Source organism: Solanum lycopersicum, chromosome 4 (genome assembly GCF_036512215.1).
Source record: "Solanum lycopersicum chromosome 4, SLM_r2.1".
Classification (NCBI taxonomy): domain Eukaryota; kingdom Viridiplantae; phylum Streptophyta; class Magnoliopsida; order Solanales; family Solanaceae; genus Solanum; species Solanum lycopersicum.
Window position 1 is genome coordinate 60244042 of NC_090803.1, and position 70260 is coordinate 60314301.

Below are 70260 nucleotides of genomic sequence, written 5' to 3' on the forward strand. Positions count from 1 at the left end.
GTCACTTGCACTATTTGTTGCTCTTCCTTTTTTGGCCAAAATAACTTATATATCATATAGTATCATATATCATTCCTCCTCCTTAATTTATACTGCATATAGGAGAAGTTACGCGCTTTGACTATTCGATCAAAAATATTTATATTTATAAGTCATCAATATATCAAATATATGTTTTAAATATTAGTTAATTTTTTGTCGATTATTTTTTGCCTCTGTCTATAACAGTAATAATAACAATTACTAAGTCAATAGTAACTTAACATAAATAAATTATTTTTACACTGGTTAAAGATTTGTTTGAAAAGTTATTTATGTGAATCGAATTTGAGTTTATACAATTTAACTTGTTTATTTGACCAAAGATCTATTTGAAGAGTCATACGTGAATTAGATTTGAGTGTAATTTGGTATGGTTACACAATTCTAACTTGTTTATTTGAGCATTGATTTGTTTGAAAAACACATGTAAATTGAATTTAAGAGTAATTTAATGTCATAACATAATTATACCTATTTAGTATTTACATCCAAATTTAATACTTTCCAAACGTGTTGTGAATGAGTCGAAGTGCTTTTAGGATTAAAGAATGGGTAATCTATTATTTTATTGTTGTTAATTAAACTACTTTTTATCATCTAATATTAATTAGAGAAGGGTAATAAAATAGGCAGCAATAATAATTTATATATATATATAAATAAAAAAAGACAGTAACTTTCCAGACATGTGATCAAACATAAAAACCTCTTCTTTTCTTTTATGTGTCGGCAAATTGATGTGATATCAATCAAATAAAATTGTGAAATGCTAGATATTTATTATGCAAAAACTCCATAGCCACCAACTTTTTTTGCTGGCCCTTATAGTACCAAAAAATAAAATTATAACAATTAATAGACTAGAAAAATAATTATAAAGAAAATAAAGTTATAGTGTCTTCTATCTAATATCATTGTCAATTTGCTATTATCTCCCTATAGAATTCTAAAAAAAAGATAGATATTCTCGAACAAGATAAAAAAGATTAATGTCCTTTAAAAATGAGGATCTCAGATTGTTTAAAAAAAAATGAACATATTCAGTATAACTTTACGAGTAAAATTTATTATTTTCGTTGCAATTGAGAGTGAAAATTTAGATGTGCACTAGGTTAAAAAAAGGAGTGATCTAGTCCACCTTTCTTTTTGTTCGTTTCACCCATTAATTCACAACTTTTCCACTTTAATAATTAAAGTTCTTATTACCAAAATTGAAACCTCATAAATTATATTAATTTCATTTGCCCACACGCTGTTAATTATATCAATATATAGTTAAGAAGCACGTCAGTGACTAAGTAGAGCCAATTTTAATAAATTGATTTTTGAATAATTAAATTTCTTTATCATGACAAGCTATACGTTAACTAACGATTAGCATGCAACAAGATAACGAAAGTTTAACCTTTGTGAAAATTTTAATAAATTTTGATATTTGGTACAACAACTAACAAAAACAATTTGAAAAAATTCATTTATTTTTGTGTCTTAGGTTTGTATGGTTGAACATAGGGTATTTCCTTGATTATTTAAAATGGATCATAAATCATAGAGGGGTGACTTTTAATAACCATAAACCATTAGTTACAATATTATAAAACATATATATAGAAAAATTTGGAACTTTATAGTCAAAGCCACATTTATTGCGATTATTTCTTTTACTTATACAAATAAAATATACACGAGCTATATATTTTTCACGAATTCATATAAACTTTATCTAATTAATTCTTCAAATTGTTGTGTTTACTACCTTAATTATTCTACGTATTTAGAATTCCTAAATAGTGTACATTAACAATGTTTTTACTTTACTTAAATTGCACTTTGGCCGGTGGAATATAAATTAGTATTAGTAATAAATAAAAACTTTGGATCAACCCTCACATGAATAGCATTTGACTCAACTATTTCCTCACTTTTCTTTTAACCAAGAATGAATAGTTTGACCAAAAAAAATTGAATGAATAGTTACTAATACTAATATATGTAATTTATATTTTATAACAATGTATTTATAATATTACTATAACCCATCATTTTCTCTCTCATTTGACTCTTTTAACCCTAACCACCCTATGTACAACTATAACAGACAGCCATAAAGAGAGGAAAAAAAAAACACTACCAGCTACTTCAATTATTACTAACAGAGAGTTACATTTGATTTTTGACTTATTTTAATTTGTTACTTGAAAGTTAGTATTTATGTAATTTTTTTAAAATTTGTTTATATATGAAAAATAATAATTTTATTTAAATAATATCTAAAATAAGTCAATCCAAATAGACTCTAATTAATGACTCGTTAACCTAAAAGCTCCAATTAAACTATTCAATTTACTAATATACCCCTCAACCCCACCACCAAGTACACCTCCTTCCTTGGGGGGCCACTTCAACCACTACCAAATTGGACCCATAGTTTCCACAGCCCATTTCTTTTGATCATCATATCAAACAAAAAATCTGTTGTACCTTGTGCTTACTAGTTGTACTTTACACTTGATGGATCCCTCCTCCTTTCATTTTATTCTCTGCTTCACAGCTCAGCAAATAAGAAACAAAAAATTTACCAAGAAAAGAGAGTGAGCCCAAATAATTACATGGGGTTTCTCATAAGTAACAAGAAAAGAATCCCAAAAACCCAAAAGAGTCTTTATCTTCACATTACCCATAATGCTTTTTAAAAAAAAATTATTAATTAATAAAAATCAAAACTTTTTACATTTTCCAGTTGTATTATTATAATATAGCCAACCCCACACACAAAATTTTATACACCTAATTTTTCTTTACTATAATACTGATGTGTTTGTTTGTGTATGTTTATACATCATTTTCATTCATTATTATTTATTTCTCTAATTGAGGGAAGAGGGGGTTGTTGTTACTTGTAATGGGTGTTTAAAAGCAGTGTGTCATAAAGAGAAGAGGAGAAGGGTAGTGCTTTTCTTGAATGTGTTATGGTTTGAGGGGATTTCACTTTGAGTGGTCTCTAATGTGCTGAAACTGAAGAGGGGTTTGTTTTACTTCTCCATTCTTGATTGTTTTGACTCAAAATGGATACTAAAGGGAGGCTTATTGCTGGTTCACATAATAGAAATGAATTTGTTCTCATCAATGCTGATGAAGTTGGAAGAGTAAGTGCTTCCAAAATCTTATCGTTTTGCTCTTTTCTTGCTCCATTTGAGACAATTTCAAGAAAAAATTCAGTCTTTCTTTAAAGTTCGCCTCCTTTATTTTTGGTGTCGGTGGGGGTGTTAATTGACCATAGTTTGCTCTCTCTGAAGTTACCATTTGCTCATTTCCAGTTTCTGTGCTAAAAAGTTGCCAATTTGGAGGATAAAGTTTCAAACTTTTTCTTCCATTTTGAGGGATTTGGGGGTGTTGTCTTCTAGTTCTTCAATTCAGGAATAAGGAAGATCCCTAATTCATTGCTTTTGTTTGTGAAATATCTAGATTTAATAACTTGCCAAAATTGGCTTTTTCCGCTACCACTTTCAAGTTCAATTGATTCCTTATCTCTTGCATTCTTTTTAGGCAAGTTTTTTAATTACATGTCCAAGTGTGAATTAGTGTTGAGGAGGATTCCAATTCTTGATCTAAGGAGGTTTTAATTGTTTATTGGTTACAGGTAACTTCTGTGAAAGAATTAAGTGGACAGATTTGCCAGATTTGTGGAGATGAGATTGAAGTTACAGTAGATGGGGAGACATTTGTTGCTTGCAATGAGTGTGCATTTCCTGTTTGCAGACCTTGTTATGAGTATGAAAGGAGAGAAGGGAATCAAGCTTGCCCTCAATGTAAAACTAGGTACAAGCGTATTAAAGGGAGCCAAAGAGTTGACGGAGATGATGAAGAAGATGAGTTTGATGACTTAGATCATGAATTTGATTATGATGGTACACCTAGACATCTTTCTGAGGCTGCACTTGCTCGACTTGGCCGCGGTACCAATTATAATGCTTCTGGGCTTAATACCCCAGCAGAAGTAGATCCTGCTGCCCTTAACTCAGAGATCCCTCTTCTTACTTATGGTCAAGAGGTAATGCCTCAAGATTGTCATGTTTTTTGTTCTCACTATGTTGAATTTTAGCTAAAAAGTTGTAATTTTGCGTAGGATGATACAATTTCAGCTGATAAACATGCACTTATCATACCACCTTTTATGGGTCGTGGGAAGAAAATTCATCCTGTGCCTTATACTGATTCATCCATGTCTTGTAAGTTATTCTGATTAATGCAAATTTTTAATTCTTTGGCCAATTTTCCAGTGCTAGATGGCTTAATGTGTTTGATATGCTTGATCTTTGCAGTGCCGCCTCGCCCCATGGACCCTAAGAAAGATTTGGCAGTTTATGGATATGGTACTGTTGCATGGAAGGAAAGAATGGAGGACTGGAAGAAAAAGCAGAATGATAAACTACAGGTGGTTAAGCATGGAGGCAAAGGTGGTGATAACGATGGAGATGAGCTGGATGATCCCGATCTCCCCAAGTAGGTGTATGCATTGATTTTTTTTTCTATCTAAATTTAACCCCATGACTGATCTGTGATGTGATTTGCACCTTACTTGTGGGATGGTGACTTGCAGTTGTTGCAAGCTGTATATATTATTGATACTGAACTATGTGCTGAATAAAATACTCAAGTGCTGTGCTTTTCTTACTGTAGTACAAGGCCTGGAAAGTTGGTCATGTCACATGTGTTTTGAGTTTTTATGAGGTCTTTTTAGTTGAGACTGTGTTCACAAGGTTGACGATACCAGACGGCAGCTTAGTGTAGTGCTGGTTACTGTACCTTTCAGAAACTAATATCGGCTATCACTCTGTTTCCATAAGCATGTTAAAGGAAAATTTTCATAATGGAAATAGTATCTACTCCAAGCCGTTAGTCAAAAGGGATACGTTTTAAAATTAACCATAGATACATACATACATCCCCTTTTTGCTGCAGCAGCCTGCTAGCTGCATTGACATAGTTTTGGGGCCTGGGTTAGATTTGTGTGTGACTTGGATGTACTTTCTTATTGATCAAACTCGTGTATCTGCAGTTTATAATTGGCTTTGCAATTATTGTCCTTCTGGAAGAATCTTATCAAAAAGGAACCTCTTTAATGAGATAACTTACTGTTATTTCTTAATAAAGAATAAAACAAATATAAGTTGTACTTCCCTAAGAAAAAACCAAAACGTTCGGGAGATGTATTGCAGATTAGTCACTTGAACTGAGAATTTCTTTTTGCAGCATATCCATCTCTTTGGACAAATTATGGTTCTGGAGTCTTTTATTCAACTTTATTCACTAGTCAGATTACCCAAATAAACAAAGAAGAAATAGTAAATAATTATATTGGTATAATACTGATTCTACAACTTATTGTACATGCATAGCTTAGTATTGTGTTCTCTTTTTTCTGTTGAATTCTTTTGGACAGCTCAGATGTGGGATGGGGGAAGGTTCGCAACTGGAAGAGTGAGAAGGGTTCAGGGATCGATTTTACCCTTCTGGACTCTGTCAATATATATTGACTGAGGAGTTAGGGTGTTCCGATTGCCACAATTTCTTCATCTCGTTATCATGATTATAAATTCACTACATGCTCTTTTAAAAAAAACAAAAACAAAAACTACATATCAGAGCAATATGGAATGTGCAAATGTTATGCTTCATGTGCTCGATTTCCACTTCTCTCTTTTGTTGATGTGATATAACATGTTGCATGTCGGTTGGCTTTATTGAAGGACCTTCCTAAACTGCTATCATTGCTTCGTTTGAACATTCTCTGGATCAGAAAGATTTACCGTTCTTACTATATTTCTGTTTGCAGGATGGATGAAGGAAGACAACCACTTTCGAGAAAGCTGCCTATTGCCTCTAGCAGGCTAAGCCCATACAGATTATCCATTTTAGTCCGCCTTGCTGTTCTTGGACTCTTTTTTCACTATCGAATAACGCATCCTGTCAATGATGCATATGTATTATGGCTGCTATCTATTATATGTGAAATATGGTTTGCTGTGTCATGGATATTTGATCAGTTACCTAAATGGTGTCCAATTCGTCGAGAGACATACTTGGATAGGCTATCTCTGAGGTATGCATAAACAATGCATTTGTATATAATAATGTTTGTGTACATTGGTAGTTACCCTTATTAAAAAATATGTGTGTACATGCCTCTCTGGTCATGTCCTTACCTTTTAGTTAAATGTTTTTCTCAGGTATGAGAAAGAAGGGAAGCCTTCTGGGTTAGCCCCTGTAGATATATTTGTTAGTACAGTGGATCCCCTAAAAGAACCTCCACTTATTACTGCAAATACTGTTCTCTCCATTCTTGCTTGTGACTATCCTGTGGACAAGGTTTCGTGCTATGTCTCTGATGATGGTGCTGCCATGCTTACTTTTGAGGCTCTCTCTGAAACATCTGAGTTCGCAAGGAAATGGGTCCCATTCTGCAAAAAGTTCAACATAGAGCCTCGAGCGCCCGAGTGGTATTTTTCTCTGAAGGTTGATTATCTGAAAAATAAAGTACTGCCATCGTTTGTGAGGGAACGTCGTGCTATGAAGGTGTGCAAATTATCAAATTTATGGTCTTCTCGACATTTTCCTTAGATGGTATGACTATAAAGACCTGTTGCTAAGACAACTTGGGAACATTCTTTTTTGTGCAGAGAGATTATGAAGAATTCAAGGTTCGGATAAATGGGCTGGTTGCCACAGCACAAAAGGTTCCTGAAGATGGCTGGACCATGCAAGATGGAACACCTTGGCCAGGAAATCTTGTCAGGGATCATCCTGGAATGATTCAGGTATAAATCTGATCTCTTTTATATCCTTACTTTAATGGTGATATTTTAACTAACTAATTTTTTATTCTTATAATTGAAAAGGTCTTCCTGGGTAATGATGGTGTCCGTGATATTGAAGGGAATGTATTGCCTCGCCTTATCTATGTTTCTCGTGAAAAGCGTCCTGGATTTGACCACCACAAGAAGGCTGGTGCCATGAATGCTTTGGTAAGTTCTCTTCCATTTCTCCTTCTTCCTCCTCCCCTTCTTTCCTTTTTAAAAATATTGCTCTGGATAAGCTTTTGACCCTTTTTAAAATGTGATTCTAGATGCGTGTATCAGCAGTCATATCAAATGCTCCTTACATGCTCAATGTGGATTGTGATCACTATATAAATAACAGTAAGGCATTGAGAGAAGCTATGTGCTTTATGATGGACCCCACTTCAGGAAAGAAAATATGCTACGTACAATTTCCTCAAAGATTTGATGGTATTGACAGGCATGACAGATACTCCAACCGCAATGTTGTCTTCTTTGATGTACGTAAAATGCCTTCTTCTGGGTATTTTGTTATGGAATGTTGCACCTATGTATTGTTTATGTTATTGCGTAAGTATACGATATGCACCATTAACTGCCTGACAGTAAGCTAATGTATTCCATTTGCGGTAACAGATCAATATGAAAGGACTTGATGGGATCCAGGGTCCAATTTATGTCGGCACTGGATGTGTCTTCAGGAGGCAAGCCCTTTATGGTTATGATGCTCCAAAGAAGACAAAACCTCCAGGAAAAACATGCAACTGCTGGCCGAGATGGTGTTGCTGTTGTTTCGGTACTCGAAAGAAGCACAAGAAAGCGAAAACAACCAAGGATAACAAAAAGAAGCCAAAAAGCAAAGAGGCTTCACCACAAATTCATGCCCTTGAAAATATCGAGGAAGGAATTGAAGGTATGTAAAGGAACTTTAAGAAGCCACTCCTAATGGCTATTTTGTAGACTTAAGTCTTTAGATTAATAAATTTGGATCCCTTTTCATTGCAAGGAAACATCCTAATGGAACTACTTTCGAAGTGAAACTTCAGATTCCTGTATGCATAATTGTTGTTAACTTGCTTTTTTCTGCAGGAATTGATAGTGAAAAAGCAGCCCTCATGCCTCAGATAAAACTTGAAAAGAAATTTGGTCAATCACCGGTATTTGTTGCTTCAACACTTCTAGAAGATGGTGGCATTCCTCCAGGTGCAACATCAGCATCTCTCTTGAAAGAAGCAATACATGTTATTAGTTGTGGTTATGAAGACAAAACAGAATGGGGCAAAGAGGTAAAAAAAACATGTTGAAATTCTATAACCTATTTCAATTTTCCGGAATGCACTCTGCATTTGGTCTAACTTGTCATATGTACCAGATTGGATGGATTTATGGATCTGTTACTGAGGATATCCTTACTGGATTCAAGATGCACTGCCATGGTTGGAGATCCGTCTACTGCATGCCCAATAGGCCTGCATTTAAAGGGTCAGCTCCTATAAATCTTTCAGATCGTCTTCATCAGGTTCTGCGATGGGCTTTGGGATCTGTTGAAATTTTCTTCAGTAGACATTGTCCAATTTGGTATGGATATGGGTGTGGTCTGAAGCCTCTGGAGCGGTTTTCGTACATAAACTCAGTGGTCTACCCATTGACTTCTATTCCATTGATCATATATTGTGCATTGCCTGCCGTCTGTTTGCTTACAGGGAAATTTATTGTTCCAGAGGTAAGTCTTCCCATTCAGCATTCCTTGCTTCGAGTATTTTATTATTTTCTCATATTACATGGACTCTATATCTTCAGTCCAAGGCAGGTAAGGCCTTTGTTGAATCACTGCTTTCAACTAATCACATGATGTTTTGCTGAAATGCAGATTAGCAACTATGCTAGCATTCTTTTCATGGCACTTTTCATAATGATTGCTGTGACGAGTGTTATTGAGATGCAATGGGGAGGTGTTACTATTGATGACTGGTGGAGAAACGAGCAGTTTTGGGTGATTGGTGGTGCCTCATCTCACCTATTTGCTCTTTTCCAAGGTCTTCTTAAAGTTTTAGCTGGTGTCAACACTAGCTTCACTGTTACTTCCAAAGCAGCGGACGATGGGGAGTTTTCTGAGCTCTATCTGTTCAAGTGGACATCTTTGTTGATTCCTCCTATGACTTTGTTAATTCTTAACATCATTGGAGTTATAGTCGGTGTCTCAGACGCAATCAACAATGGTTATGATTCTTGGGGTCCTCTATTTGGTAGACTCTTCTTCGCCTTATGGGTCATTGTTCATCTGTATCCCTTCCTCAAGGGTTGCATGGGTAGACAAAACAACGTTCCAACCATCATTATTGTCTGGTCCATCCTTCTCGCATCTATCTGCTCCTTATTGTGGGTGCGTCTCAACCCATTCACCGCCAAAGGTGGACTCAGTTTAGAGGTATGTGGCTTGGACTGTGATTAAGTAAGCAGCATTGTAGAACATGTTGTATGATATCAAAATAGAGCTCAAACTCAGGGAGAAGGAACAAGGGGTATGTTTTTATCTCCCGAAAATTTGGTCATCGACGAAAAGTTTTGAGTTGGACAAGCAAGAGAATGAGCTCTGTGGATTGTTGTATAAAGGGCAGAATAGCAGATACATTGATATTTGTTTTGCAAAGTTTTTTTTTTCTTTTTTTGATTCTTTTGATAGATTTTGGGATTTGTTGCTTGGAGTGCAGTGGAGTTTCCATTATTTGTAATATCAATCAAACATAAAAATTGTTGTGTTAAGCCACAACACCCCCCTCCCCTTCTTAATAACGGACTTCACATAGAAAAATGTTGTCAAAAAATTTGATCAGTAATTATGAACTATATTATACTGTTTTAATTTCAAGAAAGTGAAACTCCAAGACTTTCCCTGTCTCAAGACTTTCTTTTAGTTATTCTTTTATGCTGGTATTCTTTGCAGTAAATTAGTTTTATTGAAATTTTCATCTGTAATTAAGAAGTTTATTCGATTGTTGTACTAGTTTTTGCATAGACAGTACATACTGCTTCAATGGTATTAGCTTGTTTCACATTATTGAAATGAAGTCTCTGGTTTATTCTTTTTTTCTTTTGCTTCGGTTAGGTTATCGTACTATTGATTGTTGCTAATGTTCTTTCCCTCGTCTATATGGTTCTTCGCGATTGCGTCTCCTTTTCTGATGGATTTTGGTTTGTTTGATTTGAGTCGAGGGTCTATTAAAAATAGCTCTTCTACACACGCTATTGAGCCTTAGTAGAATATCTTATTGTTACTGTTGTTGGTTTATCTCAACTGTCAATAATACTTTTGCATTTTTTCTTAAATTTTCACTCCTAATTCACAATATAAGCATATGGTGTCTAGGTAATTTGATTATTTTCATGAAGGTATATGTGCATATATTTGGGTTGAAATTCTTTTCTTAATTCTTAAAAATAATTAATTGCTTACCTTATAAACTGGACCAACTTACTACATGATTAATAGGTAATGTAAGGTCTCCTTTCATTCTTATCAACAAAAAATTAAGTAAGATATTTTAACTGGAATATACCTCTGATTGTTTAGATATTGTCTTTTAACTTTGATCAATATATAATCATTTCTTTTTAATATCCAACTATGTATAATTATATTTCTCTTGATAGAATGTATCAAGCTTAATCTTTTTTAGAATCATAACTCAGTGGAGTAGGAGATGTTGGGATCGAAAGATTAAAGGCATTATGCGGAAACTTACAATTGCAAATTATAGAGGTGGTAAAACAGATGAAAGAGAAAAACATATTATTAATTAGGTTTTTGATCAATTGACCTACGTAAAAAAATTAATATAAAAGAAAATATTGAAACGGGTTGGAGAAAATCTTTTTCTAAACAAAACTCTTAAATGATTACTATGTGGATGCTTTTGCGTTGGTATAAGAAAAGAGTTTCAATTTTTAGAGTTCCAAATTTTTCCTCCCAAGAAAGAATAACCAAACATGAAAGAGAACATTATTTTTCTTCCGATAAAAATAAAAATAATTATAATAATACTTTGACTTGCCTTCCAGATAAATCAGGGCATAATCCTAACGGGCGACAACTACTATTAGGTTTTTCTTACAGCGTTGGCTAAAGAAACATCAAATTCAAGTTTAACACTAATTAAACATTATATTAGCAAAAAAATCGAAGAATCTTAATTTTATATGGTATTATAATAACTGCTCACCTATTGCAAAATATCAAAGAATCTTAATTGCAGAGTATTTATACTCTAAAGCATGCATGGTGACCTGGATCGTCTCAACAAGTTTGGAGGCATAAAGCAAAATTTCATAAATAGGTCTTATCTTATTTAGTTGTCATATATAAATTAAATAACTATAGCATATTCAATGTAGTCTTACAAGTGGAATCTCGAGAAGGTAAAATTTACGGAAAGATAGTATCTACGCAGACTTATGAAGTAAAAATGAAAACAATGAAACATTTCAAACAAAAAATATAGTATAAAGTTGGAATAATAAAGTCTGTAGTAATGTGGATTCATTATAATCACCATTATACGAATAACAAAACAGGTAGCTACATTAGAAAGGATGCTTCAACTAGCTAAACACTATTTTATTTCTCAATTATTACAACGACCTCCATATTAAATAAAGTAAAGAAGATGGTTTGGTAGACTTTAGAATATTCAATAATGAGAGAATAAAAATAGAAAAAGAATCGAATAAAAGGTAAATGTATAAATAGTATTGTGGGTTCATGATAATCGCCAAGATATAAATAAGTCAACAAAGTAAGTAGCTACCTAGAAAAAAATGCTATAATTAACCAATTACTATTTTATTTCTCAATTATTATAACGATATCCACATTAAATAAGTAACGATTACTACGATCATATTTCCTACCCTAAAAAAATATTTTCAATTTTTTATATATAATAAGAGCCCTAAAAAATCTGAAATCTCAAGCAATAAGTAATGACCTTATAATTGAGCCGTCACCAACATAATTGGGTAAAGAAAGTAACAGATGTATTCTTAAAATTAAAATGTTAAACATTTTGATTGTCACTTAGTTTTGTTAGATATAAGCTTTTATATTTTAAATTTAGTAAATATATTCCTACTAATAAAAAGAGTAAAACATACATCATTTGCTAGACGACAACCTATATATATGCATCACTCTTTAAAGGAGGATATATCTACTTTTCCATCTTGAATTATTTTTCGTACTCTTCTTTTATTCATCTCTTAATAAAATATTAATTAGAAGAAATTTATTATTATTTATCTTTAATTATGGTTTATGATATGATAATAGCTACTCCATAAGAATGCAAGTTTTTTAGCCTCTAATCATATAAAAAAGAGACTAAAACAATTTTATAAAAACAGAATGGTCGAAAATAGGGGTGTACATGATCGAGTTGGTTAGGGTTTTCAAATATCAAATCAAATTATTTGTCTCGGATTTTTGAACTTATAAATCAAATCAAATCAATAAAACTCGAGTTTTTCAACTTCGGGTTTTTTTGAATTTCTTCGGGTTTTTCGATTTTTTTTTGGATTTTCAGGCTTTTCAATAAAATATTCATACAGACATATAATTTACTTGTACTTCAAGTCTTTCTTTAGTCCTACCAAATGTAACTATCTCAGTAATTTCTCAAGAAAATAACAAAAAATATGATATGATTAATGTCACTAAAATATCCAACAAAAAAATAACAATAAAATCGCTTAAACAAATATTGCAAATATATAAGTCATAATGAAATTGATCAGAATTTAAATTACTAAATCATGCTAAAATAAGTTTAGTAAGTATCAGTTATATGACTAAATTAAAAGAGAGTAAAATTAGATCATGTATTTTAATTTTCTAAATTTATGTAAAACTAAAAAACAAATATTCAATATTATTGTCATTCTTACACTTTATTTGGATCATTATTACCCATTGTTTCATAATTTATTGTATTATAATATACTCTATTGTACTGTACTGAATGGTAGATACGATGTTTGTATAAACTGTATTGTTTGTTATTATTTGATAATATTTTAATTGTTCGATTTGATTATATCCTACTTTATTGTAATTTATAAATTTACTAAAATATAGTTCATCTGTTAGAAGCAACACGATAATCTAACAAAATTATTCCTTACTTAATTAGCAGTATTTAGTCCTAGATTAGAAATAACTTTAATAGATAGAATCTTATGAATAATTGGATTTTTCATTAAAAATAATGCATTCAAATCCTAAATGAGTTTTTATAAGTTAACTAAATAATTATAAAAAATAGAGTTTTAATATGACATGGCATGCCATAAAAGAAGTGTTTTGTAATGTTTAATATATTGTGGGGGAAAAGACGAATAGTTGAATAATATTCTAGTCCAAATAGATATAAAAGTGATTTAAACTTGATGATTATTCAGAAATTAGGGGTGTGTTTGGTAGGAAGGAAAATTTTTTTTTCATGAAAAATGTATTCCCAAAAAATATTTTCTTGGAAAAATAAGTGAATTTCTATGTTTGGTTGACGATTAGAAAATATTTTTTAATATTTAGCTGGTGAATGGAAAATATTTTTCAGTAAATATCTGTTATTTTTGACTTGAGACTAAAAAGTACTCTTTAGAAAAAAAAATTCTGATTCGAAAATCAACCCCGATAAAGCGATAATTGATGTAGGATCCAATCACGACACCCAACTAGGACAAGACTCTGATGACCGTTTCAAAATTCGATCTTGAGGTTTGACCCAAGATCTAATTCAAGAAAAAAAATCAAAAATATTTTTTAAAAAAATTGACTGGATCGCTGGGGAGGTGGGTGGCTTAAAATTTTAAAATTTGAAATATCTTTAGAAAAATAATTTATTTTTTTAAAAAAGAACTATTTGGATAGGAACTAGGGGGGATTGGCATATAAGATGAAGATTTTTTTAATTTGAATTATTTCCCTAAAATAATTTTTCTGATAAAAATTTTCTGACATGAATGGCCTGGGTTGGTTTGGCTGGCGTAAAAATGAAAAAATATTAAAATTTGAAATATTTTTTAAAAATAATTTAGTTTTTTAAAAAATTAATTGACGGATATGGCCTGGGTTGGGAGTGGTGGGGTGATGGTGACCTAAAAATAATTTTCTTTTGAAACATTTCCCAAAATAATTAAAAAAAATAAAAATTGGCGGGGTGACAGAGGGAGGGGTGGCCTTATTGTTGTTAAGGGGGGGGGGGGTGAAAATTTAAAAAATAAAATTGAGGGTGGGGGGTTAGGGAGTAGGGGCGGTTAGATTTGGGTGAGGTAAAAAATACATTGAAATTTGATATATTTTCAATAAATATCTTCTTTTTTTCTAAATGGATAGGGTACGAAGAAAAAAGTAAAGTTTTGAAAAAAAAATTTCTTAATTTTGAAATGAAAGTCGTATTCTTTAAATTTATAAAAAGATAAATTGATTTGAAAAATATTTTCAAATCTTTAAACTAACCAAACATTGAAAAATCAAACTCGAACCTAGGCAGACACTGGTCAAGCCTATTTGCCTATTTGTTCAAACCAAATTTTACCGGTTCAAGATTTTGCATTGGTATTGAATAAAAAAATCATTGTTAATAGTGCAAATTTGGATATCTTAAATTATTTATTGTATTCTTATTTTACACGTCTCTTAATAGAACATTAATTAGGAGAAATTTATTAGTATTTATCCTTAATTATGTTTTAAGATATGATAATAATTACTCTATTTATGTGCCATAATTGAGATGTTTATATTCTTTATAACCAATAAATACAAATTATAAAATGAGAAATCATGATTCATTTTGAATTAAGCTTATAAAATTACAAATTAATTTGAGATAACATATCATATAATACTAAAAGCATGAACAAAAAAGTTGAAAGTTGAATTACGATTTTACCTTTTCTGTAAATTCAATTATTATAAAATATTTAAATATTTGATTGTATAAATTTAATTAAATTTTAATGACTTTTAGACTTTCTAAGATTAATTCCTAATTAAACATCTAATTTATTAATATTTATCATCTATAATCTATATATATATATATAATAGTTATAATTTTTTTTAAAAAAATCTTTTCCTAAATTTCTTTTCTTTCCCTCTTCTTATAACTTTTTCCTTAACCCCCCCTCTCATGAATAATATAATTGATGTGGATAAAGTATTATCCTTTATGATAAATAACGAAATTTAATAATTTAAAGGGTACAAATCTATAAAATGGAGACGCACATTGATAATGTCCTCTTGATTATTATTAAAGAATGACTCTAGCTTCACAGATTTAAATTCATTAATGCTTAATTACATGATAAGAACTTTAGTTGTTCTTTTTACATGGTTTGCTAACTTTAATTTTTTTCTTCATATTCTTCATTTATTTATTATTATTTTCTAATTACTTATTTAACTTTTATACACTTAATATTCATAACTCTCATCTTTTCATATTCATAACATCCAAATATTTAAACTAAAACTTTAAGATATCTTTTGATATTCCTTCTATTCTATTTATATAAATTCATCTTCTTTATCTCATGAAATCCCTATCAAGATTATAAGGCTATTATTTTTATTCTATAGAAAAAACAGATGATGAAGACTCTTGAATTTTGATAGGATATGAAAGGAGTCGATAAAAACTCAAGAGAGTTATGTACTAATTTTGTACTTATATTTTCATATATATATATATATACATCAATCTTATAAGAATAATGTCTATATTGTATTTTTCTTAAATATTCTGTTTCTTTTTGTCTTTTTTTTCCCCACTCTTTTAGACTTCTTAATTTAGTTTTCTATGAATGTTTTATTGCCGTAAGTCTTTGAATTTTGTAATTGATACATTTTATTATTCATTATAATTTACATATATATTTTCATGAGATTTTAGTCATTCTAACGTATCTATAAAAATTCACATGAAACACATGTGCGAAGCACGTCCTCAGAAACTAGTTTTTAAAAAATCACCAACAAATAATTTGACGCAAGATGTCACATTATAACCCATTGGCATTTCAGGACACTAACTAATTGGCTGCTAAAACAAGAAACCTTTGCTTTATAACATTTCAAGTAGACACAATTTTAAACAACTTAGCCTAATTGTTCCAAATTGAAGCTGCAAAATCTGGAAATTATCTTTGAGATTCGTAATAAAATCCTTACATTAAGAGTTTTGTTCTTGTCAATCAATCTTTTACCAAAAAAATTAGAACAGTTCCAATGTCAATCCCATGGAATAATATAAAAAGAACATAATTACACAAACTATTTGTTCTCATGTAACAGAAGTATAGGCCATGAGATGTGCAGCCATCATCAAACCAGGACAATCAAAACAGAAAAAAATTCACAAGATTAACACACATGTTTCTTCTATTTCCTTGGGAGGTCTTTCAAAGCAGGTCGTTTGTCCGGCCTTAACGCAGTTAAAGTGCCGATATCTCCTTTGACATTTGGAGCATTTTCTTTCATGTCAGCTATCTGAGTTAGTTTGTTAGGGGTTCCATGTATCAGAATGCTTCTGGCATTCTTCTTTTTCACAGTGGAGTTCAAGTGCTTGGCAAAAGATGTTTTAGCCACACCTGTTGCTGGGGTTAAAGCTACTTTCTTTTCAGCCAACTCGTCCTTTTTCTCAAATATCAGTTTACCTTCACCAGCAATGCCTAAATGACATGACAAATGCATAATTAGTATAGTCAAACCTAAATCTTAGAAATATATCAGACAAATTCAGCAGGTATCAGCAGCCTTGTTTACCTTCCTCGGTAAAGCTAATGCCTTCATGAGATTTAGAAGGTGCTAACACTGCTTCGGTTGATTCATGCTCCTTTTTATCAAAAGATTCATCTTGTTGCTTAGCTGCACTTGACTTCTCTTTATCACTTCCACACCGAGGCTCTTCTGCAAATATTCCAGGCATGTCCATTTGTGTAGTGAGACCTGAATCGTTAACATTCATAGACGTGCTTTCATTTGATTCAAATATAACAAGTCTGTCCCCCTCAGCAGCAAGATCATATTCCTTAGAAGCATGTTGACATTCATTTGTGAAAGCAGTAAACCCCTCAGTGCTCGAAACATCATTTTCTATCACATAATGTTCTGGAAACTGGAATTGCTCATCAGCAGGCAAAACTGTTGAATTGTTTTTTGCATATTCATCATCATTGAGGATATTATCTAGGAAAGTATTACTGATATTGCTCACTTCTAATTTTTGCACTTCATCTCCCTTAGTCTCTTCTACTGTGATGATAATTGGTTCCTGACTTCTTAATGCAGTGGATTCAGCATCAAATTCAAGAATTCCACTTTCTGAAATTCATTACTAAGTAAGCAGTTTTAAATTTTGGAGAAAAATATCAACAAACAAAATAATTCAAGATAATTGAAAGTTAAAGATCACAAAATCTTCATAAAGTTGTCTCTTAGGATAAGAAATGGATACCCTGAGGTTACTAACCTCTATGTACAAATTTCATGCACAAAGAAAAATATTAATAAAACAAAACAATTCAAGATAACCTGAGGTTGCCACATTGTTGCTCATACAGAATTATTGAACTCACCAGCACTAACAGAAAAGCCATCGGTCTTCCTTGTGCTCTCCTGAGTTACGTTCTCAGTTTTGATGTCAGTTAAAAGAATGTTAGGTTTTTGGCAAATGGCATCACTTAAAGCACCACTTTTTGCTGCTTCATCAATATTAATTACTTCGTCTTCAATAGATTCTTGATATGGTACTGGATGATTGTCTTCCTTGCCCTCAGCCAGAGCATTATCTTCTGTGACTTCCCCTTCCTCATGCAAGGGCTCGAATGGACGGGCAGAACCAATTTCTGCATCATTGGCAGTCCAAATATCAGGCTTATGCATCTATTTAGGGACCTTACAAAATAGAAACTGAGAAGTGTACGAGTAAAATCTTTATTTCCTCAATACTTTTAGGATTGGGAGCCAATCATTCTAAAGAACTACCTGATAATATCCAGTACTTCATTTGGTAATAATAATCCCGATAACACTGCCACATTTCTTAACCATCAAAACCATAATTCGGCGATGAAGAGGGTGTTTGGATGAGCTTATAAGCCAGTCAAATTGGGTTATAAGCAATTATTGGATTATCTACATGTTTAACAAACACAAAAGTGTTTATAAGCCTTATGCAGTTGTGCTTCTAAACCATAAGCTATTTATCCCCAGCTTATACATTTCATCTTTCAAACACTACATTTGATCAAATATTTTAATATTTTATCCTTGATATTTTTTAAGTTCCTCTATATAGTGTTCCAAGAAAACTGATTTCAAATGTTTCAAGCATCTGAAGACATAGTTTCTAATTCTTCCACCTGCAGTTCATTTAATCATTCCAAATTCACAATTGTACCATTCAAGAATTCATTTTATTATATACTCAGACTTGCAAATTGATCACACACAACATCAAAAACAAATATTACCTTTCTGTGTCTCTAGTTCTGTCTGTATGGGAACATTGTCATCGTTTGTTTGAATCCAATGAAGTGTAGCTTCACCTGTATCAGCAGTTATTGCATTTGAAAATTGACAATCTCTGTGCTGTTCAAAATTTTGTTCTCGATTGTTAAGGAGCTTAACACCATCCAGATACTTGAAGATATCTTCCTCACAACCAGGACTTTCCTCAAACTGTAGTGGACGTGTACCTTTTGATGGTGTAGTAAACAGAGGCCCTCCTTTAAATTGCTCAATCTCTTTGGAGAAATGAGAGCTTTTTGTTCTATCAGAACCTCCACTAATAATCTCAACAGTAAGTGGTTCTCCAGCAAATTCAAACCCTTGCTTAGGCTGCTTACCAGCCATTTCAGAAGCCCATGCAATCATTGCTGTCTTCAATTGACAACTAGAAGCTTCACCCAATCTGGAAGGGCTTACTTCTTTGATTGGGGTGGCAAACAGCAGTCTCAAGTGATCTTCAGTACCATCATTAAAAGCATCAGACGTTTTAATGTTCCCGAGACTGCTCTTATTGATCTCCGGCAACATTTGTTGTTCGGAAAATCCAATATCATCACATGTAGGCTCTGAAATAGGAGAAGCAATTCTGTTCGGACTGCTCTGATTGATCTCCGGCACCATTTGTTGTTCAGAAACCGATTCACTGAGATCTCTTTCCACTCCACTGCAAATATAACGTTCCATTTCATGACTTAGGCTATAGTTTCCTTTGGTAGAAGTAGTCTCTTGGTGACTGCATTTCACAGAGACTGGTGATGCAAATGAAGTCCTTACTTGTTCCACTGTTACAATAGACATCCCTTAGCAAATCTTAGAAACCGAAAAGAAAAGAGGGCGGGAAAGAACTGAAAATCCAGCAGGAAGGCAGAAACCGGTTATTCAAAAGAGACCATGTCAAAAAAAGGAATTTCAGAACCAACCTTGCTTGTTCTCAAACAAATCCCTGACAGATTCACTTAAATTTACTTTTCCACTTGAGCCAAGTCCTCTAGTGGTCATTGCTTCTCCACTCAATTGATTTTCAAAAAGGTAGTGCAGGTCTCCAACAGATTGTGAAACAACAGAGGGCGTAGCAAACAAACCTTTAAGATCTTCCCCCACTGCATCAAGTTGAAGAGTTCGACGTGTTTATTAAGTTTTACAAAACAATTACCATTACCAGCAGATGATGCATCTGCATGTCAAAATATACTTACGAAGTGACAAGTGAATATGGTCAAAGTAAGAGAAAATTGATGGTTTAAAACGAAAAAGGGGCAAAAGAGATCTACTGGATTGTTCATGAACAACCTAAATTTTAAAATCCTACAGCTTCAACTAAGAATATTAACTAAGCAATGCCTCGGAAATCATAATTAAGGAAGAAAGGCTAACTGTTCTCATTTTCATGGAAACTATGTTGGTATTGACTGCTTGTCTCATTAATCGCAACACTAGTTGCTATATCTGCCTTGCTGCTTTTACCACCAAATGGTGTGGCAAACAATCTTTTCAGATACTCTCCTGTAACATAGTACAGCGAGCTGTAAGTAACATATATTCTTCGGGGAAAAAGAAGAAGTCTAGGACTAACCTTGGCCATGTTCACCATAATCACAGACAGAATTTTGGAGACTTGACGTATCATTACCACTAATAGGAGAAACTGCAAAAAACACAAGGCAAAATTCCAAACAAAAATTTGATTTACAGCAATAAATTACATAAAGTAAAAATGTAACAAAAGCACTTTCAGCTAACCTTGCCCCTCTCTTTTGAGACCCTCCTCCCTTGAATCACCATCCAAAGAAGCTTTCTTTTCTTCTTTAGAATGTGAAACATAACCAGGAGTGGCAAACAACTTTTTTAACTCTTCGCCTGTTGCATCATAAAGGGTATAGAAATGAGCAATTGCAAAGAACAGGAGTAAGAAAACCTCAAAGCTACCTTGCTTAACTTCATCACAGTCCTCTGATGGAGTTACATGGAATGTGATGTTCTCATTTTCATGGAAACTGTGCTGGCACTGACTGCTTGTCTCATTAATCGCACTACTAGTTGCTATATCTACCTTGCTGCTTTTACCACCAAATGGTGTGGCAAACAATCTATTCAGATACTCTCCTGTAACATAGGACAACGAGCTGTAAGTAACATATACTCTTCAGGGAAAAAGAAGTCTAGGACTAATCTTGGCCATGTTCACCACAATCACCGACAGAATTTTGGAGACTTGATGTATCATTACCACTAATAGGAGAAACTGCAAAAAACACAAGGCGAAATTCCGAAATTTTTTTTGATTTACAGCAATAAATTACAAAAAGTAAATATGTAACAAGAAGCACTTTCAGCTGACCTTGCCCCTCTCTGTTGAGACCCTCATCCCTTGAATCACCATCGAAAGAAGCTTTCTTTTCATCTTTAGAATGTGAAACATAACCAGGAGTGGCAAACAAAACTTTTAACTCTTCACCTGTTGCATCATATAAAGGGTACAGAAATGAGCAAATCGCAAAGAACAGGAGTAAGAAAACCTCAAAGCTACCTTGCTTCTCATCATCACAATCCTCTGATGGAGTTACATGTAATGTGATGTTCTCATTTTCATGGAAACTGTGCTGGCACTGACTGCTTGTCTCATTAATCGCACTACTAGTTGCTACATCTACCTTGCTGCATTTACTACCAAATGGTGTGGCAAACAGTCTTTTCAGATACTCTCCTGTAACATAGCATAACGAGCTGTAAGTAACATATACTCTTCAGGGAAGACGAAGAAGTCTAGGACTAACCTTGGCCATGTTCACCACAATCTCGTAACGAACTATGGAGATTTGATGTATCATTACCACTAATAGGAGAAACTGCAGAAGTCACAAGGCAAAATGCCGTACAAAAATTTGATTTACAGCAATAAATTACAAAAAATAAAAATGTAACAAGAAGCACTTTGCAGCTAACCTTGCCCCTCTCTGTCGAGACCCTCGTCCCTTGAATCACCAGCCAAAAAAGCTTTCTTTTCTTTAGAATGTGAAACATAACCAGGAGTGGCAAACAAAATTTTTGACTCTTCGCCTGTTGCATCAAAAAGGGTATAGAAATGAGCAAATTGCAAAGAACAGGAGGTAAGAAAACCTCAAAACTACCTTGCTTCTCTTCATCACACTCCTCTAATGGAGTTACATGTAATGTGATGCCATCACCAAGAACACCACGTTCTGCAACTAAAAGAGATGATCAATGTATTATAAAATTCATAGAATCGGTAAGTAATGAAAAAATGTTGCTTACCTTGAAGATCTAGAACTGTTTTTATGGGACTTGAAACGGTTTTCTCGGGAGCAGCCACCTCCAAGTTTCTACATTCTTCTGCATGAATTTCATCTTGACTTGTGAAGGTGGGTGCATCTAGATCATAATTAGCGTCCACTAGATCAGATTCAGCGTCTGATTGTTCCATAGGACCAGATTCAGCTTCTGCTTCAGAAATTTTGCATTCCATCTCATTGCTATGATTGAAAGCACCTAGATTGTCCAACAAAACATTACTAGACAACCCCGCATCCAACTCTTTAGCATAGTCCATTGCAGTTAGCTCTTGTTCACCATAATTCACACCAACAGAAACAATATATCGAGTCGCTGATGATTCTTTAAAACCAGAATCAAGCTTATCTTCCATATTAACACTCTGGTTTACTGAACAGCTATCAAGAACTTCCTTAGATGATCCTGAGTCAAATTCTTCTGCAGTATCTGCTGCAATTGACCCATACTCCAGTTTGTCAGAAGTTATGTCATTTGGAACTGCATCATCAGCCAAAACAGAACTAGGACATAGGCCTTTGCTTCCAGGCTCCTGTTCACCATAAGTTACCCCCTCCATAACAATATATCCAGTCTCTGATTGTTCCTTCAAGCCAGCATCAAAGTGCTGTTCCATATTATCAAGAACTTCAGTAAATAAACCCGTCTCAACTTCTTCGGCATTATCTGCCTCAACTGTTCCATGCTCCTGTTTGTCAGAAATTATGTCATTTGGAACTGCATCATCAGCCAAAGCAGAACCAGGACATAGGACTTTGCTTGCAGGCTCATGTTCATCATGACTTACTCCTTCAGTAACAACACATCCAGTCTCTGATTGTTCTTTAAAGCCAGAATCAAGGTTTTCTTCCATATTTTCACTCTGGCTTGGTGAACAATTATCAAGAATTTCATCAGACAATCCTTCCGCATTATGTGCTGCTATTGAACCATGCTCCTGTTTGTCAGAAGTTATTTCATTTGGAACAGCATCATCAGCCAAAATTGGACTAGGACATAGATCTTTGCCTGCAGGCGCCTCATGATCACACTGCAAAAGTTCCTCAACTAGGTTCTGCTTGGGTGTAGCTGCAAATGCGAAATAATGAATTAGCACTCTTAAAAAAAAAATGTTAACTTATTACTAGATAAACTAACCATTGGAGTTGAATGAATCACTGAATGGTTCAGATATGGAATTATTTTCAGATGGGGAAGCATTTGCATCTACAAGTGGTCCTTCCTCAATCAATCTGTCAGCTAGGGGGCTTGACTCAGCAGCTGCATCATCCTTAGTTCCAGAATCAAGGATCTCTTCCATATTATTACTCTGGCTTAGTGAACAATTATCAAAAACATCATAAGATAATCCTGTAACAAATTCTTCTACATCATCTACTACTGTTGCACCAGGCTCCTGTTTGTCAAAAGTTAGGTCATTTGGAACTGCATCATCAGCCAAAACAGAACCAGGACATAGGCCTTTGCTTGCAGGCTGCTCCTCGTGGTCAGACTGCAAAAGCTCCTTAAGTAGGTTTTCCTCAGGTCTAGCTGAAAATACGAAATAATGAATTAGCACTCTTCACAAGACAATGCATAATATTAACCTAAGTCCAGATACACTAACCGTCAGAGATGAATGGATCACTGAATGGAAGAGATTTCGATGCAGATTTATTTTCAGATAGAGAAGAATTTGCATCTACAAGAGGTCCTTCTTCAGTTAATTTGTCATCTAGGATGCTCGACTCAGCAGTTGTGTCATCCTTGGTGCCAGCGAGAATTATATTGACATCATCTGGGACAGCATCTAGCTCATTCAGAGATGATCTTGAGAAGCTCATTGTACCTCCTGACCCTGAGATATTACAATCTTTATTGTCAGGTTCTCTGACTATTTCCATGTCCTCAGGCATGAGTACTTCTACTTCCACATTTGATCTTTTAAGTCGACCCTGCTTCTTCTTCCCTGCAGTACTTGTCTTTTTAACAACTGATGCCTTGACACTTGCCTTTGAACTACTTATGGACTGTTTCGCTGAGTCTAAATCTTGAAGGGTGAACTTGTTGGTAGAATCTTTATCTTGAACAGCGCAATTTCTCTTTGTCAGCTGATTCTCACCCTTTTCCTTCTTATCATCTGAAACTGCTGCAAGAGTATGCCTAGAAGCACTCCTTCCAGATCGTCTCCTCTCTTCTTTTACCACAGAAGTTTCTTCTTGCACTGATCTGTCCAATATCTTGGTGTCTACATTTGCATTAGCAACATTCCTTCTAGACAATCTCCTCTCTTCTAATTTATTTTCAGCAATATCATGTTTAGCAAGTACGGGATCTTCCATTTGTTTAGCAAGCCTTTTAGACCTCTTTGAAATCTTCTGGGGTTCTTCTTTTGTCCTTTTACTTCCCATCTCACCATCATTAGCATTTAAGGTTTTTTTCTCCTTTAAAACCACAACTTCATCACTTCTTAATTTCTCCAGATAAGGAACAACAGATTTACGCCTATTACTTCTGACAGGAACTTCTCCAGTTTGAAGAACCACTTCAAGAGTCCCTTGAGATTCAGTTGGTCTACCTAATTTATTTTCAGCAATATCATCTTTGGCCAACACTGAATCTTCCACTTGTGTAGCAAGCCTTTTTGACCGCTTCAATGCTTTCTGGGGTTCTTCTTCTGTGACTTTTTGCCTTAGCTCATCATCATTAACAGTCAAGAAATTTCTTTTCTCCTTCTTGGCCGCAACTTCATCACCTCTCAATTTCTCCAAAGGAAAAACAGATTTGCGCCTATCACTTCTTCTAGGAGGATCTTCTACAGGTTCTTCAAGTTGAAGAACCACTTCATGTTTCCCCTTCGATTCAACAATTTTGGTTCCACTTTCCGATGTTGAAGCTTGTACAGTCGAGCTAGACTGATTTCTAGTCCTACCCCTAGTAACCATCTTTTCTTTAGTAATATCATCACTCAACCTTGATCCCTTATCCTTATTAGCTATCCTTCCAGACCTCTTCAAAGCCTTTTCGGGTGCCTCCACTACACTATTCTGCCGAGACCCTCTTGTGATTACTCTGGCTTCATCTTTGACAGCTTCAACTGAAGATTCAACAAATTCAGTACAAAGCTGTTCCTCACTTGTCTCAATGGCTTTCCTGCCCCTAGTCCGGTTCCTTTTGTTACTGAGATTATCCTCAACTGGTTTCAAGTTCCGAGACCTTGTAACCCGAGCTGGCTTCTCCACGACCTCCTCCCTTACTTCTGCATCAACCTCACTTTGAACAGGCAAGGTCTGATGATGAGTCATAGATTTCCTTCTTGTTACTCTTTTCGGCTCCTTGGCTTTTGTTTCAGACTTTGTGCACTCATCCATGTGACCACCACTAATGAATGTCACTTTCTTGTCCCTCTTCTCTTCCCTATCAATTGCCTTTTCACTTTCATCCATCTTCAGCTCCTCTTGAGAATCCTCTACACTCTCTTTAGCATTTTTTCGACTTCTTACTCTTCTACTCATCCGTACACCATCATTTGCTCCCTCATTTTCTTCCCTCTTTTCCAGTATAATACCTACTTCCTTGTTCTTCAATGTTCTTTTTGTGGTCACTCCAACTTTATCCTTACTCTTATTCACTGAAATTACACTATCTTTCACCTGCCTTGTCCTTCCCTTTTTCTCAGTAACACCATCTTCTATATTCACTCCCTGCGACCTAGTAACCCTAACTGGACTATCCAAAATGCCTACTTTTAACCCATCACTCCTAACATTCAAATTGTTCTTGTACAACATTGTATTCCGCCTCCCTCCCCTTTTCACTTGAGCCGATCTCGTAAACTCAATAACTTCATTATCAGGACTAAACTTCACTTTCTTTACCTTCCTATTAACAGCGTCAGACTCATTCTCATCCAACATCTTTAAACATGATCGCCCTCGAGTTAAGGGCTTTTCATCATTTACCTAAACATTAACGACAAATTTAACCAAAAAGACAAATTTTCTAGAAACCCAGAAAATAAATAAAGAAATTAAGATTACTCATTACCTTGAGTAGTGAAGAAAGCTTGTTGGCCATTTCTAAATTGGTTAAATTTGCAGGAATTCCATGTTCTTTGCATAATGCTTGTAGTTGTTTCCTTTTCATATTTTCAAAATCCATCTCTGCAATTTTTCATCCAACAATCAGAAAAAATGGAAAAGGAGGAATCAAAGTAAAAAAAAAAATTGGCAGGAAGATCATACCTGAGATAGAGAATTTTGGTTTTCGTTGTGAAAATTTTGAAATTTGGGGCACTTTTTGAATTTAATTGAAGGGATAAGGGTTTGAAATTTGAATTTGAGGGATTTCCCGCTTCTTAACGAACCCGACCCGATCACGTGCAGGAAAGCGTGTTTGGGAATTTTCTGATGGAGCGTAAAAAATAAAGGAGCTTTCTTTTTTTTATTTTTAAATTTTTAATTCTACTTTTATATTTTGTTTGGATGGTTTTTAAATTCATTGTCAGATAATGATAAAAAAATTCACTTTATGTTATGGATTGATTTAATTTGATCGCGTTTTTATCTTAATATTTTTTTCTTATTTTATTTTTATTTATTACTTATTAATTTTTATATTTTATCTTTTACACTACGTTACTCTACTTTCTTTTAGATTTATTATACAATTATGCATATATAATATTTTATAATGATAAAAGAATATACAATTTATTAAAATAATAAGATATACTATATACAATATAATAAAATATATTATGAGACAATACGTAATAACGGACTTTAGAGTAAAGTTGAGGTTGGTATGCATTTAACCAAATTTAATAAATTTGGGGATCCAAATTGTTCTTTTTCACGACGATCCGAACCTTGTGTCTCTTATCCAATCTTATCCGTCTAACTTCCTTTAATCCAACCGCCATACACAGCTCTAAGCATACACTGCATATTTATTTTAACTATTGTTTAAATTTTACTATATCGTATTACTTAAAGTTATTTTTTGATATCAAACATTTCCTTACTTTAACATTTTTTTTTATTTTATTTTTATTTATTATATTTAAATTTCATTTGTTTAATAATTCTTATGCATTATTGACTTGATATATGAAAAAAGAAATATTAAGTAATAGAGGTAATTTTGGCAAATCACTCTTATAAAAAATAATTTATTTGAAAAACATAGGTAAATTTCATATCAGTTTTATAAACTGGAAAAATATTATTGGACATCCTAAAATAGTATAGTAAATAATTATTGTTGCATAAAGGGAATAATCATATGTTATTTTTAATTCTATCTTTTCATAATAATTCTATCGTGTACCTTACTTTTTTTTTAAGTTTATATTTAAATTATAAATTTCAATTGCGTCGATTGAATGATTAAAAAAAATTAATGTGAACTTGAGACTCCTTAAAACAATCATCTTCGTAAGATGAAAGTTGGGAAATGATATGAACTAGATGTATAGTCATACTGATTTATTAGGAGAGATAAAATTAGATTTATTTAAAATAATGTGAGACTCTCACAATGAGAGTGATTCTCCTACAAATTTATAAGATAGGCTGAAATAATTTGAATATATGAAAAGCTATGCATAGATAAATTAACTTGCAGTATTGATGTATTATTTGTAGTGAATTTAAGGAAAAGTAGAAGTAAATTAAAGAAATATTGAAAAGGGGTAATTAAAGAGACAGAAGGTATACGATCAGGAGTGACTTAGCGCAATTAAAAGTCTAAAGCAAAATATTAATTGAGTTAATAACTTTGATGGCCATTTAACTATCAATTTTTTTTTATAGAAAATCACTCAATTTTCATTTTCAACTCAAAAGTCACTCAACTATTATTTCTTTGCACAGAAAGTCACTCAACTTTTATTTTCAACTTAAAAGTCACTCAACTAAGAATTTTTTGCACAAAAAGTCACTCAACCTATTTACTTATTTTTTCATAAAAATTTAGTGACATGAAATTTTAATATTAACAAAAAATTTTAGAATCAAATATATATATCCTTTTAAAATATCTAATGACCCGCTCATTTAATCCAACCTGCTAAAAATATGATATTAAACATTTTATTTTATCATTAATTCCCTAAATCATTCCCCGTTGAACATTGAACATTTTATTTTACCATTAATTCGCTAAAAGAATATTGGAGACTAGGGAGAATGATTTAAGAAATGAATGGTTCAATATTTTACTTTTAGCGGATCGGGTTAAATGGAGCGCGTCATTATATGGGTATACATATATTTGATTCTTAAAATTTTGGTTAATAATTAAAATTCTATGTCACTAATTTTAATGAAAAAAAATAATTAAATAGGTTGAGTGACTTTCTGTGCAAAAAAGTCATAGTTGAGCGACTTTTAAGTTGAAAATGAACGTTGAGTGACTTTCTGTGCAACTAAGTTATAATTGAGTGACTTTTGAGTTGAAAATGAAAGTTGTGTGGCTTTCCGTGAAAACAATTGATAGTTGAGTGACCATCAAAGTTATTAACTCAATTTTAATTTGAGGTCTAAAATATATACATATATATGAACAAATTTCATATACATATTTATTCAAAAATTATTTTTCTTACACTATTTAGATGAAAATTATTAGTACTTAATGTTGTTTTTTCAGTTATTGATTTTAGGTAAAATTTTATCTTCCCAATATTGAAAAACATCCTTTAGTGAGATAATTATTATATGAATTGTTAACATAATTCTATGAGTAGAGTTGACAAATATTAATTAAATAAAGATAAGAGTGAAAAGTTAGAACCAAAAAATGAGATTCAAGAAGATGATGACTTGATTTACCCATTTCTATATGTTTGTTGTAATGCTTAAAACGAAATAAAAAAAAATTGTAATTCACTTTGTTCAACATTTTTCACTATTATTTTTTATTTTTAATGAAGGACAAATATTCTAAATTGAGTGAAATTATATATATTTTTTTAAAATATTCATCAATTTTTTCTATAAAATTTCTAACACATAATTTATTTTTCATAAAAATTTGGGACCCTCGAAATTTGAAGGCCTAAGGCATAAGCCTTATTTTTGCAAAGACAACAGCCGGCCCTGGACACGATATTAGATACATATGAAATATATAAATTAAAATAGAAAATCAACTCCATAAATTTTAGTATTCCTTTAGATTCTTTAGGTAGAAAAAAAAATGGCAACTAAGTTTGTTATAGATTTTGATGTCTCGAATAATCTCATAAATTAGTTAGAACATTGTTTTGCTATGCTTTTTGCCTTTAACAAAATTTGTTTGAGAAGTTGATATTGGAATGGGTGGTATCAATGAAGCTCAATATTGGCTATTCTTTCGTTGTATCATGATTTATTTTCCATAATTATATGTGGTAACTTTTTTACGGATGTAATTCAAAGAATTTTCATTTATTTGTTGTTGTTATTGTACTTCTTTATTTTTAAAACTACAAACTTCTACATGAATCTGCTTTTACTATTCTCTCTCTCCATTCCATTTTCACACGACCCAATCAATTTTTCTTAAATTGTTGTTAAAAGTTTTTTTTTAATCACCAGAACATACATCAACAAATTTCATTGCGCCCTATTTATAGTCAGTTTCAAGTCTTTCAATACCCAAATCAAGTTCAACCATTACACAGAAGAAAGGATAAACTTACACGTACCGAATGTTTACACAAAATCTCTATTATTACGTGATTTAAGAGTCATGTGACTTGCACATAAATGGGTCTGTTAATGTTTTTTAATGGAAATTTCACAAAGGATGAAACTTGCTAAGTTTTAATTACATTAAGGATGATTTTTGTTCAATAAATTAGTTAAAGGATGTACATTATGTTTTAGGCACCACACTAGTCAGTAGCCAAGATTTTTTATTAAATTGTACAAATTTATTGACCACATATCAACTTATGAGTATTTTTTTCTCTCTACAAAACTTAACATTTCTTGTTAAAATATCTATAGAAATTGACACTTCAATAAACATATCTTGGGTTTAGGACACTATAAATTTTCACCAAATTACTAATAGAATCACAGCTAACTCCGGACATGATATAACTGAAAAGAAAAGCAACAACTTGTGATTTTTAAACTAAATCACCAATTTTTTTACTTAAAAACACGAAGTCCTCTCCTATTTCAAACCTAAATCAAAAATTTTCAATTCAAAAACACAAAGTCCTCTTTAATTTTTAAACCTAAATAAAAATTTTCAATTCAAAAACACAGAGTCTAGAATCAAAAGATGAACCTGCAAGAATCGAAACCCTTGTTGCTATGAAGTTGAACGGCGGCAAGGAGATGAACGGCAGGGAGATGGAAGTGAATGGATTTACGCCAACATTTCATACAACTGAGTTATGTAAATGTTGTGAAACATGTTAATATGTTTAGTTTATCTGAATTTTGTTTAGAGCATAATTTGAGGCTTCACCCAAAATCCACCACTACAATGGATAACTTTTGTTCCAAATCCAAACTTAAAGTTAAGCTTACTGTTTCTGACTAATTCGTTTCACACTGTCATTAAAACAACCCTAGAAAGTAGTGACAATGTTAGAAATCACCATTTACTTGAAGAAAAAACAAGTGGGAGTCAGAAATCTCGTGTGGAAAGTGCCGCTCACTGCATCGCCTACGGCGGTACTGCGTTTGCACATATGCAAAGATCTCATCATTCTCAACACCGCAAAATCACATTCACCGAAGAAAAAATACGTAACAAAACTACTTCTCATAAATAAATAAAAACAAATAGGAAAAAAAGAGAGAAGGTTTTCGCCATTCCGATGGCTGAAATCTTATTAGCGCAGCTGCTGTGAGAAGAAAGAGGTGAAGCGTTGGGTTTTAATAGATAAGCTTGACGGCGATACTTTATAATATGTTGCCCTAATGCAACTCATAATTTTCTGCTCGCGTCTCCACCTAATCTAACTACATCCACCTCATCTACGGCTGGTATCATACGCTACTATTTTGGAGATGCCACATGATTTTAATAGGCATTTGAATATGTGATTTGAAATAAGTAATTTCATTTATTTCTAAAATTAAATTTGATCCATAAGTTTTATCTCGTGAGAAAAAGACCTAAATTTCAAATTCTACAAAAAAATTATAATTTATATTTTGTTCAAATTTTACAAATGACAAAAAAACTTATATTTGGCATGAAAAGATTATTTGTACCATGTGAATGAATTAAAAACTAGCTAGCTAGTTACCACTCCATCCATTTCAAATTAATTGAATTTTTAGGGTATTTTACGGAAAAAAGATTAAGACTTAACTTTTTATTTTTATCCTTATTAATTATTGTCAAATTTTATAATTAAAATAACTAAATTAATGAAAGATAAAATTCAAAGAACATTCTAAAAATAGTTTTGAAAATTGAACAGTTAAATTAATTTGAGAAAAATATTTTAATAATTCAATTAATTTAAAATGAAGTAAGTATTGAATATTAATGTTGGCTAATGAATCTTTATATGTATACACAAAAATTGATTTATAAAAACAACATAAAAATTTATAATTTATCAATACTGTACCTTCGGATATCCTAATTTTTGAACTACATAAGATATTCATTTTTATAAGATTTATGTATTTCTTTGTGAGATTGTCTTCTCTCAATTGTATATGATGAGCATACTTTCTCCTACTATTAGCTACTATTAATATCTTTTTATTCATATCAACTGCAATTATATTAAGTTTGAAAAGTCTCTAAGCACCATGACGATTTTCTATATACATATTATTTTTGCTAATAGCCTTATTATAAACAAAAACATATTTCACGTTGTGAAGAAAAGCTCTATCAATGAGCTTTAAGAAGATGAAGAAGACGAGAGAAGAGATGAGAGAATGATGAAGAAGAAGCTTTGTATATTTCTGTGTGTATCTGTACATATGAGCCCTCTTACTTATATATACAATTACATTTATGTATTAAAGAAACTACCTTAACTAACCTGCATTTAACCAACTAATTAATTACCTAACTAACTAACTGAAATATTAAAAGAATACATGTTTAGTTTATAAGCTATCTTAACACTCCCCCTCAAGCTAAGAATTGGAAAATACATTTTTCATTCCTAGCTTGTTAATCATTTCTTCATGTTGAGGTTTGCACAGCCCTTTGGTGAGTATATCAGCTTGTTGATCTCTTGTTCCTAAGTGTTGTGTCTGAATAAGCCCTTCAAGTATCTTCTCTCTTACAAAATGACAATCTATGTCAAAATGTTTAGTTCTTTCATGAAAAATTGGATGTGCTGCTATTTGGATAGCAGCTTTGTTATCACAAAATACCTTTACTGGCACCTTTATTTCCATTCCTAACTCACTGAATAAGCCTTTCAACCACACTATTTCAGCAACTGTAGTAGCCATACTTCTGAATTCTGCTTCTGCAGAGCTCCTAGATACTGTGTTTTGTTTCTTTGACTTCCAGGATACCAGTGCTCCTCCTAGTTTAATCATATAGCCTGTAACTGATCTTCTTGTTTCTACACAAGCCCCCCAGTCTGAGTCACAATAGGCTACCATTTCATTGTCTTTGTTACTTGGCATAAACAATCCAAGACCTGCAGTTCCTTTTATATATTTAACTACTCTTAGTGCTGCTTCCATATGAGATGACTTTGGTGAGTGCATATATTGACTGAGTACTTGTACTACAAAGGCTATATCAGGCCTAGTCATAGTTAAGTATAATAACTTCCCTATCAGCCTTTGATATTTTCCAAAGTCATCAAGAAGTGAGTCTTCTGCATTAGCATTTTTTCCAATGAATTCATCAAACACAGTGGAAGTTAGCTTGTGATTGAACTCCAAGGGTGTAGAAGAAGGTTTACAACCTGCTAATCCCAACTCAGACACAAGTCCTAAAGCATACTTCCTTTGATTCATTAGTATACCTTCTTTGGACCTGGAGAATTCAATTCCAAGAAAATATTTAAGCTCACCTAGATCTTTCATTCTAAACCTTTGTTGTAACTCCTCTCTTATTTGTTGTATATAATGCAAACTGCTCCCAGTAACCAAGAGATCATCAACATATACCAAGATAACTAGAAGTTCTTTACCTATGTTCTTAGTAAATAGTGAATAATCATAATGTGACTGTGAAAATCCCATATCAACTAAAGCCTCTGTTAGCTTTAAGTTCCACTGTCTTGGTGCCTGCTTCAGTCCATACAAGGACTTATGAAGCTTGCAAACCATGCTTTTCTCCCCCTAGTTTGCAAAACCTTCAGGAATCTGCATATACACTTCTTCAGGAAGATCTCCTTGAAGAAAAGCATTGTGTACATCCATTTGAAATATAAACCATCCATATGAAGCAGCTAAAGCCACTACTGATCTTACTGTAACCATTTTTGCTACTGGTGAGTATGTCTCAGTATAGTCTAAGCCTTCCTTTTGATTGTATCCTTTTGCCACTAACCTGGCTTTATATCTCTCAACTTCTCCAGATGCTTTATACTTAACTTTAAACACCCACTTACAGCCAATAGGAACTTTTGTTGGAGGTAGAGGAACAATAGACCAAGTATTGTTGGCTTCTAGAGCATTAATCTCATCTCTCATAGCATTCACCCAATGAGTATCTTGACATGCCTCTTTATATGTATGAGGTTCAGAGATAGTAGAGTATGCAGCAAGTGATTCTCTATATGTAGGAGCAAGTTTGGAATAAGTAACATATTGTGACATAGGATATAGACATGCATTTTGTGCATTTTGAGTCACATATGAGTCCAACCAAATAGGTGGCTTAGATTGTCTAGAAGATCTTCTTAGAGGAACTAATGGTGCTGTAGTATTAGAAGAAGTCTGAGGCTGTATAGAAGTTGTAGGATTAGAACCTTGAATAGAGGCATTATCAGAAGTTGACTCAATATATGAACTATCATGAAGATCCAGAACAGGAAATAAGTGGTCTGGAAAGGATTTAAGATTCTTGAAAGGAAATATGTCTTCTTTAAACACAGTGTCTCTGCTTATAAAGAAGGATTTGCAAGTCAAATCATACAAGATATAACCTTTCTTGTTCATTGAGTACCCCATATGCACAGCTGGAACAGCTCTAGGTGCAAATTTGTCTAGAATCTTAGGATCTGTAGCATAGCATAGACTCCCAAATACTCTAAGATGCTGAAGACTAGGAACTTGGCCAAACAATTTTTCAAAAGCACTTTGTCCTTGTAACAACACAGTAGGTAATCTATTTAGTATGTACACAGCAGTAGTAACACAAAGTCCCCAAAACTGTAAAGGTACACCAGCCTGAAACCTTAATGCTCTTGCCATGTTTAGAATAGACCTATGTTTTCTCTCAACTACTCCATTCTGTTGAGGAGTATACACACATGAACTCTGATGTACAATGCCATTAGCCTTGAATAAATCATCCATTTGATTATTAACAAACTCTGTTCCATTGTCTGTTCTTATACACTTAATGCCTACACCAAACTGATTTCTTACCAGGTTTACAAAGTCTTTTAACACTACCACAGTGTCTGACTTAGTGTGTAATAGAAAGATCCAAGTATACCTGGACATATCATCCACTAGTGTTAAAAAATATCTTTTTCCATCATGATTAGGCACTCTGTAAGGTCCCCATACATCACCATGTATAATGTCAAAAACTGAAATTGAATGAGAAAGACTAGTAGGAAAAGGCAGTCTTGATTGCTTAGCAATTGGACATATAGAACAGTGATGCTCATGTACAGATACAATGTTCAATTCCTTTATTCTACTTAATACTTTGAGAGGAGCATGTCCAAGTCTTTTATGCCATAGACTACTTAAAGAATCAGCAGTAGAACTAAAACTAATAGGCCTAATTCTTTTATATGCAGCTTCCTTTGCACATTCTCCAGAAGATACTTGATCATTTGAAGGCTTTGTTGTGACAGCAGTATTGAGGATATACAATCCTTGATTCTCTTTACCAATCCCCAGGACCCTCCCATTGAAGAGATCCTGAAAAATACAAAAATCAGGAAAAAATACTACTGCACACTTCAACTGTTTAGTTAGTTGTGACACTGATAAAAGATTATACTTGAATTCTGGAACAAATAACACATCCTTTACTACTTTGTCCTTAAGAACCAAAGATTCACCAATATGACTAATAGACACCTGATCACCAGTAGGTAGATTAACTCTCATACCACCCTGAACATCAAGATTTGTTGGCTGAGTCATTAAACCAAAGTTGTGAACCATATGATTAGAGGCACCAGTATCTATAATCCAGTTAGTATGTGAGATATCAGACATTAGAGCTGTAAAATTACCTGATGTTCCAGATACACCTGCAGTAGCTACATTGGCCATTGTATCCACTTCCTTACTCTTCCCTTTTCTCAGCATCTGCAAAATCTCATAATATTGTTCTTGAGTAAACATTGATACACCTTGTCCCAAAGAAGTATCATTAGATGACTCATTTGTTCTAGTATTAGAACTTGAAGTTGAGTCAATCATTCCAGACTCATTTCCAGTAGAAGCATTATTTGCATAAGAAGATAGTCCTCCTTTCTTCTTTGGATAACCATGAAGCTTATAACAGGTTTCTTTTGTATGACCTTTAAAATGACAAAATTCACAATAGAGTTGAGACTTTCCTGTAGTGTAGCTAGTTCTAGCATCTCCATATCCCTTATTTCTGTATCCCCTATTTTGGAAGTTAGAAACACCTCTTCCTGTTCCTGAGGAAGTTGTATTATTGTTATAGTATCCACCATTCCCTGAACTAGAAGAACTAAGAGGCATTCTATTACTCATCAATGCTGTTTCAGATACAGCTTCAGCAGACGAGAATGTATTTCCTGTACCATGAACTCTTTGACTCTCAACACTAACAATCACAGCATAAGCCTGATTTACACTTGGAACTGGAATCTGCATAAGAACTTGGCTTCTTGCATGAGCATAAGACTCATTAAGTCCCATCAGAAATTGCCACAGCTTTTGAAATTGCAAATGCTCTATGTATTGTTTAGACTCAGGACAAGCACATGAAGGACAGGGAATCAAAGTTTCAGCCTCATCCCACAACTCTCTTAGTCTCGAAAAATATATTGACACAGAAGAAGTTCCTTGTGACATAGTGACCAATTCCTTGTGTAGATAAAAGGCCCTAGATGCATTTACTTTATCAAATCTTTCACGTAGATCTTCCCACACTGAATGAGCATCAGATCCATAGATTACAGTACTAATCAGACTTTTAGACACTGTATTCATAATCCATCCAAGAAAAATTGCATTGCATCTATCCCATACATCATGTAAGCATTCAGAATACATTTCCTTTTTACATGTTCCAAGTAGAAATCCTAACTTGTTTTTTCCAAGTAACACAAGTTTTAAAGATTTACTCCACAGAGAATAGTTTTCAGAACCCACTAATTGAATTGAAATTAGAACAGAACCTTGAGTATCTGAAGGATGTATAAAGAGAGGGTGATTGTGATCGATTTTGGCTGAGTTCGTAACTGTTTGTTGTTGAACTTCACTCGAAGCTCCATCTCCAGTTGAAGGCATGATTGATCGAGTTTAACAGCTCCCAATTTCTTGATTTAGACAGACAATTGATCTTCAATTCAAGATTCTTTAGACTCTTGTCTTCAGATTATGAAGAGCTTAACAGAGAGTTTCAAATTCTCCTGTGCTCTGATACCATGTGAAGAAAAGCTCTATCAATGAGCTTTAAGAAGATGAAGAAGACGAGAGAAGAGATGAGAGAATGATGAAGAAGAAGCTTTGTATATTTCTGTGTGTATCTGTACATATGAGCCCTCTTACTTATATATACAATTACATTTATGTATTAAAGAAACTACCTTAACTAACCTGTATTTAACCAACTAATTAATTACCTACCTAACTAACTAACTAACTGAAACATTAAAAGAATACATGTTTAGTTTATAAGCTATCTTAACACACGTGGATATCAAATTGTTTTCCATTTCAAGAACATTGTTGAGAGTCACAATCATACCTTCACTAAGTAGATCATGAATAATGACTTGTAGTTCAGAAATTTCTTCAATCAAACATCCTCAATCTTGTATTTTTTGTCAAAAATGTTTCACAACTCTATACTAAGTAGGGGTGGACCCACCTTGGTCAAGGGGGTGTCAAGTGTTTGAAAATTACGGTCAAATTTTGGGTTAATAAATATAGGGAAAATTGTATAAAATAGCAAACTAATAACCTAAATTAAATGGAATAGCTAGGGTTTGATTTAATTGTGCTCCATAGCAAACGTTGGCAAAAATTTGCCAGGTGTCTCTCTCCCAGAAGTCTCGCTCGCCACTCTCCCATTCTCGCCTCTCTCGCTTTATACACAGAAGTGTATAATTTCTGTTTCTGTTTTGTATAAAGCGAGAGAAAATTGTATATACACATGCAAAAATGTATATCTTCGTGTTATACACTTGATTATATAATTTACAAACATTTTACTTCAAATATTGCAGAGAAAAATGCCAAAGAATTATACAATTGTGAATTATACAATTGCAGTGAAATACAATTTTTTCTAGCTTTATACAACAGAAGTGTATATATTGTGTTTCTGTTTTTGTATAAAGCGAGAAAAACATATATCTTCTTGCTATACACTTATAATTATGCAATATACATACATTTTAATTCGATTCAACTGTATGCAAAGCTAATTATACAATTACAGCAAAATAGGCCAGCGAATTATACACTTTTATATGTATAGCGAATTATACAGTTTTTATGTTTGCTATGGAGCGCAATTATGCAAGGTTTGCTATATTATACAAATATGATTTTTTTGTTTGCTATATGTGAAAATTGCCCATAAATATACATATAAGCATTGACACCTCTTGATACAAGTAAAAAGTTTAGTCTAGTGGTTAAGAAGTTGCAAAAACTTCTTTAAGATCCGCCAACTAACAAATACAATGATGTAAAGGTATGCAAAAAAATAATAATCAACATGTTAGTAGTGTTGATTCAAGCAACTGGCCTAATGTAACAGTGGAGAACAAGCCTTTTGAAGGCCAATTTTCTTTTGATAAAGATGCACAAACTTGCTTCATACTTGGCCGAGCTAGAGGACTCTGATGGAGACACGCGAATGCTAGTTTTGTGATCTTCATTAATTCCTCTGCTTCTTGTTTTCCAGGAGCTAGTGTCCGTTTGTCAATCAATTCCTTTAACAGCGTTCCATTCGCTCCTGATGCTGGTGAAGATGATAATGTAGCATGAATAATATCACCTGGATGATGACCTATAATAAGTTCTAGTGATAGAATCCCGAAGCTGTAAACATCACTCTTCTCATTTACCTTCATTGTGTAAGCAAGCTCTACAAACAAAATAGAAAATTGTGAGAAAGAGTGAAAGATTTTGAAGTAATGAATATATTCCGAGTTCAAATATACTCCATGTGTTTCAATTTAATTGTCTGATTTTGACTTAACACGAAGTTTAAGAAAGTAAAGAAGACTTTTGTATAGAAATACCTGGAGCTACATAGCCAAGAGTTCCAGCAAACGATGTCCAATTGGTGGAGTTAGGCCTTAAGAGTTTAGCAGTACCAAAATCAGAAACATGGGGATTGCCTTCATCATCTAAGAGAACATTGTTGCTTGATATATCCCTATGAACTATAGGAGGTGAACACGCATGATGCAAGTAACACAACGCGTTTGCTACCCCCTTGACAATATCAACCCTCTTGAGCCAATCTAAATCTCTTGCTTTACCCTCGTTGCTTAGGTTTTGTGACAGGTTTCCTCCTTCCAACAGCTCATAAACCAAGAACGAATGGCGCGCGTGTGAACAAAATCCATAAAGCTTCACAATGTTCCGATGGCGGATATTTACTAGAGCTTGTATCTCTGTTGAAAAGCTTTTGATCAAGTTGTCATCAGATTCTTCATCTTCTAAAGCATGAACTTTTTTCACTGCAACAACTTGACCACATGGTAACTCAACCTTATAGACACTTCCATGTCCTCCCTTCCCTATGCAATATTTGCCATCAAAGTTTTCTGTTGCTGCAATGATGTTTTCGTATGCTATTTTGCCATCAAAGTCCCTAACTGAAAAAGAATTGCTTGATGGTTCTCTTGGCTGAATACTTCTATTTCTTTTCCTTTTCGTTCGAAAAAGTATACAAGTAATCACAAGTAAAAGCAAGGCAACCACAATTAGAGACAGAGTTAAGGTCAGTATAAGCTTTCTACTTGTTCTCTCTTTTCTCCTCAATGAAGAGCAAGGTCTCATACCAGTATGATTATTGCTGCATAAATCCTTGTTATCTCTTAATTCTTCACGCGATGCATTTTGAAATGCCACGATCTTGGGAAGGGGACCAACTAATTGATTGCAAGATATATCGATTGACCTCAAACTAACGCGTTCATTGAAACTAGGCGGGATTGAACCAGACAAGTTATTACGCGAAAGATTCATTCTTTCCAAACTTCTCAAACTCCCTATGTGCCACGGTATCTCACCACTGAGCATGTTATAACTGAGATCAAGATACGCTAGAGAGTGCAAATTTCCTAAATTAGAAGGAATAGTTGTATTCAGCATGTTCTTGCTTAAGTTCAAGTACCAAAGCTGCCTACAATCTCCTATTTCTGCTGGAATCGTTCCACTCATATTATTCGCGCCCAAGTCAAGTCTTGTAAGTTTAGACAACTTCCCCACTTCTACAGGTGTTTCTCCTGAAATTCTATTCTCATGTAAATCGAGTTCCAGCAAGAGAGTTAGCCTCCCTAAACTTTTAGGAATTTCGCCGGTCAAGTGATTTGAAGAGAGATCAAGCATTCTTAGTTTGATCAAATTTCCTATCTCAACTGGTATGGCACCAACCAAGTTGTTATTGGAGATCTTCAAACTTGTTAGATTATGAGAAAAGCCCCATTGTGACGATAACTCGCCATATAGTTTATTATGACTCAAATCCATGTACACTAGACTTGGATAGACACCAAAAGCTTCTGATATATTGCTAGACAATTGGTTACCATCAAGCCTAACTCTTGATAGTGTAGAGCAATTTTTCAAGGTTCGAGGGACACGACCAATAAACTTATTGTCATATGCTATGAATTTAGCAAGTGATCCACCAAAGCACACATTTTGTGGCAAATGACCAGAAAAATTGTTCTCTGCTACTTGAAAAGTTTGCAAATGTGTAAGATTTTCAAACTCTTTTGGAAGTGATCCATTGAGTTTATTTCTAAGCAAACACAAATGCACAAGGGATTTTAAGTTACCAAAACTTGAAGGAACAGGGCCATAGAGTTCATTAACAGATAAAAACAACAACTCAAGTTTAATTAAGTTACCAATAGATGAAGGGATAAAGCCAATAAAACGATTTATCGACAAGTCTAAGTGTTTGAGATTCTTCAGTAGCCCTATTTCATGTGGAATCACTCCATCAAACTGATTGTAACTCAAATAGAGGAAACTTAATCTTGAAAGATTGAACATGTTTTTTGGAAGTGTACCATGGATTGAGTTATTAGTAAAATTAATCAATTGAAGATGAGGAAAAGAAGTGAAATTTAGATGGTGAAGATTACCTCTAATCCCATAATTTGCAAGATTCATTTGATTAACTCTTCCAATATTATCACAAGAAATGCCACACCAATTATGACAAGGATTAGTACTATTGCTAGTAATTAACCAAGAGGAAAGGAGTGTTTGGCTTGTATTTTCAAGACTTGTTTTCCATTGTAAAAGAGAAAATGCTTCAAGTGAAATTGAATGTCTTTCAGAAGCATTTAGATAAGATTTAGCAAGAACATGTTCATCAAAACAAAAAGTTATAAAGATCAAAAAATGAGTAATGAAAATTGTGTTGGATAATGAGGATCTCATTTTTTTTTTCTTGAAAAAAAACAAATATCAAAAGGCCTAATTTTTTTTATTTTCTTTTCTAGCTTTGTGGGAATGCTGGACAGTGGACATAATGATTTATGGACTGGTATTTATAAAAGAAAAAAAAAAAAAAACTCATGTTTCCAAGTGTGGAAACCAAGCCAATATTAACAGCTCTTGTTTAGTACTACTAGTATTCTATATTTGCTTTTCATTTGGAGTAATTTAAATATAAATAACTTATTTCTTAATAGTTATCGCTAGAATATAGAATATGTAACTTATTTCTTAATAGCTATTGCTAGATTTGGATTTCTTCTTTAATTTAATCCTCATGGAAAGTAAATTATAGAAAAAAAAGCTTCAAGTCAACTTAAATTTTTTTTTAATCAGTAGAGTTGAAAAAGTGAAGTTCTTTTAGCCATATAGTAGCATGTAAAAGCTTAATTAATAAAAGAAAAAAGTGGTGTTACTTTTTCCTCCAACAGTTTAATTTTTGCCGACCTCGTGGTTTATGCAGCACAACAACTAAGACTAACATAACATATACTTTATTTTCTTGGAGGTGATAATGTAAAATAATTTTGAGTAGCAAAAAAACATTTTAACTAGGAAGAAATTGAATAAAGCTAAAGAAAAAAACAAAATGTATAATAGCTTATCTCTTATCACTACTTCACGAGGCATTTTAATAACAAAAAATGATATTGCTAGAAATTAATATAAATGATAGGCTCATTAAATTAAATTTCCTAACTATATATTTTCAATTTGTAAATCGACATACAAAGATAGATCAAATCCATAAGGAGAAGTAGGGGTGTCAAAATCAACTCACTGGAAAAAAAATACATGACTCGCTTAACCTGTTCATTTATTAGCTTAGATCATTTTGATCTTTTGCACGATCACAAGTCATATCTTACCCTAAGAGAATGAGAGGAGTATTGGGCTTGAGTTTCTGTTAGATTTTGAAGAACACAAGCATGGACACATTGCAAAAACAACAAGTGAATTGTCCTAAACATTCAAACATAAGCAACTGATGCTCGAACAGTATCATTTGATTTAGTACCCTGAGCACGACCTCTACCTCGTCCCTGTACTTGTCCTTGTCCTTGGCCTTGGCCCCGACCTGCAAGAGATCCGATCTCATGTCAAAAGATAAGACGTTGGTGTCATATATATAGCAGAACCAATATGTTTTACACGAAAAGTTAGTAGTATACTATGTATCTTAGATGAAAAAGGATTGTAGCATACCCTGGCCTTGAATGGGCATTGAACCAGCTACTCCACCATAGTTGTTACCACGTCCACGATTACCACGGCCTCTTCCTCCAGTTCGGCCTCTACCATTATATCCACGTCCTCCTTTCCATCCGCCCTCTCCACCATTTCCAGGCACACCATCATTAAAACGCCCTGTACACAGTAAACCAAGATGTGTTGGAAAAGAAGCAGACAAAAAAAGGAAGTCGATGCATTAAGCTCCCACTATGTGCATAGTCCAGGGAAAGGTGAGACCACAAGGGTCTATTGTACGCAGCCTTACCCTGCATTTTTTCAAGAGGCTATTTTCACAGCTCAAACGTAACCTGTGACCTCATATCACAAGGCAACAACTGTACGAGTTACTCTAAGGCGCTCCCAGGAAGAGGAGGAAATTCATAACATAATCACAAAATAAGTGGCTACATATAGATAGAAAAAAATAGCCAAAATAAACATTATGTTCAAGCCTCACGAGTCACGAGTCACCACCTTCTTCATGAGAAAATTCAAGAACTTTAAAACGACAACGAAAAGAGAATCATGGCCAATGTATGGTGTACCTCCTCCATAATCATATTCGGTCAGTGGTCTGACTTGATCTGCTGGAATAGGTGGCTGATACCTGCAGATTTCAACTGCTTATGAGAAAATTTATGTGTCTTGAAACCAAAACCTGAAAGAAAGGGGCATAACAAGAAATGCGAGCACAAAGACATAGTTACACCATCTGCAACTTCATGGTATATCCATAGTTGCTACACATACCAACCGGGATGTTGAGAAATGGATTTAGATCATATACACCAAACAAAAAAATGCAAAGCATTTTCACATCGACGTATTTTAAGCTTTTGTAGTATGTGATTTGCCTTTTTTGGATAATCAGATATATAGTGTAAAATTAGTATATCCCAAATGTTAAAAAAGAAACAGTAATAGTATCTTACACAGATTAGTCAATATTATTAACACATACTAGTTCTTATCCAAAGAACGATTAGAAGTACCGTTAGAGGTATTGATTTGAACTATTAAACCAGATGGCCAACTCTGATATTAATCATCATAAGTAATAATGCCAATTTTACCATAGTCCAGATTCTACTAGTATGGTATTGAGGCATAGTTGATTGACTGATACATCGCACATTTACTAATGACCAATTGAAGAAAAGGAAGAGCACGAAATGCAGCGTTGATATACTATAATCATGATTACTAACCCGGCTGATGAGGTATCTAACTCCTCCTTTGAAAGGATAATTGTTATGACTGACACATGACGAGTAGTCTCGAGCCTGAATTTGTTAATAAATAAAGAAAGTTATTGAGCAAACATCCCAGACCAGAAAAAAGAAATACTTGATGGACTAAATTTAGCTGCATCTTACGGAAGAAGTCCTTCTTCTAAAGGTTCCCACGTATCAGTGATATCAGTTGAACCAATCGATGTGATCTGATGAAGGCCAACGATCTTCCTCTGATGCATAAAGATTACATAGTTACATGCTTTATCGTGTTATTGGAAACAGAAACTAGATACTACATTTTATTGAAAAACATATTTTTCAAAGAAAATTTAGTAAGTGGACATAAATCACATAGACATGCTACAATTAATCTGCTGCACACACCTTTATTAGTTCTGCTATCATTACTGTTTTGCTAATTGCTCTACCCATAGACTTAAGAGCAATTTCTTTAGATCCTTTCTCCTGCAAAACAACAAAATTGTCAAGACGCTAAACTCGCAGAAACATGAAAGCTTAAATCCATCACTTCCTATCGACTCAATGGGATCGAATATATGAGTTTACTCACAAACAGAGGGCATATAGCAAGCAAATTGTTGCATTGTAGTGTTACTCAAACTAAGGTGCAATATCATCAGTATTAAGATCCATTGATATTAATCTGATTCAGTTGGAATGCTTATTATTTCACAATTACACAAACAAACTACTCCTTTCGTCCCAATTTTGTGTCCTACTATACTTTTTAAGTCTGTCCCCAAAGAAAATGTCAATATCCCTTATTTAGTCTACATACGCCAGTGCCGGAACCAGAAATTTTAATGAGAGGGTTCAAAATCTAAGAAGTAAAAGGAGGGGATTCGACATCTATTATACATACCTAAAAAGTAATTTTAACCATGCATAAATAGGGAGTTCGGATGACCCCGGCCCCCCCGATTATATGTTGCCTCCGCCCCTGGCATACGCACTACCCTCCCAAACCCATGTGTGAAATTACAGTGAGTATGTTGTTGTTGAAAACTGTATAACTTCTTATGTCACTCTTTAACTAGATTATTCATAGCCATACAAATCTTTATGACTTCTGATTTACGTCACTTGTTTATAAAGGATTTCGTTCTTTCTTAAATTTCGTACATGATCAAATATAAACTGAGACATATTGAGTATCAAACACATAACACAATCATGGCTAGGGCACTTCTAACAAGCAAAACAATTTATTGTAGAAATTTTTACGATTAAACATGCAAACTAGAAATCATGTGGTGTAAAACTTTTACAAAAATACGCAAATTAGTAGAATGAAAAAAAGATAAACGAGGGACCTGAAGAAGAAGATTAGTAGCATAAGTAATGTAATTCCTTAATCTTCCTTGGGTTGTTATTCTAATCTCATTCTCCTTAATAGGATTATCAATTATTGGCTTCTGCACTTTCTCATACCTATCCATAACTTTTTTAAAAACAATTTTTTTCCTTCTATCAATTCCCAAATAATGAAATTTTTTTTAGCACTTGTAATTAAAAATCAAATGTTACAGTAATGTTAGTTCTTTTGATAGTGTTAACTCTTTTACTTTTTTTTTCTTTTGGTCAAAACAGTATCCAAAAAATTACGGTTAATTTGTGGCTAATATAACCGCCTTAATTTTCTGATCTCAGTTTATGACTCTTGATTCATGAAATAACCACGTGTTTAAGATTCTTAATTGTAACCCTAAAAGGATAAAGCTACAAATCTTATTTACGATAAGTATACAAAATACCCTTAAATTGTATATATAAATTATTAATTTCATCTTTAAATTATAGGTGATTTTAAACATTAATGTTTATTTTAAATTAGGTCAACTCGTTGATTAAATTGGAATCAGTGGAAGCACATGGACTTTACTCTTTCAAATTTACTGCAATGAGATGCAACAATTTCTTTATTATTGCCAACACATATAACAACAAATAAAATATTAAGTATTTATTGTAGTGACATTATTTCCAAGTCATAATAATGTTATATTCATTAATTATAAAAATTATAGTGCAAGTCTCTTCGAATTTTTGATTATTTTCATTATCTTAGATGACAAGTCAACCTAGGCAAGGCTTAAAAAATAAAGCAAGTTGCTAGTAATTATTAAAAAATAAAGCAAGTTGCTAGTAATTATTAAAAAATAAAAGAAATAATCAATCAAAGAGGTCTATAAATTATGACTTTTGAGAAGCAATGCAATATATTCAGTACACCATAATTAATTAACTTCATAAATTAAAGCTTCTCCAAGTAATGGCATCATTTAAATTTGGTTTGATCTTCACTGCACTTCTTCTCGTCATGGCAACCACTAGTTAGTTCTTCAATCTCTCTCTATAATAATAGGTTGTAGTCTTACATTATATATTATATATGATTCTCATCAACATGTATGTATATATATATATATATATCATATGATTGTGTAGAAACTTTTGTACATATCAGTATGTACGTACATGTTTAATTTCTTTGTATATGCATGTGGATCGAACGTGTTTTTACTTTAATTTTCATGTTATATATATATATATATATATATATATATATATATATATATATATATATATATATATGATGTTGATCTTGTAATTCTGATTATGGACTTGTTTCAGTGGATGTGATGTGGTTCTCGAAGACCAAAGTTATGGCTGCAAGAAATGTCGATCTTCATGTATTATCAAGGAGACTACTTCCACAACTTAACGATATAATTACATGTGGGACTCTGTGTGGTCCTCATAGTCCTACTGATTACGATTGCAGTGATTGTTGGTATTGTTGTGACTGCAGACAAGAAGCTTGGGATCTTAACATTTTTCGTTGTGGGTACCCAGAGTAGCAAGACAAGAACCTTTGTTTTTCTCCTACAATAACAAATGAATACTACTACTTTTCTTTTCAATTTACTTGTCAAGAATAACAAACTCAAACTTCTAACACTTTGGTTAGGTGGGTTGTCGTGTATTCTTTTCTAGTGTATCGTATTGTATTGTATAGTTTAGTGTTATGTTGTATCGTATTGTATTTTTTTAATGAATATTTTTTCTGTCCCACAATAGTTATTCAGTGTCCATTATATTATTTTGGGATATCCAATACATTTTTTAAAATTAAAAAATAATTTACCAATTTTGTTTATTTTATCATTGTTATTTAATATATTATTTGTCATCTAACACATTTCTCAAGCATTAAATTTAATAAAGTTAAAGAATAATATAGTAATATTACCTTTATTATTTTTTATTTGTTAAAGGATGTGCCAAGTTAATAGTAGTCAATCTTGTTGGACAGAGAGAGTACAATATTTGTACGCACATTTTCGCATATAGTTACTCAAAAATAACTTAATTATGTTTCATATATATATATATATATATATATATATATATATATATATATTGCTAATTACGATTTGTAGCTACATGTTATAGGATAGAGAGAGGCGAGCAAGATTAGGAGATGGGAGAGAGAGGGCATAGAATGGAGAGAGACGAATTGTGTATATATATATATATGTCGAATAGTATATGTATATTTGTCAAATAATAGTATTTATGTAACTGGTATACATACGTATTTGTATATCTGGTTGGCAAGATTGAGAGAGGGAGAAGAGAGACAAGCGAAAAAGGGCAGAAAATGGAGAGTGACAAATTGTATATATATATTCGTCAGGTAATTATATATATAACTAATATATATATGTATTTGGAATGAGATTATGAAAGGAAAAAAAGAGGCGAACAAAATTGGATGAGATAGAGAAGAGAGGCGAGTGAAGGGCAGAAAGTGAAGAGAGAATAATTGATTTTTTATATATATATATATATATGCGAATAGCCACACTCTATATTTATAGCCACCATTTCAATGAGTGCATTTTCTTTTCCATGCGCAAAATTTGCACCTGTAAAACAACAATCTCCTCTTGTGTAATACTAATATTAGAAAATTAGACGGTTAAGTAAATTTATATTTTTTTTGTTTTATTTTATGTGGCATTATTTGATTCGGAGTAGAGTTTAAAAAATAAATTAAAACTTTGAATTGTTTACCAAATTATTCTTCATAAGTAGATTCATTTTCTCTCTCCTCATAAATGTATTAGAATACCTAAGTGGGACCAACAAGGATAAAAGAGAAATTGTACCTTTAAATACTTACCATATGACGAAATGTGACATTATTTTTGGGACTGACCAAAAAGGAAATGATGCCACATAAAATGGGACGGAGGAAGTACTATTTAATTAGTTAATATAGTTGTAGTTTGCTATAATTACCACTCGCAACTAATATTTATTATTAATTATGTGGGTTGACTTCGAGTTTGGATAATTAATCATGTTTGTATAATTCGTCACGTTTGTATAAATCGCAACTAACAATTCTTCATTTGATTTGTATTTGTATATGAAGAGTTATATTTGTATATGACAATGATTTCCTTTGGTTTTTCAGTTTTATCACCATATTCGTTCAATCTTTTTTTGTATAACTTTTAAAAGTTTGTATAAACGTGTACTTTTTAATTTTTGTATAATTTAATTTGTATAACTGTTTAAAGTTCCTATATTTATATTTGTATCAATTTGTTATTTCGAATATTATCATATTTGTATAATTTCAAATTTTGTATTACTCAATTATATAAAAATATGTGAATTATACAATCGAGATGCGAATTATATCCTTTTTTGTCCTTTCTCACTCGTCTCTCTCCTCTTTTTCAATCTCGCTCGCCTCTCTCTTCTCTTAGTTCTACTAGGCATACCAATCCAAACTGATAAAGTTAGGGCAACACATCATTTATTGATTCAATATATGTGTATATATTTTAGATGAAATATCGAAAATAAGATCCAAAGTGTGTTTAGATTTTTTTTTTTAAGTGACCTCTATTTCGTAGGTAAGAATTTTTTTTAGATAAATAGAATGGGAAGATGAAGTTTGTTGAATGATGTGAAAGACACAGCTTAGCAAGTAGATCTTACTGTTCCTACTTTCGTAACTACAAGGATAAATAAATATATATTAGTTAATTAGCCATCATAATTATGGATTTAGCTAGTAACCACTCGAGATCAATATTTGATGATAATTATGTGGCTGAAGTGTTGGGTTTGTATGATTTTGAAATCTGTAATGTAATTTCGCATAGCTTTTGTATAATATTGTAATTTTGGATAATTGTTTAAAGTTCAGATGTTTATGTTTGTATGAATTCGTTATTTCGAGTCTATATAAAAATAATTCAATCGTACAGACATACTCATCATATGCAAACTTTTCCGTAACTTATATAAACCCATAAATTATACAACGAAGCAGCTTAAACAATAGCTATAGCTCAAAAATATACAAAATATATCTATAGAACATGGTTAAATTTAGTATAATGAGTATTTTTTTTTTATAATGAAAAAATTAAAATTATATGGTGTCGATCGAAAGGGAAAATCCAAAGAGCTGTGAAGAAGTTGTAGAGAGAGAGCTACTTTGATGGAAGTACACGTAATCCGAATATGCTCTGCATTTCCATTCGCTTCCATAGCCAAACTCAGCCTTCATCCCTCCAAATCCAACTTCGCCATTTCTCTTTCTTCTCTAAATTTTTCTGATGGTTCCAGATTATCATTCAAAGTGGAATCCCAGAAGAGGAACGACGTCGTTTTTGACGAGGCCGCATACGAGGCCGAACGTCACAGACTCGACGCTGAAGCTCGAAAATCTATGGCTGAAACCTCTGAAATAGAGACCCAAAACCAACAAGACCCGAAAGCTTGGAAATGGGTCATTAGAAAACGGGTTTGGGACTTGATGGAAGCCAAAAATATAGCCCAATTTCCAAGACCCGTTCATCATCGGATACCCAATTTTGTTGGAGCTTCACTTGCTGCTGATAAGGTTTCAAAGATAGCATCTTTTTTATCTCTTTATTAAAATAAAGAAAATGGGGCTCATGTTTAGCTAAATTTTTTTTCTGTTTTTCTGTTTTTTTTTTTTTGGTTATTGTCATTGGCAGTTGAGTGAATTGGAGGAATTTAAAGTGGCCAAATGTGTGAAGGTGAATCCAGATACACCACAAAAACAAGTGAGATTTCTCACACTTAATGGTTAGTTTTTCATGAACTTATTTTGTTTTAAGTTTGAAGTTTGTAGGGCAAGACTTCTGTGTAGTAATTATTTTTTGAAAATAGGAGACATTTTTTTTTATGAAAGTAGTCCAATAAAAAAGGAAAGTGAGACGAAGAAATTGTAACAAAGTCAGTATGAAATATGAGGTGGATAAGTGAAAGTTCTTACTGTTTGAAATGATAGTATAAAGTTTCCTCTTTGTCCTATAATGTGACATTGAATTACTCATTTGTTGACCCTATTCTTTTGCAGGAGGGAAGCAGCTATTGACACCACAGCCTCGTCTAAGGACAGGTTTTTTCTCTGTACTTGAAGAGAGTATGTTATCTGCTGGTACCATTAAGGAGGCCTGCACTTCTGCTGGAGTTGCCAAATATGGAAGACCAATTGGATTGGAGGAGAAAATAAAGGTGGACTTTATCGTTCTTGGCTCAGTTGCTGTTAATCCAATGACGGGTGCTAGACTCGGCAAGGGAGAAGTAAGCATTTGTGCCAATCTTTGCCTCTCTAATTTTTTATACTGCAAGAAGTAAGCTCTGGAAATGGGTTGTGTGTGATCAAAAGAAGTGAGTGTAAACGCCTTCCAAGTAGGCATGGAACAGACACATTTAAGAAAAAATGGTTGTCGTAAGAGAACATGAATAGACTGTTCATTTTATATGATGCAGCTTATTTTTGTCCATTTTTGTGTTATCTGGGTACTTTTCACTCATAGTATAATGTCTGATCTTGACGCTTCATGCTGTGGTTCTGCTTATATATTCTAGAGACTGGTTGTGTTGAATAATACTATCTTTAAGGTTCTATACTATGCGCCACTATAACAATTGGACGCACAGGAAGGCTCATATTACTATTGTTAATAATCTTCCGAAAGAAGCATTATCCAAGTGGTGCTACAGAAAATTTTACTAGTTTCAAATTTTAGGATCTTGATTTCATCAACCCTTGCTATATTTCTTCTTTTTTTCCCCAGTAGTTATGGCGGACAAACTTATTTTGTTGATTTACATGTTTGCTTCTATTGTATGCGAGAATGTTTTAAGTTTTCCTTTTTAATCTGGCTGGGGATGGCTTCAAAAGTTGAAGTTCAGTTAATTGTGTTAGGACTGGATTGATGGATTTTGTGTACATTATCATAAATCATATTAAAAGTTTCAATCTGTTTAAGAAAAGAAAGTATGATTACCTTGATTCATCCTTTACTTGTTCCATGATTAAGTTACTTGGTATGCCGAGCGCCAAGCGCCAAGTTTTATTTGGAAATTTATCTTGATTACACAGTTCATTGTGTCTAGGGATTTGCTGAACTTGAATATGGCATGCTGAGATACATGGGGGCCATAGATGACTCAACACCAGTTGTCACATCTGGTACGTCCCTTTAAAAAGTCATCCTTCTTCATCAAAGTTTAACCTTTCACTCTTAAAATGTAAATCTCGCTTGTTGGTTGATTCAGACCAATTCTTTTCCCTGTTACTGTGGACAGAAAAGGAACTAATTTTGCTAGTCAAAACTATGGAATGATTGTTTCAATAATTCTCACATTAGCTAAATTGATCTTCATTCTCTATGGATGGCTTCCTCAGTGCATGACGAGCAGCTGGTAGATGACATTCCTATTGACAAACTATTGATCCATGATGTGCCGGTTGACATCATATGCACTCCAACTCGCGTCATATTTACAAACACATCCATCCCAAAGCCTCAAGGTTAGTGTATTCCATATGTATAATCACACCATCATCAGTACCTAAAGTCTCTTCTTGTATGTGTGTGTCCTTGTCCGTTCTTTCTTCTGTTTTTGTTTCTCGTCTTTGCAACTTTTCACTTTAAACTTGATCAGATTGTAACTTGAAACTAAGAGACTGACAGGATCCATCAGAGTAGATCCTTCCCAGTTGGCTAACCTTTGTTATGATTGATCCGTTGCAGGGATATACTGGGAGAAGCTCTCTCCTGAAAAACTTAGTCAAATTCGAATACTCAGACAGCTGAAAAGTAAAATTGAACAAGAGACTGGACAAAAGCTTCCAACTGGTCCTTCTGAGAAACTACCACCAACCGCCCAGCGCCGACGCTGATATATTTAGATTCAAATATATGAAGTTTGAGTAAATTATTGTGTAGCTTTGTGTAGTAAGCATACAGCAAACTGTAAAGCCATCTAATAACTAATATTGACAAACGTTTCAATCGTGATGTTAAAAAAACTTTATTGTAAAGACAGACTTATTGTTCATACACCAAACGAATTATTAAGCCAAGGGGAAAAAACGAAAAAATGTCAGCGCTAGAAGAAGGGGTTGAACCTTCGACCTTGTGGTTAACAGCCACACGCTCTAACCAACTGAGCTATTCCAGCTGTGTGCTATTTTCTATTAATTAAAATTTTTGCCAATTTCTTTTTTTACTATTCAGTAATTTTCCCGTAATTGGATGATATCCAGACAAACTGTATATCTATTGGAACATCCATAGCTGATAGCGCATAGATACATTTTTGGTTATATCCCGAGTGTTTGGCATCCGCATTGAAACTTGATTAAATTTGTTTGAGACAACAGTCCTAAGTCCTAACATGATCTTTTCCAATCACAGAAACTAAAGACCTCTAGTTAAGACCCGAATCATCTAACTAATATTAGCATAACCAATAGAGGTATACTTTACACAAATACAAAAAAACTTTCTTTAGGTGAAACATCTCTCACTATAATTTAATTATCTTTAAATAAGGGTAGAATAGTCCTCCATCCATCCAACGATAAGAAACCACACCATGTCCTCTGTAAAGTAAACACAAAATTGGATGACTGTATTGACCGCTTCTTTATAATACAAAAACTAGAAATCATAAGTTACAATAATATATACCGACCACGATGAATTGTTCAATTAGAGTAAACCAATTACAGCCAAAACAATGCCTCCCTACCTATTTGTTTCAAACAAACTGTATCTCCTCGTCCTAATCCTAAAGAATAAACATACAACAAAGTCACTAATAACTTCAGTTCAGATATACTGAACCATCAATCAAACACAGAAGACGACAAAAATAATGTGAGACTTTCCTCGAAAGTGAAACTGTGGTAGCTTAGTGCAAGCAATCATAAGGATTCTGTTTACTTTAACATTCTGTTTAAAGGGATCCGGTCGTTCTGCCTTGTGATCCTTTCTATAGGAGAAATCACCTGAGGCATTGACATTCCCACAGACACAATGATCTCTGAAAATAAAGGAAGAAAAGTGTGTTACAACTTACAATTCAGGACTCTATCAAGTGCAACGAAGCAAGAAAAGAGAAACTTCATGTTGTAGTAAAACACGAGTATAATGTATGCTATTATAAGTGAAAAGATCGATTCATATTTCTGAGCCAACAAGGATTTTAGCTGGATTACAACGTATGTAGCAGTAAAATGTTAAACAAGTTTGCATTCTTATATGAATTTCTGTTTTTGTCCTCTGCTGTTCTCATATCATTCATGTGGTGAAGGGATTGGTTCGGAGAAGCTAAACACAAAATCTTATGTGGTGTGACAAAGAACCGATAAGCTCGTCCAACCGCCGACCAACTCATAGACAAAGCAATATACAATGTAAAGAACTTCAGTAAAGATAATTCTTGTTGTAGGGCCTGCAAAGAAAAGGGACCTGAGGCCTAACTTACTCTCAAAAGCTAGTTCATGAGCTGAGTATTGCCCAACCATACAAGGAGACAACCTCATTCTCTCAACCATAGTGGGACGGTCAACCGAGAGAATGTTATCCGCAAGACAAGGCTAAAGAAACCCTCTTTATATTCTAAACAGATAATTTTGCTTAAAAAGATAGCAACCAACAAATTTCAGCAAGTAGATTGGAATGGAAAATAAAACTAGTAACTCCCTCCATCCCAATTTATGTGATGGTGCGTAAGACTGGATATAGAGTTTAAGAAATGAAGACTTGTGAAACTTTTGATTCAAAACAAGTTCATAGATATTTGTGTGGCTATAAATCTTCTCATTTAGTGCACAATGGGGAGATAATAGTTACATTGTTACCAAGTATAGAAAGATATCATTCTTTTTGGACTGACCGAAAAGAAAAGTGTCACCTAAAGGGAGTAAAAAATAGGGACCAGGCTTGACCGGACACAATAGGTCAATTTGATTGGTGATATACACAAAATGCGAAAAAGATGGAAACACTGCTCAAAATGACTAAACATCTTAATTGACAACAAAAATAGAAACAATGATATTGATGCCAAGTAAGCGGAACATCTGAACTGCAAAATGTACATATTTAACAATCACTGAATTACAATTAGAAAAATACCTATGCCTTCTCGCACGGACAAATTTGGTCTGATGATATCATTGGAATTAACCAAAAATACGTCCCCTATATACAAATGATTTGTAGGGACAAAAATGCTGCACAACTCTTCATCCCCGTCATCTCTCTGCAACAAATCAATAGCTTAAGAACATCCTTGAATGATCAGAGAAACAAGAAAAGCAGGGACACTAGAGAGAAGTAAGTAAGAAGGATTACAAAAATAGGACTATGGTAGAGTATCTCCAAGATAAATCCAAATCTAGTCTCCTTTGCTTCCTTTCTCCCCCAGAGAATGGAATGCTGGGAAGGGAGTGGGAGAGTCGAAACTGTGGTCAAATTGTCTTAATTCAACATATATGACCATATGTATCTTACACGGTAAGAAATACATTTGAAATCAGTAGGACAATGACATTCATATGAATCTCTAGTTTAAAGTCCAAACTTTTGTCCCCCATAGCAATTGAAATCAAATCAATGTGATAAGAGCTTCATCCTTGTAATTCTTAAATGCAATGCATTCCACTATGTTAGTAATAACAGGAGGAAATAAGGGGAATGGAACCTAATTGAAATAATTCCTTTAAACACTCTTTATCATACAACTTATGTTGGTTGGCACATTTGGAACTGAAGTAAACGAGATATACTTCCTCTTTCTTTGACTAACTGGAAAGGATTGATATAAGCAGCCCCTCCCCTTCTTCTCTGTCTCTGAGTTCATAAAGCTATGATGGAAAGACCATACACTGTTCCTATTCTACCAATCCAACATAATAAACCGTAACAGACATCATGTTGCATGGATATCAAATCAACAGACAATTATCAAATAATTTTAAGTCAAACTATAACTTTGTAGTAGTACACATCTTGTTTTCCCCTTTTTGTAGTGAACATTTAAATGGACAGTGATAAACAGTCAAACTCAAACGGGACTAATGATATTTGAAGAACAACTATCAATTAGTTTACTAGAAAAACAGGGAAGAGTATATAAAGCTAAATACGAGTTTGTGTTACGCTTAGCAAAAAATATAGAACTAAAAGAAAATTGAAAAAAAAATGAAACAATAACTAAAGGAAGACAAGAAGCTACACATGCAACAGCACAAGTCTTCCATGAACTCCAGACACCCTGCAATATATGTATTGCCCCCCATTATGCACTCAGCTAATTTCCCCGTCCGCCAGACCAAAACACAGGACGGGGAGGACCTACATTTTCCCTCCAGATTACCATCTCTATATGAAAAATTGATAAGGATACTTGTATTAACTTTATATAAAAAAAATATCCGCAATTTAATTTTGCTACAAATATTCCAAGCTACAACAGGTTTTGCACATACTATAAGGTTCAAAAATGTCAGAAATGGACATGGAACCTAAAAAGGGAATGTGCAATATAGGACTAACGTTTTTTTTTTTGGAAACTGGTAACTTTAACGTAGGACAAACGTTTTACAAAAGAATAGGTTGAGATTATTTAAGTAAAATAGATACATTTAGCACAGTATGATAGGATACTGTGATGGAACTACCTGGAGAACAACTGAAGATGTTATGAAACCAATCGCATATTCACCAATTCGGGGATGACGAATTATAGCGACTTCCTTGAAAGCATTGGTATTCTGGTCTGTAGTAAAAAACAGGCAAAGAAATCAAACAAGTCCTATTAGTCCAGAGCAAGATACAGACATATATTCGAACTACATCAAATCCAGCAGAATTTCATCTTCACTTATCACAAATATAGTCAAGACACGGGTAACTTAAGAACTTAGCCACCAATCAAATGAAGCTGCATAAAGTGTTGCTAGATAAATCAGAAGTCCAAATAAAACTCCATTATCAAAAAAAGTTCAAATAAAACCCATGAATAATATGTCCCTAAGAATAGGCTTTGTGATTTAATCCTAATGTGCTTCCATATTCTAATGCATTAAATAATAGTGATGTCCTAAGGTGCTTCCAGTGTTATCGCAAACATCAATATAAAATGAAAGAGCGAACAGCCATGTGCTTCAAACATATTTATGCTTCTATCATTACCAGTTAAAGTGGATCACTTGGAATAGTTGATTGAAACAAAATACTCTATTTATCTCTTGATCTTAAAAGGTAAATCAGATTTAAAAATTGAATCTCAGCTGTTAGTTTATTATACCACCAGTAAAGAATCTTCTTCCCAATCATAGCTAATATGGAAAAAACAACCAATGAACCGAAAACACTACCATTCTTTCATATAAGCATTCTGCTCAAAGTAAGCATTCTTTCATGATGATTGAAAAGGGATTTCAAAGATTATTTTATCAAAGCTAAATCTGCACTCGACATATCTATATCTCATTAATACTCCATCATTAGGAAATTAAAAGGTGCAACCAAACAACAATGATTACCTGGTGAAATAGCAGAACTAATTTGCTTTGATGCAGAGTATAAATGCTTCACAAAGGGCATTCTCTTTATAAACCACTCCCCTAACCAGAAAACTGTTGAACCCAGCCATGATGAAGCAAAAATGCCAACGAAGAATATGAAGGTTATCGATGTGACAAATCCAAGGCCTGTAAGTATAAGGGAAGCACTTATAAATTTACCAGCTACACAGGCTTTTATTGAAGACACAGCTCATGATGATGCTAATAATTTTACCAGAAATATCACAAATACCAACATGATCAATGCATCAAAGATTACTACAGCAAGCAAAATGGGAAATAAAATCCTGCAATGCCAAAAGTAACGTACCAAATATGTCAATACCAAGTCTTTCATATATGGGGCTGAAGAAACCATCAACAAATTGAATAAACCACCATGTGATGAAAAATGTAACAGCCACGGGAAAGAGGACCACACTGTGAATAGGCAATATCCACCAAAATTAGTATGTAGAGATTCACATAAGATAAAGGAAGTAGGCATCCAGTGAATGGAGATACTGATAAAAAGTAAGGATGGAGGATCATGCATGCACTTCTCGGTCCTGTCTCCAAGGGACATGACACTGAGAAAGGTATCCCACAAGCCAATAAAAGTACATTTTCTTTTCTTAAGTAGTTGAAAAGGAAAAATCAAAGACTAGGGATTTTGATAAGCTCCCCACCATCCAGTCATGAACTTCTTTGACACCCAACTTTGAAGAACAGCATAGCAAGCCTGATCAAATAAATGTCAGAATTAGTATGATCAGTATGTAGATATGGAAATGAGTTTTTGCACAGTGGAAGAAATAGGAAGGAACAAACATGGTATCTTTCACAAAACCTCAGATGTTAGTGAATTAATATGTACATATCCAGCAAGAACAATTACTTTTTTTTTGGATAACCAGCAAGAACTATTACTTTTAGAATTCTAAATCACAATTCTTCAACACTTCTCTTTGTGATATCAAGCCAATTTCCTTGCTTAACAGCTCTCTCTGTTATCATTTGCTAGAAGATCTAAACAAAGAATATCTCAGTAATTGTGTGTCATTGTCAAACCAATTAGTTCAACTCTCTCTTGTGGTACCTTATCCAATGAAAAAAAGGAACATTAATTACCTTTTCAACGAAAAATGATCAGTAGTTTTTTTTTATGACAAAGGAAACCCGCAGCCGCAACCCTTTGAGTGCGCACAGTGTAAAACCCCGCTCCTATGCAATAGCTCGCAAACCACATAGGAGAGGTAACCGCACCAGGCATTAATTACCTTTTCAATGAAAAATGATCAGTAGTTTTTTTTTTTTTGATGACAAAGGAAACCCGCAGCCGCTACCCTTTGGGTGCGCACAGGGTAAAACCCCCACTCCTATGCAATAGCTCGCAAACCACATAGGAAAGGTAACCGCACCAGGCAAGCCTGGTGCGACGAGCTCGACCCAGAAGGCAAACCCCTTGCTTTCGCTGGCAAGGGGTTTCGAACTTGAAACCTCCAACATGGAAGTCCCAAGCTCAAACCACTTTTGGTCATGTTACTAGAGATTTTGTTATGAAGAGCTGGCATGAAATTGAAATAAAAATACTTTTGCTCAAACTTTGGAGATCTATGAAGTCACAGAATATGTTACTAGAGATTTTGTTGAGTAGGCCACACTAACCCATCAATTTGGGATCCAAATTCGAGATTTTCCTTGGAATGGAATAAGCTACATCGAACTAGTGTTCTTTCCCATTGACAGGAACTTAGTTGATTACAGTACCAAAGAACCTTTTTTTTTCTGCATAAGACTGATTTTATTAACTGAGCAGCAAAAAAAAGATAATGCTGGAGGAGTTACAGCTTCGACATTTTCCTTGGAATGGAATAAGCTCCATCGAACTAGTGTTCTTTCCCATTAACAGGAACTTAGTTGATTACAGTACCAAAGGACTTTTTTTTCCTTCATAAGAATGATTTTATTAACTGAGCAGCAACAAAAAGATAATGCTGGAGGAGTTACAGCCAAAAGAGGGAGGCCATTAGAAGTCGTGTATTGAGCTACAGGTATCAAAACTTGTTATCTTTGAAATTTCCAAGTAATATCCTCCTACTAACTTTGATTTACTGGCTCCTTGATTCATTGGTTTAGTAATTTTGTGTGGATAAACTTTCAAAATCAATCAACATTCCTCAATCCAAAATTAACCTGAGTTAGCTATATAAGTCCTCTATATCCTTTCCTCTCTACTGAAGATAATTTAGTTGATAACTAACTTAAGAGTTCTCTATTCTCACACAGCCACTCTTAATTTTGCAGGTATAATTAGTTTAGTTCCAACTAACCGGTTGCTTAGCTTCCACTATATTCTGTTCTTCACTAAATTGCTTGATCCAAGACTTCTAAGACAATCAAGAAAAACTTCCTTCAATCTGATTTTCGGTCTACCTGGTCCACCGAGATTGGACTTTTGATATTCCCCCAAATTTAGAAAGTCGCCCAAAGAATCTGTAACAAAACCAAAGGTGCGGTGCGTACAGTACATGTTTTCAAATTTTTCCATGTTCGATTGGTCAAAGTTTTTGAAAAAAAACATTTTCTATAAAAAAAACAAGTTCCTTAAAATATGAAGAAAATGACTTCCCTGGTGGAAGTAGGAAAAACAAGTTCCACAAGTGGCATTTCACATTGATTATGTCCTCCTCCCACCTCATATTCACCCCCACACTTGTATCCCCCATCCCCGCCACTCCACACCCTTACCCCCTACACCTCTCATACTATTTGTATCAATTACATACAAATACTTTTAGGATAACGTTTCTTACTTACGTAACACACAACAAGATAAGTAAGAACCCACTTATTTTCCCATAAAACATTTTCCTTCGTACCAAACATACAACAATTCTAAATTCTCATCATTGATATTATCTATAGTTTAGTCATAAAACCGTTCTCATGATTTCAGCTCTCAGCTTAAATCATATAACATAGCTTCTTTTTCTCCCACTGCCTTTAAGTTAGTGAACATCCTCTATCCTACACCACTAGAGACCCCGCAGCCATTGTTCACTAACATAATAAGAAAACAACCGTACTACTTCAGAATTAACCACGATTTTATTTAGCTTAACCAAACAAAAAAGCCAGCCAAAAATATTGAAATTCATATTATTATTTTCTAAATAATCGCATTTCATCTAGTAAATCTCAGTCAGATACATTTCAAAATTCGCCTTCAAATACCATTACATGAAATGTACGTATTTTCCTCATTTATCACTAAAGAATTTCCATGGCAATTACGCGAGATTTGAGAGTCGATCAATATTAACCTTTTAATCAAATCGACCTACAATATAGTACTGTTTAGAGCAAGTTCGATCTGTTACAAGTGAAATTATACTGTACCTCACAGATAACTTTATACAAATTGGAGTATTTTATTTTATTTATTTGTTTATGTGAGAGGAGGAACGAACCTTGCGAGTAGAGGAATTTGGGGAAGAAGGAGGAGATTTGACGAGATCTTCGGGATCTTCATGGAGGGTTTCGTTTCGAAGCGGCGAACTTGACGTTGACTCTTTCTTATCGTCCGCCATTTTCAAAGTAAAAATAAAATAAAAGAGAGAGAGAATGAGAGATTTTTTCTCAAATATTGGGGTTTGTTGCAAATTTATTGCTTTTACAGGGTGGTGTCGGGGATACCAAAAACATCAATTTTATTAAATTACATATTAAAATCGCCATATATATAATAAGGGAAAAGCGTCAAAAATATCCCTCAATTTTAATTTATTGTTTAAATTTATTCTTGTCGTTAAAATAAAGTTAATTTTACTCTTCTCATTACTAATTTTAACCAAATTTATCCCCCATTAAACGGATTGACTCAACTTGACCCACATTTTTTTAAAAAAAAGTAAAAATTTAAGAAATCTCATAGTGTAATTCAATAATTACACTCTGTCCCGATAAATTTAGTATTTACGAAAAATCTCTTAAATTTGTTGTGCCGTGATACTTTAGACTCTAGTGATACATGGTAAGTTTAAACTGTTGAGAAAAAAATGGAGAAAAAATGGTAAAATTAATGTTGTTACTAAAACATCTTATTTTACGGTAACAGATCATTAATCAGCATAAATTCAATACGTAATTGGATATTAATTTCAAATTTTGAAAATCAAAGATTATATCATCTAGTTTGAATACATTTTTTATGAACAATCTGTTAAATTTCGAACTACAGTAATTTTATTATTGTTACTGTGGATTTTTCAAGATGAATACTTCAATTTTGATGAGACATTTCGAAATTTGGGTTAACAAATTGCAGTATGAAAGTTACAAAATCGAGGGAATCGTTGTTGGAGATTCAATTTCGTTTTCTATCATTATTGATACATATCTACTACATGTATCAGTGCATTGACTAAACATTATAACATGTGGTACATATCTAATACATGTATCAGTACATCGACAAAACACTATACACACTGATTCTATATGTATCATCAAGCACAGTTGATGACGCAGTTATTAAACTTAGTGAATGATACATTATAACAATTTTCAAAACATGTATCAGTACATCAACTAAACAACTAATACCTTACTGATACATGATATCAGTTTTCAGAAAATTCATACTACATGAAAAATATGTGATACATATATACTACATGTATCAGTGCATTGACTAAACATTATAACATGTGGTACATATCTAATACATGTATCAGTACATCGATTAAACAACGAGTTACATTGAAAATCAACGAAGGCATTATACATTAGTTTAAGAAACAAAATCAACTAGATATATTAAATATGAAATCATATGTATTATAAAGGATGAAGTACAAAAAAAATAAATCAACAATTGATTTGTTGAAAGCAAAAAGAAATAAATGACCAAGAAATCCCCCTACACTTTTACTTTGCTCTATACCAACTTCTGTATCTTTGTCTCACTGTCAACAATGGAAAATGATTTCATTAGCAAAAGACGATCACTGGAAACGATGATGTTGCAAGGAGCAATGAGGATACATCATCTCTTTCACTTTTTCCTTATATATTTTGTAAAAAATGTGAAAATAGAGGAGATCTGGTAGTTCTTCGAAAAAAATTGTGAAGCGAAAACTTACTTGATTCTTGAAAAATCTTATGGAGAGAGAATAAATCTGAAATTAAAAAATGAAGTAAAGATTGAGGGAGTGAAAATAGGAAGAGGTTAAAGGGAGGGATTAAGGGAGTGAAATTAGGAATAGAAACGTGTGCTTGAATGTGAAACTTAATGTATCTAGAACAATGGGATTTGAAAGGAAAAGAAGCGATTTTGGAGATATTTTAAAATAGTAGGGAATAATGAAAATTATAAAAAATAAAAGTGTGTATTTAAGTAATTTATCCTTAAAAAAATCTATTTCTTATTTTAGCCCAATAACTCAACCTCATTTAAAATAACCTTCCCCATTCTCCCACATCTCCTTTACCACCTCGCCTTAGTCAAACCATTTTTCAAACCTACTTTTTCTCTTTAACTTGGCAATATGGGTTTCGAATATCTCCTAGACCACTGCCTTTTTATCATGCAACAAGTAATATATATGAAGGACTAGTGATACAACAAAAATAGGGTGGAAATCCAAACTAAGCGTGTTCAACTTTCACAGTTACAATGAAAGTAGTCAGTTTGATTTCCAGATAAGTGTCATACGTTTATTCTTGTTCTTTCCAATTCCAGAAGATTCATCAAGTACCAACTATTCTGTTTATTCCTTTACACACTAAAACCACCATGCCTGAGCGCCTGTATATGACTTTTTCATCGTTCCCTTGGCACGAAAGTATACAGGCAACAACGAGGATTGACTCAGGCGATGGGTAAAGGTGATGTGGGAGAATGGGGACGGGTTATTTTAAATGGGGTTGAGTTATTAGGTCAAAATAAGGAATAGAGTTTTCTTAAAAATAAATTCGGGTCAATTTGGGTAAATCCATGTTTTGGACGGCAAGAGGCGACAAGGGCATGCCTTGCCACGCGGCAAGGCGCTTGCCTTTTTGAATAAAGGCGCCAATTAATACCAAAAATTAAAAATATTTAATTGCATATTTTATCCAAAATTTTAATAGTAATAACAAATATTAGCAAATATTCAATTCAAAAATTAATAGTAGATACTAAAAAGTCTAAAACGTTAAAGACCAAATAATTCAAAATACAATAAACTAAAACCTTAAAAGTCTATTCTTCTTCAAAACTATCCAACTCTTGAAGATCAAAATCCTCTACATCATTATATTGCTCTTCATCTTCTTCCTCCACGTATTCTTCATCAATTAGTGTTTGAGTCCTACTTGAAGATGAACTTGTAGATGTATTTCCTACTCATTTGCCCTTGTCAAGTGCTCTTGATCTTGAAGAAAGTCCCCTAAGATGATAGATATTCTCATCCGCTCCAATTGCCGTAGCAACACCACCCCAGGTAAGATCATCATCCTCATATACTAGTTCATCATCTTGATCTTCGGGGCATCCAACTAACCATTCATTTGAATCATCAATGTTATCTAAGCGAATTGGATCAATAAGATCACGAGCATCATAACGACGTTTCAATGTTCTATTGTACTTAATGTACACTAGATCATTGAGATGCGATATTGTTAGCCTATTCGTTTTTTGGAATGAATTTGTGCATAAGTTATTGATATTAGCTAATAGATATTGATAATAATATAATATGGAAATTAGGATATAAATTTTTTACTTACGTGTTCAAACACACTCCAATTTCGCTCACATCCGGATGAGCTACAAGTTAGGCTTAATACTTTCATGGCAAACTTTTACAAGTTTGGTGTTTCAATATCATATAATGACCACCATTCAACTATAATAAAATAAATTTAAAGGTTAGTGACTATAAATAAGTCAAATAATTTAAGTAAGAATGTAAGATCAACCCACTTACCCAGAGACCTTTTGTCTCTAGCTCTTTTAGCCAGACCACAACCAAATAGTCCATCCGCCATTTTGTACCTAGGAAGCTCTGCGACTAGTGAATCTTGTATTGTTGTATCATGCACCAACTTCTCAACAGATGCATTATACTCGGTCACAAAGTCTGTGCTATAGTTCCCTCTTCTTGAGCTTTATAATATAATCCTGGGTTCAAAACATGGTCTGCATCATGCAAAGGCCGATGGAGTTGTTCTGACCACCTTGCATCAATAATTTGAAACACTTTCTCATATTGCTTCTTAACTCCACGAAAATCATGTGCAATAACTTATTTGGCTCTATCCATTGCTTCAAAAATATAACCTATTGGTGATTTTTTTTCCCCATCCACCAAACGAAGCACTTTTGTCAAAGGGCCACAATCGTAAGTGCTCGAACAACATCATTTCAAAAGTGGACAGAAATAACAAGATTGACGACTTCTTTCCCCGAAGTTTCCTTTGCAAATTTACTTGAATTCCATTCGGTTGAGAGGACTAAAGTTCTCAAGTTTTTTCTTTGTATATACATAACTCTCAAAGTTAAGAATGCCGTTGCAAATCTTATCTTGGCCAGTTTCACCAAATTTCTTTCTTTGGTGAATTTTCTCATCAAGTTTAACAACAATGACCTTTGACTAATGTAAGAATGGATTCTGGTGGCCCTCTTAAAAACTATTACAAAAAGATTAGATTTTATTAATTAGTAGCTAATGAATTATTGACTATAAAGAAAGTTAAAGGATAGGTTGATATGAGAGTGATATTACCGAAAGTATATAGCTTAACCTTGAATATGTCACCAAATATCAAGTTGATGGAATGAGCGGCACATGGAGTCCAATAAATGTGTGGGTACGCACCCATCATCATACTTTTCGCCTTAGCATTCTCAATAGCATTATCGGTGACAACTTGTACAATATTTTCCTACCCAATTCTTTCAATAGTTTTTCAAATAACATGTACATTTTGATGGAATCGGTAGATTCATTGCTAGCATCAACAGAACCAAGAAATACACTACCATTTGGAGAATTCACCAAAATATTGATGATCATTTTATTATTTCGTGCCGTCCATTTGTCCATCGTAATGGAACATCCAAACTTTGTCCATTGCACTTTATGCTCATCAACAATTTTTTCTACTTTCTTCACCTCTTTTTTTAGGTGAGTGACTCTAACTTCATGGAATGTAGGACACTTTATTCTGGGGCCATGTTGTCCTACCACCTCAATAAAATTATCAAATGATTTGTGATTGACGCAATTAAAAGGGAGCCCTGCATCATACATCCAAATTGCAAAAGCACTTACCGCACGCTTTCTTAGTATTTTCTTTGTTTCATCAATTCCTCCTCCTTTTTCAAAGCCTCCTTTTTGTGTTGATTTCTGTGAAGAATAGAGATTCAAAGGGCCTTTCGTCACATTCCACGCAATGGATAATGCACTTCCACTAGAACTAGAAGATATCTTTTGAGTTTTGGAGGGAGGCATCATTTCCTTATAATCATCCATTTGATCAAGATAATCAACATCAATAAATTCTTCCGGCTGCCTCATTTGAAAGTTGGGATTATTAGCGATCTTGTTTTGTATATAAGCCCTTACTTCTTCTCTAATCTCCGGGGGAAAAGCGGTACATTGTTTAACATTCTTGAAACCACCCACTAGATGTTGTTTGTGTCGAGTTATTCCACCATTGAAAGTACTCCCACAAAAGTTACAATTACCCGAATCATTCGTTGCTCCTTGAGGGCCATAATTCCATCCAATGTCCCTCTTTTTGCTAGCATCCGCAATTGGTTATTGAATTCAATCAATTCACTGTTTAGAAATAAATAATTAGGAAACTGGAAAGATTTTTTTTTAAAATTTATAGGTAGTCAATAGTCCATACGCAGAAGGCTGAGGCAGTAAGCACTGAAAGCAGTGAATACTAAATAGGAGAAAAACAAAGCAGTCATCAGTCATCACTCATCACTGATGAGTTTGATGACTGATGAAGGAAAAATACAGAACTGAAACAAAAAACTAAAGAAGAAGAACAGAAAAAAAGAGGCATACGATATACCTCAGGTCTTCAGCAGCAGACAACAACAAGCCAGCAACTCGCAGCATCACAGAGTCGCGACGGGAGAAGAGAGTCGCGAGGCAGAAGAGAACGAGGGATAAGAGAGTTGCGAGGGAGAAGAGATTCAGTCGCGAGAGTCACAACAACATATTTCAAAAGTATTAAAAAAAAAACCTAATTTTGACTAATATTGTTAAGTCAAATATTTTTAAAAAATTTAAATAAAAAGGCGACGCCTTTGCTGTCGCCATATGTCGTCTTTCTGATCTCGTCTCGCCTCAGTGATGAAAGGCGAGGAGGACTCGCCTCGCCTCTCACCAAAGGCGATGAGGCGCTCGCTTTTCATATCACTGCGTCAAATGGGGATAAATTTGGTGAAATTAGTAACGGGAGGGGTAAAATTAACTTCATTTTAACAGCGAGGGTAAATTTAAACAATAAATTAAAATTGAGAGGTATTTTTGACCCTTAACCCTATATATAATCGTCAAAGTAGTTTATTAGTTAGAGTTATATATATTATTTAATAGGCAGAATAGTCCGGTGCATCCTCGTACTTGTATCGGATTGTATTATGGACTCTTCTACTTAGTTTTTTGTCATCTGAACCCTTATACTCAACATAACACAATATATTAAATCTTTTTGACCATTGATCATCTTTATGTGACATTAATATGACAAGAGAGTGTAGTCACACGCCTGCAAAGCCAAGTGAACATGATATTTGAAATTTCAACTTTTACTTTTGAGTTATTAAAATTATTATTTTTTAAAAAATAAATTTAAAAAGGAAAAAAACTTCATCTTCTTCTCTACATTACATTCATCTTCTTCCCCACACTACTTTTTTTCCAACCACCCCAACCCCAACCTATTTTTCTTTCTCATCCACACCCTATTGTTATTTATCTTCATTTTTCTTTCACTTCTTTTTTCTTTCCCCCATCGATCCCTATTTTTGTCCTCTTCAATTATCACTTTCCCTCTTTTTTCCCTCCCGTACCTGAATTTCTATCTTTCTGCCTTTCCTTGCTCCTTTTCAACTTCTTTCTTATTTTTTTTTGTTACCCTAAATAAAAATTGAAATTGGGCAAAATTTTTTGAACATAATAAGCAAAGAAAAATCATAAATTAGTGGAGTTGTTGATATCTCTAATAAGTAACTTGACCTCTTTTGGTGGTAAAATTATTCTTGTATTTGTAAGCAATTTAAGGTGTAAATAGTGGTTAACATTGGATTATGAAAAGTTTGGTTAGATCTGGTTGTTAGGTGGCTTGGTTGTTGTTATTGTGGTTGTTAGGTTGTTGTTACTTTGATCTTGCCGGTAAAAATGATGATGACACCGGCAAAAATGGACGCCATCGTCAAAAATAGAGACGACGCAATGACTCCATCGATTTCTCCGGCATTGACGAGATCCTCTACCTTGTTCCGACCAGTTTGTATTGCTATCCATGCCGAAAAATAAAAAATGCTACATTTGATTTTACAAATTGAATTCTAATGGTTTTTACGATGCCGATTTGGTGGTGAAATAGTGAAAATAGGGAGGATTAAAAATGTTAATAATAAATTAAAGTGGCACTAGCGGGGGGAGTGAAGTAGTTTGATGACTTCATCATATTGCTGGATTGTGAAAAAATCAAAGAAGAAAAAAATAGAGATATGGAGATGGTGGAGTTTTGATAGTGATGATGGGTTAGGGAAGGTGGAGGAAAAGTGTACAAAAATAATAATTTTATTTTATTTGATAAAATAAATTTTTTTAAATTTGTCTTTTATTTAATATTTTTACTAATAATTAAAAAATTATTATAAAGAAAATTATGACTTGACATTAATAAATATGACATGGACATGATATAGATATAACATGTCATCTATGTAAGGGAGAGTGAGATACATATATGATCAGAGAAATTTAAAAATCTCATTTTGGTTAAGTGTAGGAGTCCAGATTATAAAAAGTTACGATTCGATACAAGTACGAGGGTCTATCAAACTATTCTGTCTTATTTAATATATAGATAAGTTAGAAAGAAAATTATATATATTTTACATATGCATAATTTAATTATTTATTTATATATTCATTATGCCTAACATCTGTGGTGGAAAAAAGAGTTTTTATTAAAAAGAATTAAAATATAAAGTGAATTAACAAAAAATTTAAAGAGTGACAATTTTCTGAGGTGTCCCTCAACATTCAACATGTGGCTCCATGACTGTCTAGCATATAACTAAATGCAATAGTTTTAGGTACAATTATGTTCATTAATACAGATCAACCATGTCAATTGTATATTTGTGAAATCTGATACAGCAAATACAATATGAGTTTAACTTTTGTCTCATCTTACTCTTAGAGGTGGACTCACCTTTATCAATAGGATAGCACGTGTATTTATTAATTTTTGAAAAATCATGTGTATATATGTATAATTATCTTGAGAAATTAGTAAAAGATTGAGCATAAAGAATTAAATTTAAATCATATCATTTTTTCCTATCATGTAACTGTAAATCGTAATTAAATCGAACTTTTCTTTTTAATAATATTTTTTTGAGTATCTAGGGTAGCTTTTTGTGTTGCCTATTTTAAATTATGTTATAATATTTTAATTTTTTTATAGCCTCCATCAAATTTAATATGAAAATATTTTCTGAAATTAAAAGGGTTAGATTTTGACAAATTTAAGAAATCAAAACTGTGAATTGCACATAATGGACCATTTTTACTGACTGATGGTAAGCTTTAAGAATCAAAACTGTCAACTGCATACTTAAAGAAGCCATCTTGAAATACCTCAAACTTAGGGGACCATTCTTGTAATTTTCTCCTTAAAATTACAGGGGAAGGGAAACAGGATTTGCTCAGAAACCTCACGGCACCACGACTGTGATCTCGCCACCGATGCCGCCGTGAACTACCAGTACTTTGCCGGTAAATCATTTCCACTCTTACCTCTGTTTTAACCCACTTTATCGCCACCATTTAGCCACCTGAAACCACCCTGCCATCACCGCTGAAACAACCAAAACAGCTGCTAAATCCACCACTTGATTCCACCCCTCACGGACCTGAATTATACCAAAACTACCGTTCCTTCCCATTGAAAGAATCCTAATGACGCTCTTCCCATTTTTGCAATTCCGGTGTTGTCTTCTATATCGTTAACTTTCGGGGTTTGGGTTGCAGGTCGCGGTTCAATCTGCCGGCAAGGATTTTCGGTCTGTTTTCAGTTGTTCCGGGCTTGTTTGTCTAATTCGGAATCTGAAGGATTGTTCTAATTTGAGGTCCATTCTCACTCTCCTTCTCATTTTTTTTTCTTTTACTCTTGTTTTCTTTTAGCTTGTGTGTGCTTATAAGTATATCATTTTCCGATTGGAATCTGGTTTCATGCGTATTTGTGAATTGATTTTGATTGATATTTTATGTTAGTTAATCATGAAAGGATAACAAGTGAACTTGGATTTGGATTTGGTAAAAGAGCATGGATGAACCTTGGCTTGATTATTACTGGTGAAATAGGAATGAATCAAAGGAATTGGGCTTGAGATAGGATCAACTGCTGTTATTTCAGTCGTATGGGCTAGTAGTGGTATGATTAGGCCGTCAAGGTAGTAGGAAAAATCTTAGACTTGTTTGGTGGATTATGTGTTTACTACTTTCAAGAATAATTACCTGTTTTCCTGGAAATTCCCCAAATATCAAGGAGAAAACCCTGAGATGTCGAGTGAAGCTTAATTTAGGATAGTATAGGTAGTGTAGGCTTACTATCAGTACTCTTTTTTATTTTGGACTGGAATAACTTTGGACACTGTTCTACACACTGTATGTGATTGTTATTCAGTGAGTTTGTCCAATTGAGTTTCATTTGAATTGATATGAGTCAATGAAGTGATCATGCTAGAATAATGGATCGAGGGGTGCCTCGCATCTTTTCCTCAGTCTACAAAATTCCTTAACAAGAACCGCCATCGCAAATTGGGTTTGGAGCCAAATGTATTTTTCTATAGGAATCTTTCTTTTAAACAGTGACTTGTCACACCAGATTTTGATGCCAACTCCATTTTTATGAGTCCATTTGAAAAATTCAATCTTTTTTCACTTTCATCTTGAAAATCCTTTGATCTTTTAACTACAAATATTTGGTGGAAAAAAGGGGTGTGTAATAATTCCAAGTATTGGTATGAATTGATACTTGCTAATATGATTTTTTTGTAGATTTGTGAGCGGGAGGAAGAATATCTTAGGTTTTCTGCTGGGATATACCATATTACATCATTTGATTGGGAAAAATCTTCTTATTTTTCTCCTGGAATTTGAAGGAATGTCAAAAGTTAGAGACAGAACGGAAGATTTTAAAGATGTTGCACATCGATCAGCATTGTCTTTGGGATATGATGAGGTACATTAACTAGTTCATCACTTTTCTCTATTTTTCATCGAAAGGATTATGTAGCATGTTGTGAAATGTCTTGAAGAATTTTCATGCTCAGATGACCCCTATGGTCCTATGTCTATTACATTGAGTGTGATTGTGCATATAGCTTCAGTAATTTCCTTATGTATCAATTGTTCATATCTTACTGGATTAAATGTTCGGTTTTATAATTAAACTGATCAAGAGTTTTTGTGGTTGCAAATATCTGGCAATTTTGTTTTTCATCACAGATGATTTATAACCCTCTTGTTAGCTGAGAACTATTCCATATAATTAAACTTCAACACTCTCTTTCCCGCTCCTTATTTTTAGCCTATGTCATATTACCATCAGATCTTAGTTTATATGTCCTCTGAACTTAGATCTTTGTTGACAGTCTAAGACTGCTGCCTTATTGGCATCTTTTATCATGCATAAACCTCGGCAAAAGTCAGGATTCACCAGAGCTGCGCTTAAAACGGTATAATTGTCTACACCTAATGCTTATTTTCTTTTGTTATGTTGTTTCTGCTTTAGATTTTGTATCCTTAAGTTCATAAATAAT

The 70260-nt window shown here is 33.4% G+C and overlaps 9 protein-coding genes, 1 long non-coding RNA gene and 1 other non-coding gene across 21 annotated transcripts in view; 4 read left to right on the plus strand and 7 right to left on the minus strand.

Annotated features, from left to right (window-relative positions):
- The first annotated feature begins 2590 nt into the window (after window positions 1–2590).
- LOC101248382 (cellulose synthase A catalytic subunit 2 [UDP-forming]) lies at window positions 2591–9783 on the plus strand. Its single transcript, XM_004237761.5, has 13 exons — window positions 2591–3188; window positions 3683–4093; window positions 4169–4271; window positions 4365–4545; window positions 5879–6145; window positions 6273–6618; window positions 6723–6860; window positions 6942–7067; window positions 7169–7381; window positions 7518–7794; window positions 7971–8167; window positions 8254–8604; window positions 8752–9783. Exons 1-13 carry the CDS (start codon window positions 3108–3110, stop codon window positions 9331–9333), a joined length of 3273 nt encoding a protein of 1090 aa, XP_004237809.1. The 5' UTR covers window positions 2591–3107; the 3' UTR covers window positions 9334–9783.
- Window positions 9784–16074: 6291 nt separating this feature from the next.
- LOC101253281 (uncharacterized) lies at window positions 16075–30625 on the minus strand. Of its 10 annotated transcripts, none has more exons than XM_026030786.2 (20): window positions 30028–30625; window positions 25789–25904; window positions 23369–25703; window positions 22900–23292; window positions 21727–22830; window positions 21582–21659; window positions 21397–21510; window positions 21228–21299; window positions 20981–21157; window positions 20792–20908; window positions 20681–20695; window positions 20380–20556; window positions 20194–20310; window positions 20027–20098; window positions 19828–19956; window positions 19374–19553; window positions 18417–19235; window positions 17520–17789; window positions 16708–17265; window positions 16075–16613 (listed from the first exon to the last, which is right to left on the minus strand). In XM_026030786.2, exons 2-20 carry the CDS (start codon window positions 25900–25902, stop codon window positions 16324–16326), a joined length of 7131 nt encoding a protein of 2376 aa, XP_025886571.1. In that variant the 5' UTR covers window positions 25903–25904; window positions 30028–30625; the 3' UTR covers window positions 16075–16323. The 10 variants fall into 10 exon arrangements, with proteins under 10 accessions (XP_025886571.1, XP_010320100.1, XP_010320099.1 ...); XM_010321798.4 differs by lacking the exon at window positions 30028–30625 and adding an exon at window positions 25986–26147 and having other exon boundaries at window positions 21582–21653; XM_010321797.4 differs by lacking the exon at window positions 30028–30625 and adding an exon at window positions 25986–26147.
- A 1228-nt stretch (window positions 30626–31853) lies between these two features.
- LOC138348213 (uncharacterized mitochondrial protein AtMg00810-like) lies at window positions 31854–33011 on the minus strand. Its single transcript, XM_069296836.1, has one exon. It carries the CDS (start codon window positions 33009–33011, stop codon window positions 31854–31856), a length of 1158 nt encoding a protein of 385 aa, XP_069152937.1.
- Window positions 33012–37646: 4635 nt separating this feature from the next.
- LOC101253586 (MDIS1-interacting receptor like kinase 2-like) lies at window positions 37647–40795 on the minus strand. The gene is made up of 2 exons (XM_004238443.5): window positions 38324–40795; window positions 37647–38166 (listed from the first exon to the last, which is right to left on the minus strand). The coding sequence occupies exons 1-2, from the start codon at window positions 40704–40706 to the stop codon at window positions 37790–37792; spliced, it is 2760 nt and encodes a 919-aa protein (XP_004238491.2). The 5' UTR covers window positions 40707–40795; the 3' UTR covers window positions 37647–37789.
- Window positions 40796–41444: 649 nt separating this feature from the next.
- LOC101253893 (uncharacterized) lies at window positions 41445–44802 on the minus strand. Its single transcript, XM_010321806.4, has 7 exons — window positions 44566–44802; window positions 43616–43696; window positions 43373–43461; window positions 43205–43279; window positions 42542–42603; window positions 41970–42131; window positions 41445–41841 (listed from the first exon to the last, which is right to left on the minus strand). Exons 1-7 carry the CDS (start codon window positions 44689–44691, stop codon window positions 41735–41737), a joined length of 702 nt encoding a protein of 233 aa, XP_010320108.1. The 5' UTR covers window positions 44692–44802; the 3' UTR covers window positions 41445–41734.
- Window positions 44803–45468: 666 nt separating this feature from the next.
- Window positions 45469–46330, plus strand: LOC101248967 (uncharacterized). The gene is made up of 2 exons (XR_182679.5): window positions 45469–45585; window positions 45887–46330. It is a non-coding gene; the product is annotated as an uncharacterized lncRNA (long non-coding RNA).
- Window positions 46331–48606: 2276 nt separating this feature from the next.
- LOC101249350 (5-formyltetrahydrofolate cyclo-ligase-like protein COG0212) lies at window positions 48607–51644 on the plus strand. Its single transcript, XM_004237763.5, has 6 exons — window positions 48607–49184; window positions 49303–49393; window positions 49668–49894; window positions 50714–50789; window positions 51006–51131; window positions 51355–51644. The coding sequence occupies exons 1-6, from the start codon at window positions 48780–48782 to the stop codon at window positions 51501–51503; spliced, it is 1074 nt and encodes a 357-aa protein (XP_004237811.1). The 5' UTR covers window positions 48607–48779; the 3' UTR covers window positions 51504–51644.
- A 66-nt stretch (window positions 51645–51710) lies between these two features.
- TRNAN-GUU (transfer RNA asparagine (anticodon GUU)) lies at window positions 51711–51784 on the minus strand. The gene has a single exon. It is a non-coding gene; the product is annotated as a tRNA-Asn (tRNA).
- A 432-nt stretch (window positions 51785–52216) lies between these two features.
- On the minus strand, window positions 52217–59893 carry LOC101249632 (protein LIKE COV 2). Its single transcript, XM_004237764.5, has 7 exons — window positions 59657–59893; window positions 56873–56925; window positions 56515–56624; window positions 56163–56330; window positions 55296–55393; window positions 53749–53875; window positions 52217–52651 (listed from the first exon to the last, which is right to left on the minus strand). The coding sequence occupies exons 1-7, from the start codon at window positions 59774–59776 to the stop codon at window positions 52548–52550; spliced, it is 780 nt and encodes a 259-aa protein (XP_004237812.1). The 5' UTR covers window positions 59777–59893; the 3' UTR covers window positions 52217–52547.
- A 4164-nt stretch (window positions 59894–64057) lies between these two features.
- On the minus strand, window positions 64058–65311 carry LOC101254199 (uncharacterized). The gene is made up of 3 exons (XM_069296837.1): window positions 65265–65311; window positions 65091–65129; window positions 64058–64979 (listed from the first exon to the last, which is right to left on the minus strand). The coding sequence occupies exons 1-3, from the start codon at window positions 65309–65311 to the stop codon at window positions 64058–64060; spliced, it is 1008 nt and encodes a 335-aa protein (XP_069152938.1).
- A 2731-nt stretch (window positions 65312–68042) lies between these two features.
- LOC101249911 (syntaxin-81) overlaps window positions 68043–70260 on the plus strand; it is a 6809-nt gene continuing 4591 nt past the window's right edge. The window contains exons 1-4 of one of the 2 annotated variants that reach the window (XM_004237765.3): window positions 68043–68212; window positions 68468–68565; window positions 69497–69680; window positions 70093–70176. In XM_004237765.3, coding sequence (XP_004237813.2) covers window positions 69603–69680; window positions 70093–70176 — 162 coding nt within the window. In that variant the 5' untranslated portion in view covers window positions 68043–68212; window positions 68468–68565; window positions 69497–69602. The remainder of the gene's footprint in view (window positions 68213–68467; window positions 68566–69496; window positions 69681–70092; window positions 70177–70260) is intronic. The other variant, XM_019213608.3, reaches the window with a different exon arrangement.

Bases quoted from the DNA above. Each gene is read 5' to 3' on its own strand.
- LOC101248382 (XM_004237761.5), top strand. From the start codon at position 3,108: ATGGATACTAAAGGGAGGCTTATTGCTGGTTCACATAATAGAAATGAA. The intron at 4,272-4,364 runs GTAAGTTATTCT...TGATCTTTGCAG, and splicing joins TACTGATTCATCCATGTCTT to TGCCGCCTCGCCCCATGGAC. The intron at 7,382-7,517 runs GTACGTAAAATG...TTGCGGTAACAG, and splicing joins GCAATGTTGTCTTCTTTGAT to ATCAATATGAAAGGACTTGA.
- LOC101253281 (XM_026030786.2), bottom strand. From the start codon at position 25,902: ATGGATTTTGAAAATATGAAAAGGAAACAACTACAAGCATTATGCAAA. The intron at 20,909-20,980 runs GTAGCTTTGAGG...ATGATGCAACAG, and splicing joins TTGTGATGATGAGAAGCAAG to GTGAAGAGTTAAAAGTTTTG. The intron at 17,790-18,416 runs GTAATATTTGTT...CCAATGATGCAG, and splicing joins AGAACTAGAGACACAGAAAG to AAATTGGTTCTGCCCGTCCA.
- LOC138348213 (XM_069296836.1), bottom strand. From the start codon at position 33,011: ATGGTTTGCAAGCTTCATAAGTCCTTGTATGGACTGAAGCAGGCACCA.
- LOC101253586 (XM_004238443.5), bottom strand. From the start codon at position 40,706: ATGAGATCCTCATTATCCAACACAATTTTCATTACTCATTTTTTGATC. The intron at 38,167-38,323 runs GTATTTCTATAC...TTTTGTTTGTAG, and splicing joins TCTTGGCTATGTAGCTCCAG to AGCTTGCTTACACAATGAAG.
- LOC101253893 (XM_010321806.4), bottom strand. From the start codon at position 44,691: ATGGATAGGTATGAGAAAGTGCAGAAGCCAATAATTGATAATCCTATT. The intron at 43,280-43,372 runs GTAAGATGCAGC...TAACAAATTCAG, and splicing joins TTAGAAGAAGGACTTCTTCC to GCTCGAGACTACTCGTCATG. The intron at 42,132-42,541 runs GTACACCATACA...TACTGTGTACAG, and splicing joins CGAATATGATTATGGAGGAG to GGCGTTTTAATGATGGTGTG.
- LOC101249350 (XM_004237763.5), top strand. From the start codon at position 48,780: ATGGAAGTACACGTAATCCGAATATGCTCTGCATTTCCATTCGCTTCC. The intron at 49,185-49,302 runs GTTTCAAAGATA...TGTCATTGGCAG, and splicing joins CTTCACTTGCTGCTGATAAG to TTGAGTGAATTGGAGGAATT. The intron at 49,394-49,667 runs GTTAGTTTTTCA...ATTCTTTTGCAG, and splicing joins GAGATTTCTCACACTTAATG to GAGGGAAGCAGCTATTGACA.
- LOC101249632 (XM_004237764.5), bottom strand. From the start codon at position 59,776: ATGGCGGACGATAAGAAAGAGTCAACGTCAAGTTCGCCGCTTCGAAAC. The intron at 56,625-56,872 runs GTGGGGAGCTTA...GCCTATTCACAG, and splicing joins AAGAAGTTCATGACTGGATG to TGTGGTCCTCTTTCCCGTGG. The intron at 55,394-56,162 runs GTAATCATTGTT...TTTTTACTACAG, and splicing joins TAGTTCTGCTATTTCACCAG to ACCAGAATACCAATGCTTTC.
- LOC101254199 (XM_069296837.1), bottom strand. From the start codon at position 65,311: ATGCTGCGAGTTGCTGGCTTGTTGTTGTCTGCTGCTGAAGACCTGAG. The intron at 65,130-65,264 runs GTATATCGTATG...TCTCCTATTTAG, and splicing joins TCTGCTGCTGAAGACCTGAG to TATTCACTGCTTTCAGTGCT. The intron at 64,980-65,090 runs GTATGGACTATT...TGCGGATGCTAG, and splicing joins TTACTGCCTCAGCCTTCTGC to CAAAAAGAGGGACATTGGAT.